Below are 72089 nucleotides of genomic sequence, written 5' to 3'. Positions count from 1 at the left end.
TTCTGGTACGTATTTATTTCATTAAATGTCATTTTAGAAGACCTACTCGACGAGTTGTAGCCCTAACTCGTCGAGTAGATGCCAGGTTTGGACGTGGGTTTAAGTGACCTACTCGGCGAGTCCACGCCTTGACTCGACGAGTAGGCCAGTCTGGGGGAAACCCTAATATTTATGGTTTGCACCCTATTTAAGCAACATTATAGGAACGTACTCGACGAGTCCAAGGCCATCTACCAACTCATGAAGACGGACTCGACGAGTTGTTCATACGACTCGGCGAGTCACAGACTAGACACGTTATTAAGATGAAGATAAACTCGACGAGTTCAGGGAGAACTCCACGAGTCAGATGAAGATTGTCTCGATGTTATGATTGAAGGTGAACTCATCGAATTCTTGCTAAACTCGACGAGTAGAGTCGGGTTAGGGGTAGATGAGAAGATTGGGACCCGGCGAGTTGTCGAGCCAACTCGGCGAGTCCGGTCAACTGGGAAGTTGAGTTTGACCAGGACATGCACCTTGGTCAGGGGAAAAAGGGGTCATTTCACCTTAAGGATAGCTATTAGTTTCTGACGAAGTGTCTTTGTGGAATTTATAGCCGGAGAGTCGCCGGAGCAGCAGCCAGATATTCTCCGCTCTGTGTTTCAGCAGCCAGTTACGCGAAGTGAGCTTCCTTCCAGTAGGAACGGGTCTACGGCCACAATGCCAACCCGTTTAGATGATAGTAGTTCCGAACTTCGGTCCGATGCCAGGGTGATCCCGAGAAGTAGTATGTATGCCTGATGTCTTTGTGATTCATGCATGTTATGTTATGTGCTTTGTGTTCCGGACTTCGGTCCGATGCCGGGAAAGCCCGATGCAGTAATTATATGTTATGTTACATGTTTGCGTATATGTTATGTTCAGTTGTTCCGGACTTCTGTCCGATGCAGTGGGCAAGGCCCGAGTTATTACGGACTTCGGTCCGATGCAGTGGGCAAGGCCCAAGTGATTCCGGACTTCGGTCCGATGCAGTGGGCAAGGCCCAAGTTATCCCGTACTTCGGTCCGATGCAGTGGGCAAGGCCCAGTATGTGCTTTATGTGTTATTATATGGTATTTGGTAGTTTGGGGAGCTCACTAAGCTTTATGCTTACAGTTTCAGTTTTGGTTTCAGGTACTTCCACTAGCAAAGGGAAGGGCTCGGGATGATCGCATGGCACACACCACAGTCATCAGCCTGGGAGTTTTACTCTGATATTTTGATATGGTATTTGACATGAGATTTGACATGTGATAGATCTTATGAGATTTGGAAACACGTAGTTTATGATTTTTATACTTTGGTAATGAAATGATGGTTTTAATAATGTCTTAAAATCGAAATTTTTGGGTGGTAATTTTTGGTATGTTACAATGTCTTTCGCTTCTTGTTACTTGTCTACGTCGTAGGTTAGTAAAGCGTGGTGGCTCTTGTGCAGGTACTTCTGAGTCTTGACACAAGGGACGATTTGGGGGTTTGAGTCGGGTTGGTCATCATAAGTGACGAGGGTTCCGTTAGTCAGTAGGTTAAGGTGAACGGTCCTTTCCGTAGCATGTGATATTGGTATGGTTAGGACTTAACCAATACATGCCAGTGATCACATTGAAATTTCCTATTGTAACCATTATTAGACTGATTTGGATTAACTGGTTGTTTTAATGTTATTGGGCATCCTACATATTTGTCTTGTTATGGTTTCAGTCTTACCGTTAGCCATTTCTACTGTGAATATTTCATTAATTGTTTGAGGCTTTTGTTTAAGGAAATAATTAAATTTGGGGTTCACGAAACTCCTTTCCGCACTGCTATGACAAAGTATGCATGCATATGAGTTACGTAAATTGAAACGTACCGGAAATTCTAGTAGGGTCCCTCATTGCTTCCTCACGTCCTGCTATTAAAACTCTTCCCGCTTCTCTGTCATTCCTTTCTATTGAACAATCTCTCTTGAAATTCCCCATTTCACCGCAGTCATGGCATGCTTGACTTGCTCTGGCATTAGCGGCCTGAGTAGTCTGTTGGGTCGGAGTCCTACATAAACGGATGTTGTGCCCATTCCTATTGCAATTTCTGCAGTGCATTTCTCAGCAGAGTCCATAGTGATGGAAGCTGTATTTGTCGCACTTTGGGAGATTTCCAGCATATGGTATGTTCGATACTGAGGTAGTAGGGTTAGTGGTGGTATGGACTGCTACAGTTTGTTGTCTTTTGGTAGGTCCTTGAGTCGAACTGCCCCTTTTCTTGTTCCAGAACTTTTGTTTCTTCTTCTTAGGTTTGTGGTTTGGGGTGTCCTTGTAGGTAGACACTCGTTGGTGCCCTTGGTTGTCACTACAATTGAAATTTTCGACACCGTTTCCATTTCCGTTTGTGTTGTTAGCGCTACGTAGTGCCATGACAGCTGTTACGACATCTTGAAATGTAGCGGGGTCTATTTGTAGAACCGGTGTTGCGCCGGTATGCTGGTTACTTCCATGTGAAGGCACGATTCTGTTGCATGGTGTCAAACGAGTTCGTAAGTAACTATGGTCGTTGCTAGTTGTATTCTATCTATTTATATACACATATAAATTTCACGTTTTGATGTACGATTCTCAATATTTCAACCAACATCCCTATGATGTATTTATGGTAGTGAGTGGAAGTAGGTATTGTACAAATGTTAAGTTTAACAAAACAGAATATAGGTGTCAAAATCTTAATTTGGTCGGGTTTCATGGGTTTTGGAACGACGTATCTCTATTGATTTACTATTACTAGTTGTGACGAAAGGTGCAATAAACCTAACACATAGTGCGAGTGGTGCAGTCACTAACTCACTAGGTTATATTAGTTTGTTAGTTATTAAAATGACACGCAGGGTGCTCCACCATCTCACACATCTCGTGAGTGGCCCCTTCCGTTCTCCGATTTGTTATGACTGCCCTAGTTTTAGCTGCAAATATTTGTTGTCTCATGGTGGCTATTTCTTTCTCTAAAGAGTGTAGGTAGTCAATATTGTTTTCCTGATCTACTTGTAGGTTTGGCATGGCATTCGTATGGTGTTCTTGTTCTTTGTGGATGTGTTGAATTTGCACCGTCATGTTTTAAGCTTTGTCACCGATTCTTATTGCTTCGTGATGGAGAGTCTAAACCTGAATGTCTAAGCGGTCCTCTCATGGTGCAATTAGTAATAGTGCTTGATTTGTAGGTGCTAGGGTCTGGAGTATGGTGTAGTGAGTATGCGTATATTGTGGGGATGTATCTTGGAAAGATAGAGGTGAAAGGGTCTCATGCTTGTTCTTGATAGGGTAAGGTTACATTAACGACCTCTCTAGCTCCTTTCTCTTCGTCTGATCCCTTCTCGGAATCCTCCTCATGAACTCCCTTTGGTTCTTCCTCGATTCATCTGTTGGCTGTTGTAGTGGGGTTGTGATGTCTAGATATGTCGTTTGTGTGAGAATAGTGGTATATAAAGAATCTATGAGATTAATAGAAGCATTTCTAATGAAAAAATTTTATGGTGTGATCCTTACTGGGTCCTCCTATAATCACGTATTGTATACAAGTTGTATATAACTAAGATCGAATAGACCTTCGAATAATTGATCCTACTCTAAGACCACAACCAAACAAGGAACAGGAAGTAGAGCGAAATCACAAATTCTAAGTCTATAGCATCTTAATTATATATAACTTAATGTATATACTAAGTAATTATAGACCTGACAGTAAGGGTCTTTAGTTTTTACATGAATCATTTATAGTATCATAAAATACAACTATAGTATTTTAAACTTTATGTTTGGTCTAGAGTTTCTTGGTACATAGAGTTGGTAAGTTTTAGACTTGTTGCACACTACGACTATTCCCAGGCATATGCTAGTCACCTCTTGGATAAATATAGTTGATCAGACTATATTCATCCTAGACCTGATTACATACACAAAGGTTTAATTGTAGTGTCCAACTTATCTTAATACTTTTGTTTTGTTCTTATTATGACACTGTTCTAGTATATATGTATCTATGTATACTTTTATAAAATATTATTATATTTAAAAGTATTACTCTTGGTCAGAGTGTTTTAGCCCCATTGTATTTATAAATTTATATCTTATATGGTTTGATATATTTAGTTCACTATAAATACCAATCTGTCACACCCAAAACAGAAACGGCGGAAACGTCCGGGGGTGGATGAAATCATGTATAGTATCATAACAATTGAATAATAGTAATCAAAGCAAACACAACCATCATATTGAAAATATATATAATTTACATTGTGTTCGAAATATTGTTCGTTAAACACCAAAACTATAGCAAAAACTAGGACGTGACAATACTATGCTCCGTCTTCTAAAAACCCGTGTGTGTACCTGTCTACTGGTTTCCTGAGAATACAAGCGGTTTTGAAAGAGTTCAACATTTAATTTGGTAAGTTCATAAAAGTTTTGTTTGAGAAATTTAGTCGTTTTTCCTTGTAAAAGGATTGAGTGTAATTCAAGAAAATCCAATATTTTCTTTGTAATGAATTATAGTCTTAAAACCTTAAAACCAAAATGTAGAAGTTTCCTATGGTTAGGATTTGTAATGCGTTGTTTTAAATTCGTATAAGAGGTATGACCCATACCGGTTCCTCCTATGATGGCTTAGTGTGTACAAGTTATATATAATCAAGATCGAACGGACAATCGAATAAGTGATTCTGTCCTAAGCCCACAACCAAACAAGGAACATGATTCAAGGCGGAATCACACATTCTAATGCCTATCGGATCTTAATTATATATAACCCTAACGTATACGCTAAGTAATCATAGAGGTAACAATAAGGGTCCTTTCTGAATTGTAAGTTGCACTGTACTAGAAAAAGAGTGTATTGTAGTTGTATTTATATGTAGCCCTTTTAAATGTATGTTTCTAGAAATGTACCCTGCGTTGTACTAGAAAATCGTGTCATGTAGTTTTATTATTAAGTAAAACTATTTCAAGGTATGTTTTCCCCGTAAACCAAATGTAAAGTTAATGCTCCAATCAGACTGTTTGAAAATTTATTACTCCGTAAATGTGTCATCGTTTCCTCCATGTGAGTTCTTATAACCATTCTATGACCTACGATGGCCTGAAACGACGTTGCTCATGCGTCGGAATGTTAACGACATTTGTCACCCAAGAGTTGTCAGTCCAACTGTAGCTAACAGTTAGGGTGTGGGATTGTCAGTCCCATATAGATCTATACACAAATATCTCGCTCTCCCTACAAGAGACTCTAGATATAAGTCAGGACTCTCGTTGGTACTAAGTACTTGAAGACGGTCTCACTAATTTATTGCTTCAACGAGTTTACGAGTAATGAAATGAAAAACCCTTTAGTAAATGAATATGTAAAACCCTTTAGTAAATGAAATTGTAAAACCGTTGAATAAATGAAATTGTAACTTTTCCATAGAAATTTCTAAGTGTATAAATATTGTAAAATGACTCATAAACTATACCTATTAAAGTTTATAATGTATGTTCTGCTAAAATGGTAAAACCTTTGTATTTTTAACAACTTTGTATGTAATAGTTTTATAAGTTTGTTAGTAACGTTATTTAGCATTTTTGCGTAAAGTATACCTAAAGTACATGAAAACATAATAAGTGATTAGTAATTTTAAACACAAGATTACTTGTGTTTTACTTGTATTCCCCCCCCCCCTAAAACATAGAAAAATATTGAAAAAAAATGTGGGGGTATGAACTCACCTCGGGTGTGCGTTCTTGGTTGAATACTAAGTGATGGCAATGATCTTCAGGTTAGAATACGCGAATATGGTCAAAATCCTAATTTATTTTAAGTACGTTATATAGGTGCAAATTAGATATCTAGCAATTTAAAGTGTTAAATAACACTAGTTTATGTAAGAAACCTTACCAAATTAATTCCTAAGAATTATTTGAGAGATTTGTTCTTCCTGGAAAATCGGATGAATGTTTGAGGAAGTTCTGGGAAATGTTGAAGATGTTCTAAGAAACTGTATGAAGTTTCAATGATGCTCTTATGAGTTTTGAGAGAAATCACGGAACTTTGCAAGTGAATATGAGAGAAAATGAGGAGTGTTTTCGGTTTATGTATGTATATATGAGGTAAAAGTGATTTGACACATGCCTTGGGATGTGTAATTCATCACCTAAATAATGTGCCACCATTGAAAAGGAGGGATTTCGGCCTATCTACACCGAAATCTCTTGATTTCGGTCTAAAGTTTCCAACTGAGAAAGGTTTTCGGTCTGATGAGATTACGGTTTAAGGACTTCTCGGTCTAATGTGTTTTCATTCCGAAGGTCTTTGCGGTCCAAGGGATTTCGGTCCTGGGTGGGTCCTCGCATGATTTCGGTAGAGGTTGATTTCGGTTTGGAGAGTTTTCGGTCTAAGTTTTTGATTTCGGTTTTGATGGTTTTTATTCCAAAAACCGACAACTTAAATGTAATGTAAATTTTCATTATTAAATTTTAATTATTTGATTTTTGTTATAACATTTGACTTTTATTTGGCTTCCATTGACTTTCACTAACTTTCTTTGACTTTTTCTTGATCCGAAATAACTGGTTGTTACAATGCAAGAGGCTTATGTAGTCAAGATGAGATTTGTTCCTCTTATATGTTGGGAGTTAGAAATCTAATGCGCCTTATCAAAAGTTGAACATCCTATGAGATTGATTGCGATCCGTATCTCATGTTTAACATGATGTCTGTGACAAAGGGATAACTGATAAACTTACCTTATACACCAATTGTAGCTTGGAGATTTTTGGGAATTGGTCGTTGATAGAATGGCACAAATTCGTATGTTGATTGGAACAGTGAAATGTTGCAATACGTTCACCACTGTCTATATCAGTCTAATATGAATCTTGTGCTAGTGGGAGACTAAAAGATCTAGTATGCTCAAGAATCATATTAAAATGATAATGCTAATTAACATATGATACTAAAGGGTCACACTAACAACAACTTGATATATTTTATAATCTATTAGAAATTGATTTTAATAAATATTCAATAAACTCTTATAATTAAATTGAAAATTATTTATTTCTAGGAAATAATAAATTTCATTAGCAAGTAACATTATATATAAATCATATGGTATGAATTCATAAGTCATGCACAACATTCTGGACTAGATAAATTCTTTTGTCTTTCACCAAAAAGTTAAAGTTTATATTTTACAAACTTGGTTTATAAAATATAAAAGGATTTTGTCTTCTTTTGTATTTATAATAATCAAAATTTGGCTAGACCAAAGAGAGTACGGGCTCTTCATTTGTTTAATGAAAGGATCACTCATCTAAAAAGACAAGCATGGACAATATGATTAGAATAAGGAGTCATGGTCCTTTGATTAACTTATTCAAAAGAAAGGCATGGGTTGAAGCATGGGGAACACATAGGCTTTAGGGTCATGGTTTCATAAAGTGTTAAGAACTTCTGGACCAAAGATTTTCTATATAAAGTGAGGCTTTCATAGCGCTTTCACTACTCATGCAAAAAATCATAACTATGTAGGTATGTTTATTTCTCTCTAGTGGTAGTTGAAGACTTGAAGATCACACTCTTGCTTATGCTCTCTTTATGTTATTATTTTGATAAGAACATAAAGCTTAAGAATCTTAAGAGTTTTATACAAAAGAAATAGCATTCTAGATCAAGTTGTTTCATTGTTGGTGTCTCTAAACTTCTACATTCTTCATCAACTTCCAAGCCTCCCAAGAGTATCCAAAGAACTATAAAGATTGTAATTTTCTCCATCTTCTTATTTGGTTGGTGTTTAATCTTTCTACAACTTTGCAAGAAGATCCTTGTTGGGTTTAACTTATTTATGTTATTGAAAAAATTATAAGTCTTTTGTTGCTAAAAATCATGTTTTTGAAATTAGTTTTTGAATAAAAAAATTCAAAAAAAGGTTGAATAAAATTAAATTAAAAAGCAAAAAGTTGTACAATTGTTTTTAGTTATAATTAAAATTAATCAATTTTGATGGGTTATATATGTAAGTATATATACATGACTAACAAATATCTACCAAGCCATATATATATATATATATATATATATATATATATATATATATATATATATATATATATATATATATATATATATATATATATATATATATATCCCTATTCTAATAAATGAATAGTTTAAATCATTTTGCCAAGTGTTATTGTAATACAACTCCTCATTAATATTTTGCCATATGTCATGTAGATATATTAGACAACTCATTTCAAAATTCAAATTTATATTTTCTAATTATATGTTAAATTTGAAGTTATAATAAGTTTAAATTTTTGATATATCTCTTAATTAATAATTTATTTAAAATGACTTATTTAAAATAATTGATTAATATTTATAAATTTTTATTATAAAAGTTTAATTAATTTTATAACCGTGGTTCCCACGAGTTATAAACTAATATATATATATATATATATATATATATATATATATATATATATATATATATATATATATATATATATATATATATATATATATAAAGGTAGCTTAATATATGGATGAATAGTTATTGTGTGGATATATGGGATTAATGTGGTCCCAAAATTTTAAAAACCTAAATAAGTGTGAAATTGTAATCTTAGCTTTCATTTATCCAAATTAATGGAAGTCAGTTTACATCTATAGATATTAATTCTTTCATAAAACCTCTAACCTCTCCAAAAATCATTACCGCTTCTCCCTTTCTTTCTCTAAAATCGTTGGTGATATCCGCTGTTACCTATTTTATGAATATCATCCACCCATGCCTCATCAATTTATCCACTACTCTCCGAACTATCGCCCTCATTAACCTCTAATTCTAGTGATTCTGCAGTTCCCGTGAGTTTTCTCAGCTCCAATGACCTTAAGCAAACAAAGTGATAAATCAAGTCATCCTAACCACCATGTGCCTCATTCATGAAGAGGTCAGCAAAGCCTATTCCATCTTCATATATCGTTATTTCATTTATTTCTGGCCCAATCTTTCCTTCCTCATACTCTCAATCTACCTTTTATTCTATAATTTCAATTGATTTTCTTATTCATCATCAAATCAAGTATTTGATCTATTTCTATAAATCTGCAGATGTTCCATAAGGGGGAATGCATTTGAACTGTGGTTTCTAAATGGGAGAATAACGTAGGTTACATTGCTATGTTCGTTGTCCTCCAACCTTATCGTCATACAGGAATTGGTAAAAAAGTTTCATTATCTCTCTCACTTCTAGATCTCAGTTTCGTTCTCTTGGTGTAGTTTATAACCCATATCAATTTCAACATTAAATGTCAAAATCTACATGAAGAGTAGTCAAATTTTATACTTCCTTTTGTATATCTAGTTTCAAAAAAGATCATATGATTCATTCTAGCAAACTGATGATTAGAGGTAGTGTATTGTTTTGTTAACATTTAGAGTTGTTTTGTAGCTACAGAAATTGTTACCAGATCCTTAAAAGTGATAATGGAATCTGGTTGTGAAGAGGTATTATGTTCTTAATGGGTTCTAATAAATTTTAGGGTGTTCTTTTTTACATATTCTTTATGATTTGTTACATGCCTTGAATCTTAATGCATAGGCTGATATGATTAGATGCAAATATACAATGTTATGCAGCATGGTCACATATCATGATGCCATCATTTTGAGACATATCATCTCCATCAAAGAAATAAGGGCTCAAAGCAACAAATAACAACTACTTTCATTGATCCGACAATTATTTTTTCTGTTATATTAGATGTTTATAATGGAATACATCATTATTCTTTTGTTTATATCAAAGATGTTTCTCACAAAATGCCTCTTATTCTTCTTTTTACTAATCATGAACAATCATCAATAACAAAACAGGGGATAAAAGCTTGTTATTCTCACGGTGGTCATTCTGACAGAATTCGCTATCATGGAAGTTATTCACAAAGATTTATGATTACCGACATGAAGGTAATAAAGAAAAATGATGTGTGACGTGGACCATAATGATCAATGGCCAAAAGGTTGGATGATGGTGTGTGGGATACAATGGTCATTGATCTTCCGAAAAAAAACTGTGTTCATCGTCTTATTTCTTTCAAAATGTATTATCAACATATATTCTTTTAAAATAAACGAAATTTAATCTTATAGCATGCATCATCAACATATTCTTATTTTTGTTTATGTATTTTACTTTGATAATGTTTTTTTATATCTCATTCTTCTAGAATGCAAAATAAAATTTCTTCTTTCTAAGATTTTTGAATCTCATAGAATATCATTCTAACAATCTTAAATTGTTTATGATTTAAAAATATGTTATAATTGAAATAATTAAAAAAATCAGATTTTTAAAATATATATTGTTTATGTGAATTTTTAACGGACTTTTCCTATCCCGGCGTATTAAAAATATAATAATAAAAATAAATCAAAATTGGCCGACGGAGTCTAAACGAAAGTTGTAGAGCATAATTTCACCTACGCGTGCATATAAAGAACGTCAAAAGCGGAACTCTTATGCGAAAATTATGGATTTTTGAAGTTTGGGACACAAAAACAAAATACAAAATCCCAGGAATTTTGCATGGCCTGAGTTCGACCACGTCACCCTCGCATGGAGCCTGCTCCGTGTCCGATACCGGTGAGTCATCCGAAGATGTGGCGCGTCCGAAGGTTCCGGTTCCGACGCGTGTCCGACGCGTGTCTCGCCTCACATCTGACGCCTAACCCTCGCATCTGCTGCCGCATGTCTTCTTCTCCTCCGTAGATCCGAACCTTCACACCCTATCTAAAGGGGGGTGCGAACCCTCCCGGCTAATGTTAGAATTTTGCACATTTTTCACCCCTAAACCCTATTTTAAGCCACTTTTAATCCCCCAAAGCCCCGGGATCATTCCCAACACCCAACATACGTTCCGAAGTGCCCGAAGAGCCCGAGAAATTTACCTTTTCAGTTTGAAGCTTAACCCTCGCAAGGCCCGGTTTTCAATAAAGCTCCCGGTTTTCATCGAAGAAACTTATTTATTAGAACGAAGTGCTACCCAAATTACTATTTTAACCTCCGGTTCATTCATAGTGAGTTCAATATATAGGAACAATTGTATGTTATGTGTTATATATGCTATGTGCTTTTCCATGTTACTTTCCCGTGTTATTATTTCATGCTATTTTGATAGCAAAGTTGTACCTTTAACCATGTGATCAGTGAAAGGACTCAGATTCATAGTGATATTGGTATGTAACCTCTGGCCATGTAAAGCATGTCTCGTAAGAGAATGACTTCTACCCCTATGGCATTGGCAGAAGGTTAGATAGGGTTGAAAGCCTGAAATCTACCAAAATGTTTAATCAGAAATTGTATGTCTTCTGTGCCACTTGAGCTGAAGTCTTATTGATGTATATCAAGTTGAAATTGTTGTATCTCATTGATTGTTTATCTTTGAATCAAATCATTGATTGATATGAAAAGTTTGTCACATGATTCGCATATGCCTTTGTTGTTCCTTGTTCCTCATTACTTCTGCCATATTGATGTATATATATATATATATATATATATATATATATATATATATACATATATATATATATATATATGGCATAACGTTATATTGTATCTATTATTGAACTCACTAAGCGTCACCGCTTATCCCTCTCAATGTTTAACCATTGCAGGTAATAAGGATCCAGTATAGACATATACTGTTAGAAGATTTTGAATAGATAATACTATTACTTTTGTAATTAGTGTCCATGTATGTATAAAACTATAATATCCTGGGTAGTTATGTAATAAATATAATACTCTGTAATAGTCTTAATAGTCGGTTTGTATCTAGTCTTTTGTAATTAAACTATCAATGTAAAATATTGTTTATAAATATGCATGTAGCATGTTTTGGATTAACTTGAGTAATATGATGTAATTTTAGAGAGGGGTTCTCTCAACATATATATATATATATATATATATATATATATATATATATATATATATATATATATATATATATATATATATATAATGAAAACCGCTAAAGGTTAAGAACCACTTAATAACCATTTTAAGGGTACATTTGTCCTGATGCATTTCTAACATTACAACCATTAAACTAAAAATTAGACCATACATTCAAATTTCGAAAACATTTTCAAACTTTCTAAAACTTTTTCAAACTTTCTCATCTTCTTCAATGAACCTTCAAGAACTATAAACATAACACCACCTACTGCCACCACTTACCGCCGCCACCTACTGGTGCAACCTGCCGGAGCCACCCACAACTGTCACCTCCTTCCATCGCCGACGTTTTATCACTACTTCATACCGTCGACCAACCTCAACAACACCACCTCCAGTCTTTCAGATCTGAAGCCAAACGTCACATCTACTACATACCACTATCGTCATCTCCTTCTGATGAGCTTCTACTAGCTGTCGTGACTTCTCCAACTGAAACACTAGCACCGAACAAAAATTTTCAACCACTACTTGACGAAAAACTCTTTTGCGCCTCCAGATCTACGACCACCTCCAATCGCCGCCTCCAGAAAACTATAACATCACCTTTGCTCGTCGTCCAAAACCACCAGATCTATCGTATCTTCGTTCAGATCTAAAGATCTGGTTCAGATCTACGATTTCCACTACTAATGACCTCCAGATCTGTAAGCTCTGGTATGGATCTATGATTTCTGCCACCATTGACGTCAAGATTTGCGAGCTCCAATGAGATTGAAGGAGTTATGGAGAGATCCAATTACTTCTTCTTCAGTTCACACGCCTGGTTTTGTGTTCCTCATCTCAAAGACACCAGAAAGTCACCAACTGCCATTAATCTTTCATATCTGAAGTCAAAGATGTACCGATTTCTTAGATCTAGTCAGATCTGATGTGTTTTATGCAATTTCAGGCATAGATCTGGTATGTACGAAGCATTTCATGGTGGCTAGTGGTGGTTCCACCTTTTCATCAGATCTATTCCAGCATCACCGCCTCCTCACCTCAGTCCATCGGAAAAGTCACCAACCACCATTAACCTTTCAGATCCGAAGTAAAAGACACACCAATTTCTTAGATGTGATCAGATCTAGTGTGTTTTGTTGTAATTCAGACATATAGATCTGGTGTATACGAAGCATTTTGAAGTGGCTAGCGATGGTTCCACCACCGCATCAGATCTACTTCAGATCTGATTTATATTGTTATTGTACATCTTGTATGTGTGGTCCACACAAGGTGTTTGATGAAATGCTTCAACAAAACTAGGTATATTTTAAACTGTGAATATGTGTTTTTTATGTATTAATCTGTAAATATGTAAGTTACTAAGTTGTGATTGTGTATTTTTTTGAAGCATTAAGTAATGAATAGTGTCTGAAATATTGAATTAAACTATGAATTAGTGTTTAAAATGTTGTACTAAACTGTGAATTCTGATTTTTATCCATATTTGATTTTTAAAGGAAGGATGTTGGTGGTATTGGCATCGATGGTTGGTGGTGGCGATGGTTGATAGCAGCGTATGGTAGTTGGTAGTGTTGATGCTGCTGCTGGTGGTAGAGCAAGTATATGTTCTATTTCTCATTCATCTTCTTCGTTTATTTCAGATAAGTTGTCCTCTTTTATGATCCATGTATATATTTTTCTTTTGATGCTTGCTTCTGAAATATAAGATAATTTATGTATGTATTAAATTGTGAATGAATGAGTTGTTTAATACACTGAAATATGAGATTATAATTGTAAATAAGTTGTGAATGCATTGTATGAAACTGTTAATTTTTTGTATTAAGCTTTAAATTTTATTCACGACTTAATATACTAAATTCACAATATAATACATAGAAATGCCTCTATATATTAACGTATAAATGTAAGTTTTAATTTGAAAATATGGATGTGAATATATATATATATATATATATATATATATATATATATATATATATATATATATATATATATATGTATATATATATTTGTATTAAATTGTGAATTTCTTATATTAAACTATGAATTTTGTCTATTAAACTATGAACTGACTATATTGAGAGTTCTAAGTTGATAATATAGCTATGAATTTATACTTTTTGTGTATTAAACTATGAATTTATTGTAATAAGTTGTGAATTTTATATATTAAACTATGATTTTTGTGTTTTAAATTTTAGTTAACTGCATTAAACTATAAATTTTCTATTTAAATTGTGAATTGACTATATTAAACTGTGAATTTTATGTAATAAATTGTATTTTTGTGTTTAAAAATATGAATTAACTGCATTAAACTGTGAATTTTCTGTTTAAACTGTGAATTGACTATATTTTGCTGTGAATTTTTTATAATTTATGTTCAAATATGAATGATTTATATATAATTTTTTTTGTTGAATTTATTATGAATATATTTATTTTTTGTGTTGTATAATTATGTAAGAATGCATTAGTTTTTATAGTAGTTTTGCATTCAATTCAAAATGAGTGAATTAAGTGGTTTTATTAGACTGTGAATGTAGTATTTTAGTTGCTAATGCTTGACTTTATTTACAGATCTGATTAGAAGAAATGATGATTACGATGCTAGTACAGGTGGTCGTTAGCAGCGTGTGGTGGTGGTGGTAGTAGAGTTTGAGTTTTTAATTTCTTTGAGTTTGTGAATTATTGTAAAATGGTTTGTATTAAGTTGTGAATGTTGTGTATTAAACTATAAATGGACTGTATAAACTTGTATTTTATATAAGTTTTGTGTTAAAATATGAAAGCATATAAGAATGAAAATATTAGATTGCAAAAATTACAATTTTGCTCTTTTCATATCAAAAAGAGAAAAAATCAGGATTTTAACATGTTTAATAAGAATATCATGTAAATCTTTACTAATTAATGGGGGTTCTTAGAGTTCTCAATCTTTTGTGGTTCTCATTTGAACCAGTCCATATATATATATATATATATATATATATATATATATATATATATATATATATATATATATATATATATATATATATATATATATATATATATATATATATATATATATATATATATATATCACGTCCCGATTTTCACCCTAAAATTTTCATTCTTATTTATTCAAAATATTCATTTACATCAAAATATTTATTACTTTATGCAGAAACATAATTGCGAATGCACATATCTACATTCGAACCTAGCCCTACTTATGAACCAGTGAAGCTCCTGAAAAACATTTCTAAACAACTGGGTAAGTGCTAGGCTTAGTGAGTTTCCCAAATATATAACATACCACAACACATATACATGCATACAAATAATGGCTCCTTTACCTTAATCGTACTACCATAAAATCTACGCGAATCTATAGCTCTTGTACATATTTCGTTCTACCATCAACCCTAACTACACAGACGCGGGTCTATAGGCTCCCGTACTTTATTTATTCCACCATTAACCCTCACTAACTTTTAAGCATACCAACAATTGTACACATAAATACTACAAATTCTACTTTATAGGCAAATAGAAAGTACACTATGGTTTCTACTCTACTGGCTCCTACATCCTAACATACATGGATATATACTGGAATACATAATATAGTGAGATGAACTCATCTATATTGTTACTTCAAAGATTAACAACTACTTGGACGATCCTATTAACGAGTAACGAGCCTATCGAGTATTAACCTATAATACTATAACTTATTATATCCTAAGTGAATCCTGTAATATAGGCTAAACCTATCACTAATCCCAATGAATACCAATAGTTCTATCAAGTAAGGATCAACCAGGTAGGATAGTTGGGAGGCAAGATCATTCAGCATATAGCTTTTCTGAAATCCAACAACCAAGCCAATGTGACAATTCTAGACACCACTCGAGTAAGTAGATTAATCGGTATTATGACATGGAGTTACTGATAAATCTTACTTATAGGTTCATAATAACAACTATGACTATAAATATAAATTACACGGAGGAAGAGTAAGTGTAGCTCACTTACAGAGAGCTATTGATGAGAACCGAGATCTAAGCGAGCAGAATACTAACTCGGGATCTCCTACTCGAAGGATACTACTCAAATGAGTACTCAGGGGTGTCGCATGACTTCATCGCAGGCCAGAAACAAAGGAAAAATAGACTAGAACATTTTAGAACTCAAGAGAGAGAGAGAGAGAGATCTCAGGATGTGGATGACAAAAGAAGAACTGAAGCCTACTTATAGGGATTTTCTTGGAATGTTCGTCGCGCAAGGCCATGTGTGCGTCATGCACGTGGGTGAGGTGGCTCCTCTGGATGGCTGACACGTGTTTAAAAAGGAGTGGGGCAACGTGGCTAACTTAATATGCGAGCTACGCACGGCGTGCGTGCATGTCGATTTTCAGATTTTCAAAATTCGGTAACTTCTTCGTACAAGCTCCATTTTTTTATGTTCCTTATATCCACATAAAACTCTCGACAAGATCTACAACTTTCCTTTAGGCTCCATCGCCGAATTCTGACTTTATTTTTAGCGCTTATTTTTATATGATTTAATGATTTTGCAAAAATCATAACTCACTCGTACGGTCTCCGATTTTGGTGTTCCTTTTACCAAAATTCCTATCTTAAAGAGAACTACAATTTTCCTTTTAGTGACTTTAGCCAAAATTCATCCATTCTCTTCGTAGCTTTTTACATCTCACATTCCTTGTGCGCGGCTGACTTTTATATTTTATAAAAATCATACCTAATTCATATGGAGTCGAATTTTTACGAAATTTCTATTTTCGGGATCGGGACGATATTTACTCTCTCTCTCTCTCTGTATATATATATATATATATATATATATATATATATATATATATATATATATATATATATATATATATATATATATATATATATATATATATATATATATATATATATATATATATATATATAATCTGGCGTACTCATTTTTACGATTTGTGGATGATTTGGTTGATTGAATTCTACTGGACTGCAAAAATGGGGTGTTACAACTCTACCCCACTTACAAAGATTTCCTCCCTGAAATCCGGCTCATAACGTTCCTTAAGCTAATTCCTACATGTTGTTCTAAGAGGACATTCGAGATCATTGCATGATCTAGTCGACGTTGTCGTGTAGAACTTCATTATCTGCCTTAGACGTACTCCCAAACTCCTTGCGAAGTCTTCCAAACATGGGAAATCTTTGGTTTGGACTATACTCTATGATGAATGATCTTCTTCAGACGCGAAATGTCAATTGGTTTCTTTGGCTAGGAATACGGTTGACAGGATTTGAGGCGATTGATTAAGGAAATTTATCTACGACGTCCTAACATAATACATTTTCGGGGAAAATGTCTCAAAAAGGATTAAGTCATATTCATAAATCACGCGTGAACCTAGATTACAACATTGATTCAACCTATTTCCAGTGTTACAATAGCTTGGAATTTAACTAAAGTAATTATTACGGGTGTTAGGAATATTATGTTGCATCATTATGTGTTTTTATTAGTCCATTTATGTCAACGGGCTTGGGCTTGTCCACCCGTCATTTATTAGGGTTAGAGTATTTAAGGTTCATGCATGCATCGTGTTTCTTAACTTTGGCAATTATTCTTGTAACCCTAATCAAGCCTCTACATTAGCAATTCTTAATTGAGTTCTTCTGAGGCTGTAGAATATAATCATTCAACATACTTTGAATCATTGTTCTTGTTCTTACAGTAGCTCAGGTTACTTTGGAAAGTCAAAAGCTTTTATTTCCAAAGTGGATCTGAAGCAAATTCAGAATGAAGCTGTGGATATGTCCAGTCAGTATTCGCTAGAACCAGTTGTGTCATTCGAGCTTCAGAATACACAAGATTCGCAGCTGGATCTGCCAATTACTCCGAAAGCCTTCATGTTTCGCTCCTTTGTCAAAGTAGCGAATGTCCCTTCCACTGACAATGGTGCCAATCAATTGCTCTTCTCGTTCTATCTCAAGCACATGAAGCCACAATATGAAACGAGGAGTGCTAGCAAGATCACTGCAGTGAAGGTCACAGGTCCAATAGAAACCGAAAGCTTCCCTAATGTGAAGTTTAAGGTTGTGAGAGGTTCTTCTAGTTAGGTTTACGAATTTACTCTCGCAGATCTACCAAGCCTTAATCCCTATGATTGGATCATGCTTTACAACTTACTGCTGAGAGACGGACAGAAGTACGAGCCCACTATTGCTCACCTCAAATTGATGATAGTTTCGTATGTTCAAGAGGTTGGCAAAATGGATGTGGAAATAACTGCTATATTGCGAAGGAAGCTATCTGTTCTCCCCAAAGAAGCTCCAGAAGGGTTTGAAAAGTTGAAGCTTGGGAAAATATACAAGGAAGGATGGTATGTGGTTTTTCAGGCATGAGAACGAAATAACGCAGACTTTCAGAAGGCATGTTTCTTCCTTGATGATAAACACCTATACACAACTTCTTGCCTTGAGTATATTTTGGAAATGATAAATAAATTCAAGGGCAACATCATGGGAGAAAAGAAGTGCTTTTTGGATATGATTCTGTGGTATATCCAGGTTCGTAAGTCTCTGCTGAGTATCATTCCGAAAGTTTTTGAAGTGCAGAAGCGAACTCAGCCTTGATGGACTCTCGCCTCAATTGACGCAAAGGGGAAGATTGTTAGGAATATTACGTTGCGTCATTGTGTGTTTTTATTAGTCCATTTATGTAAACAGGTTTGGGCTTGTCCAGCCATCATTTATTAGGGTTAGAGTATGTAAGGTGCATGCATGCATCGTGTTTCTTAACTTTGGCAATTATTCTTCTATCCCTAATCACGCCTCTACAGTAACAATTCTTAATCAAGTTCTTCTGAGGCTGTGGAATATAATCATTCAGCATACTTTGAATCATTGTTCTTGTTCTTACTTGCAATCTGTTTTGAGTCTAATCGATCTTTCAAGAATTAATATCATAACAACGGGTTTATCGGTTCGAAACTTTGGAACCAACATTCTAATATAGGTAACAGACTCATTATAAGGCTTGCTTATCGACTAAACTAAACATGTGGCATATCTTGGTGCCTAGAGTTACACTGAAATACTACCATAGGCTTAAAGGGCGTAGTCTGTTCCGAATGGTCTCCTCCTATGGGTTCTTAATCGTACTTATAAAGAACTTGTTTGACTCTGCTGCTAAAATCCTTTGGCATGGGTTAACTAAATCCTTTAATACTTTTGAAATCAAATCCCTAAGTTTGGTCTATATCTTAAGTATTTGATGCTCTCTATGGAAACTATACTATCTATGGGATTCCTAATCTTCTACTATGAGGATATATATATACATCATATGGGAAGGTATGAACCTAAATGGCTTTCTGAGTCGTATATTGGAGTTTGGCAATTTCCTAGATCCTACTTATGATTCTATTTTGACATCGAAACCGAAAGTTGAACTGCTCCTTGTACTTATACCCTAAGGTACGGTTCTCCCGTACTTAGGCTCGACCCATTATCTGCTACTACTTGTCATTAAACAAATCCTCAGCTGGTTTTGTCTATTTGACTTAGAAGAAACTCATGTTTTTCATATCCAATGACCTTGACATTCCTATCATACTACTTACTACATGTGTTCTTCATAACTGTCTTCATTAAAATAGGATAAGCTCGTTGTTCGAAAATACACTAGCACATATGTTATCTTAATACTAGTAAACATTCCAACTTGTATTATAATACTGTCATCGTACATTTATTAAACCTAACATAGAGCTCTAGTGGAACCGTAAAACTAAGTTACTCCATATGAGCCTTCCCTCGGTCAGTAGAACAACCATCCACGTTCTCCGGTGGTTCCCTTTCTTTTTGTGCTACGAGCTAAAAGGATTTCCTTTTGGTTCTCGTGGCTTCAACTCTGGCTTGTTATCCATCGATTATCCTCAATGTTGCAGGTGTTGAAGCTTGTATTCCGCCCGTTGGGTTCAGAAAAGGACAGTTGGCCTTGATGTGGCCTATCTGGTTGCAATGGAAACATATGCGCAATCCATGTGCCTTTTGATTACAATCTCGGCTATAATGTCCTTCCTTTCCGCACTTGTAACATATTAAAGTGCGACAAAATCCTCCGTGAGTGTTTCCACACTTTCTACACTGGGTACCTCTATGTCCTCCAGTCCTTGAACCTGTATGCTTGGATCTCTTAGCTGATGGCTGGGACGGAGATGGAGTCTGCCTCTTTTCTTTCTCTTGAGTTTCCAAGTCAATTTCCCTTCTCCTGGCATACTTCTACATCTCTGCTAAGGTCTCGTATCGATTGCTTGATATGAACTCTTTGATATCTATTTTGAGCATTCTCAAGTAACGATACATCTAAACCTGTTTAGATGAGGCATACTCTAGGCAGAATCAGTCCCTCTTAGTGAACGTATTGGTGATCTCGATCACCAATTGGGTTGTCTGTTTAAGTTATAGCTACTCTTGAGCGAGTCTCTCTCTCTCTCTCTCTCTCTCTCTCTCTCTCTCTCTCTCTCTCTCTTTCTCTCTCTCTCTCTATCTATCTATCTATCTATCTATCTATCTCTACTGGTGGATTGTACTCCGCCTTGAACTTCTCAATGAACTTATCCCAAGTCACCACGCTCTTCTCCGTCGGTGAATAGTTCTTAGTGACAAAGTTCCACCAGTCTTTTGCTCCCAGCCGTATAAGATTTTGCGCATATCCAAACTTCAGTTTTTCCGGAAAAACACAAATGTAGAAGCATCCTTCCACATTGAAGATCCATCTCATTGCAACTATTGGATCTTTGAAACCTTCACACTCTGGGGGCTTGGTGTTATTGAACTCTCGACACGACATCTCCCTCTCTCTAGGTGAATCTGCAGCAGTGAAGACAGTAGTTGTTGCGACGGCAGTGGTACTAGCAACAGTAGCGTACCATTCATCAAACACGGCGACGAGTTTGGTCTTGATAGTTCTGAACATTTCTGAAATTATCTCTCTTACAGCTGTTGATACCGCTGCCTTAATCCAATCGCGTATCTCGTTCTTGCTTGGTCTCGACCCTTCAAATCCTAAACCCGATCCGCTTGCTCTTGTGATCATTACCATGATGAAGGATTAACGGGAATGGGTTAATACTAATTCTAAGGTATATTTGAATCCTCTCCAGTTCCTTAGCACCTTTGTGGCTTTCCTTGATTCCTGTATGGATCCTATGTTTCTGGTAGTACGAGCCCATAGTACCTTCCACACCTATCCATACTAGATCCAATAATTTCCATGTTTTTTTCATTTGATCAGTACTCATATCTTCCATTTGCTTGACAAATTCTTTGGAATCTACACAAACATACATAAAAATGCATAAAAATAAATCATTAAGAACATATGTAATAACGCATATTTGCACTTGCGTTATTACACATATGTACATATGTATATGCAAATATGTGCAAGTCCATATATATATATATATATATATATATATATATATATATATATATATATATATATATATATATATATATATATATATATAACGTCTGATTTTCAACCCAAAACTTTTATTTATTCAAAATATTCATTTACATTAGAGTATTTATTACTTTATGCGGAAACATGATTGTGAATGCTTGTATGTACAGTCGAACCTTGCCCTTCTTATGAACCAATGAAACTCCTGAAAAAACATTTGTAAACAACTGGGTAAGTGCTAGGCTTAGTGAGTTCCCCCAATATACCATATACTACAATACATATACATGCACACAAATAATGGCTCTCATGCTTTAATCGTTCTGCCATAAAATATATGTGAATCTATGTTGGGTCTAAAAATATGGTTTATACTTTACTTTTCTATGTTTTAATAGTTTTTGGTCTAGAACCGAAAACTGCCTTGGGTTAACGGTTCATGTGGTGTTTGCGGTTGGGTGTGTTTGCGGCTGCAAACTCGTTTGCGGCTGTAAACACGTTTACAGCCACTATTTTCTATATATAGTGTCAGTAGAGTCATAAGTGTAAGGGGCTAAGTCTGTGTAAATCAAGGTGTTCTAGAGAGAGAAAGTGAGAGAGAAGAAGAGTGTGTATGTGTGAGAATCTCATATGTATGGAGCATCATTCATATTATTGAATACATCATAGATTCTTCTTCTTCTTCTTCTCCTTCTTCCATATTTGATCTTGCATAACTCACTTGATTGGGATTCCGCACCATCAAGTGGATGTGATTGATACATCAAGCAAAGTTTGGGACTTACAGTTGGTATCAGAGCTTAGATTGTATCAATCATTTTGGCAAGATCTGGAGCGTTTTGCACTTTTTCTTGAAGGATTTTTTGTTTTTTGATAGTTAATGACAAAATATTAGGGGTTTGTTCTTCGTGTTTTTCATAAAAACGACTTTTTGATAGAGTTTTGGAGCTAAAAAGTTGAAAAATCGTGTTTTTGGCAAAAACTGGGTGTTTTCGGCTGTAAACCCTTGGGCTGTAAACTCGTTTACAGTTGGGGTTTCACGCTCGTTTACGGATAGGGTTTCACGTTTTCGGTCAGACCTCGGTCCTCACGGCGGCGGCCAAACCAGAACGGCGGAAACGTTCAGGGCCGGAGGACGTCATGTACAGTATTACAACAATGCATAATAGTAAACAAGCAACAACATCATCCATTGCATTAATAATATAATTTTAATAAAAGTGTGTTTTGTAGTTTATAAGACACCAAAAATGAATAATCAAAATAAAGACGAGTCTTGAAAGCTCCGTCTTCTCAAAAGCTGGTCATATGTACCTGTCTACTGGTGACTTGAGAATACAAGTTATTCTGAAAGCGTAGATCAGCATTAAAGCTGGTGAGTTCATAAGTATTTTAGTGTCATTGTTTGTATAAGTTTGAAGAATGTGCTTGTAAATGTTTGATGTAAAAGTTTGTAAGTATTTGATGTAAATGTTTGTAAGTAGTTGATGTAAATGTTTGTAAGTAGTTGATGTAAATGTTTGTAAACTTCCTAGAAAATCCTATATTTTCTACTAAAGCAGTCTTCTACCAAGACCTAACTGTTCTTTATGTTTGTTCTTTTGTAAAAGTGTTAATTTTCCCAAAGTATGACTATCATTACCAAAAATATAGTTTTTATTACCGTTTATGTGAGAAGATGACAATGTGAATGAAATGGGAAAAATAAAGGTGTACTGTAGTTTTATCTAGGTAACTACCAATGTACTAACTACCTTAAACTTGTTGGCTTAATTAAGGTAAAATGTGATATGATTGTAACCATACTTGATCGACTAGTATAACACGATGTTCGAGACGTCGAAATGATATGACATCCGTCACCCGTAGACCTGCAGGTCCCACTGTAGCTAGCAGCAAGGTGTAGGAGGGTCAGTCCTGTATAGATCTATGCACAAATTCATGCTCTCCATCCAGGAGACTCTGGGTACAAAAGGTGAAGCAGCAGGATATTACCGAACCATGAAGTAGTATCTCACATTATTGTTATAGTATTCTTGTATTTGTATAGTATGTTCTTGTGTAGTGTATGTTCTCTCTGTGTAGCATGTAGTATGTTCTCTAGTGTATAGTGTGTAGTATGTATTGTTTCACTTTATAGTGAGTATTGTCTCTCGTTATAGTATGCTCTATCCGTTTCTCTTTATAGTATGTTTGAACTGACTCATGTTGAAAAAGATGAATTTCTAGCCTTGAAAACATTTTTGGGTGATTGTGATTCAGACAAATATTTATTTGTTTGAGCGGGTTTTTTCTGTTTGTCTGAAAATGGTACTGAATTCACAGTCTTAACAGGTTTTGTCGCTTCATTTGACATCTTTTGAGACTCAATAGTCTGCCAAAATATTTTCTTCCTAGCTTCTCTTTTTGAAATCTTATTTTCTTTCGAAAATTTGTCAATTTGATCTTTGAATTCCTTGGAGTTTAGTTTGACAACATTTTCATTTTCCACTACAACTGGTTTTGAAATTTCTTTTTCAATTTTTGATTTTTCAACCCATTTTCTTTGTGGTTTTTGACGTTGAAAAACATACGAATTCTTTGTTAGGTTGTTTTCAACTGTGCTTTGATTTGCGAAGAAACCTTCATCTGTTGTTTTCAAATTATCTTCTTCAACTAACTTCTTTAATTCTGGTTTGACATTCTCAACATTTCCAGTAGTCACAAACACTTGATTTGGAAATATGACATCATCAGTACACTTGAAATTTGGATAAACCACAGTATTTGTTTCAAGAAAGTGAGCACCTTGTTCATTCAACACCTTTTCGAACTTTTGTGTATCACCATACACTTGATCAACCACAATTCGAGGAATTTCTTCTTCCTTTGAAGATTCCTTTTTCTTCGGATTTTTGTTTGAAGAAACCTCTTTAACCAATTCATCATCATTTCATCATCATCACTGTTATCCGTTTGACTATCTCGGATATCCACAAAGTCCAAATTACAAACTTTCGAAGTTGAGGGTTTATCAGTTTCTATCTTAACCATCAAGTTCTTAACTTTTTCTTTTCCTTTAGATGTTGATGCAACATTAACAATAGACAACTGGAAACAATCAACATCCTCAAGATCACTAATTTCACTAATATTGTTAGAATTATCTTCAATATCAGCGAAATTAGATTGAGAATCAGATGTTGAATTCTCAGTCTTTTTCAAAATTTGAATTTGTTCAGATTTAGTCAAAGTATCATTCACTATGTTAACTAATTCATTCGTATCAAGACATTCATCAATTATGATAATTCCATATTTATATCTATCATCAGGAACTTTGTCAAATTCAGCTATTATCTTTTCACAATCATACGAAACATTATCTACCTTAGCTCTTTCGTATGCCAGAAAAGGCAGTAATTTTCTATGTTGCTCTTTACTTATTTCACATGAATGATGTAAATCAGTTAATTTTCCATATAATCTCTTTGCAGCATTACAGTAAATGTTTCTTTGTGCTAGCAAAAGTTTGACTTCAGTTGATAAAGTATCCCTATCACACATAATGTTCGTTATCTGTAATTCTAAACAATCAACTTTACTTATTTTCATGTCTAATCGCTTTTTGGTCTCCAATAACTCCATAGACAACTTGTTGGCCTCATTGTTAGCAGACACAACAATTGAATCAAAATAAGTAACAGTCTCATCAAAAGATATTAGTTCAGAGTTATAAGAATGTTCAGGAATATTAAAAGATTCGAGAATATTACGTACCTTTGTCATCATTGGGGATTTGTCTGCTGCCTTAGATATGAAGCATCTGCCTTTCACTTCGAATTCCTCTTCATCTGAATCCTCCTCCATCTCCTCATCTTCTGATCCAGATGACCAGATTTGATAGGTTCCATCTTCCTCCTGTTCACCCCTTGCGACCAACGACAAATTCTTAGCTTTCGCACGAACCTCCTCAAGCTTTTCTGCGTAATAAGCCTCATCTTTCACTTTATTCTTCCTCTCATCCTTCTTCCGAAGCATACAATCATTTTCAAGATGATTGGCTCCATTGCAATAATGACAATCTACTCTAACATCGCCTTTCAGCCTTTTCTCACTTTTCCCCTCAGATTCCTTCGACTCTTTCGCCTCAACCTTCTTTTTTTCCTCAACAACAGCTTTACTCACAGCACTTCCATTCACCTCAGCTAGCTTAGTGTTCGAATTGAACGACTTTTTGAAAAATTTCTTAACATGATTATTCGAATAAAAAGCTATTGTCTCATCGTCCGAATTCATGATAAATCCCTCTTCGTCCTCTGAATTATCTTTTTCAGCTTCTTTCTCAGATATCTTGGACACAAGTGCCAATGGACCTCCCAAAATCAGCTTTGATCCTCAACTATTACATTAACCTCAATTTCGTGTGTCTTCAACTGATTGTACAAATCATTGAGAGTTGATGTATCAAAACTTTGCTGATTCTTCACCATCATACTCACGCTTCTCCATTCTTTTCGAAGACCCATCACAAAAATGAGATTGAATTCCATTGAAGTCCTGGTGATTCCATAGCGATTGCAACGATAGATTAACTCGTTTAGACGATCATAGTAGACTTCAATTTTTTCACCTTCTTTTTGTCTGAAATCTTTCAGCTCAACCAAACACTGTTTGACTGAATTGATTTTCGTCTTCTCACTTCCTTGAAACTTTTCTTTCAGATTGTTCTAGATCTCCTTAGTAGTTGTAGAACTCCTTACATAATTGTACACAACTGGAGGTAAAGCTCCTCGTAATTCCCTCACATATCTCTTCTCCAGTTTCTTCAGACGATCAGTTTGATTTTCAACACCAGAACTTGCAGAAGATGATCCAATTGCTTGAACATTCGTCGGAGGATTGACATTTCCAGAGATACATGACCATAATTCTTTATCAAGACCATTCAGATAATCCTGCATACGATCAACCCACTGATCATAGTATTCAGGAATTAGCATTGGAATTTTGGTCGATGATCCTAACAGATGAGAAAACGAGGTCAGAGAATTGAGATTGAAACTCGCCATTGTTGTACGGAAGATGATTTTGAGAATTTTGAAGAAAATTTGAACATTTGAGCACAAACTATTTGAATCAAATCGGAATTACAGTACGAACACTCGATTCAACAATTCAAATGCAGAATCGAATCACAAACTAAAATCTAGGCAAATTTTTCACTATCAAAAAGCGCGGAAACTTTTGAACCAAAAAATTGATTCAAAAACTTTTTGAATAGGTGAAAATCAGATCACAGATGTGATTCCTGCTCTGATACCAATTGATGAACCAATGAATCGAGTATAAAATGAATCAAAGTAAGAATGCGAGATTGAACAACAGATGTAAATATGATCTTGTTTCAGCTCTATTACGCTTTCAAATGTTTTACACAGTACAAAGACAAGTCTGTAAAAACTCTTATCTAACTCTAGTAAATATCCCTATTTATAGGAACCAGAAAGCGTACAAAAAATATACTAATACATAGACACTTAAGCTTCGTATAAAAGTGCCTTAGTAAAATACATTACAGAAGATACGAAGAGCACAAAACATACTTCGACTAATTACAACATATTTGACCTTTACAGTGAGTTCATAAGTATTTTAGTGTCATTGTTTGTATAAGTTTGAAGAGCGTGATTGTAAATGTTTGATGTAAAAGTTTGTAAGTATTTGATGTAAATGTTTGTAAGTAGTTGATGTAAATGTTTGTAAACTTCCTAGAAAATCCTATATTTTCTACTAAAGCAGTCTTCTACCAAGACCTAACTGTTCTTTATGTTTGTTCTTTTGTAAAAGTGTTAATTTTCCCAAAGTATGACTGTCATTACCAAAAATATAGTTTTCATTACCGTTTATGTGAGAAGATAACAATGTGAATGAAATGGGAAAAATAAAGGTGTACTGTAGTTTTATCTAGGTAACTACCAATGTACTAACTACCTTAAACTTGTTGGTTTAATTAAGGTAAAATGTGATACGATTGTAACCATACTTGATCGACTAGTATAACACGACGTTGGAGACGTCGAAATGATATGACATTCGTCACCCGTAGACCTGCAGGTCCCACTGTAGCTAGCAGCAAGGTGTAGGAGGGTCAGTCCTGTATAGATCTATGCACAAATTCATGCTCTCCATCCAGGAGACTCTGGGTACAAAAGGTGAAGCAGCAGGATATTACCGAACCATGAAGTAGTATCTCACATTATTGTTATAGTATTCTTGTATTTGTATAGTATGTTCTTGTGTAGTGTATGTTCTCTCTGTCTAGCATGTAGTATGTTCTCTAGTGTATAGTGTGTAGTATGTATTGTTTCACTTTATAGTGAGTATTGTCTCTCGTTATAGTATGCTCTATCTGTTTCTCTTTATAGTATGTTTGAACTGACTCATGTATGAACTGAATCTTGTATGTTTCACAGTTCTAGAAATAGTATTAGTGACTTCCTAAACTATACCTATTATAGTTTACTAGTAATGTTGTTTGTATGAATGAATATGTTTGTACACCTTTGCTACCCAAAGGTATTGAACTAATCGAAGAACTTTTATATCTATATATATACACATAATATATAACTAAGGTTAAAACGACCTTCGGACAAATAACCGATACCCTAAGTCCACAACCAAACAAGGAACAGGAAATAAGGCGAGTTATCAGTCCTAAGTCCTTTCAATCCTACTTATATAACTATATATATATATATATATATATATATATATATATATATATATATATATATATAGACATGATTTTGACAAAGTATAAGTTTTAAAAGAGTTTAATAGAAAGTATTTAACATGTAAAAGAGTTTATAAAACGATTTGAAGCATTTTGTTTCATAACACAGTTTGAAATGTAAGAAATCCACTTGTTTGATAGTTATTAATCACATGTGATTGATATAATAACTATAATGTTTCTACTTGTATTCCCCCCCCCATAAAAACATTTAAAATCATTTAAAAGATAAGTTAAGGGGTATGAACTCACCTGTAGTGAGTGATACGAATGAAAGATCGGTTTGTAGGATGTTAAGTGTCAAGTGAAGACTTGAGCACAACGGATCCTAATAAGCATATAATGACACATATATGTATATAATTAGTGTTTATACAACTAATCACGTAAGGAAAACACCTTAGGACTTAGGAAACACTTAGATTGAAGTGTTACAAGTACAAAGGGTTGCATCTAAGCGGTTTACGGCCACACCATGGTGTTTACGGCCAACGTGTTTACGACCCTATGAGTTTATGACCGTAAACCCATGAAGTTTTGTGCCAAAGAGGTGATTTAAGGTCCTTTCAAGCATCAAGGAAGTATCCTAGGTTCAATGCTTAACTTTAGGGAGTTCATGGCCAACAAATGCACCTTTAACAAGGGTTTACGGCCAAGGGAGATGCTCTTGGCCGTAAACACCTATTGTTCGTGGGATTTGGACGTTTTCAAGGTGCAAATCAAGGATTCTACTAGATAACAAGTATAGGGAAGAGGATACTTACGATATTGAAGCAAAAGAGTTGATTTCGGCCCAATACACTAGTGTGTGTTCTTGGTGTTCTTGGTGATCTTGAAGATCAAACCCAAAAGATGAAGTTAATGGATGAAATCAAAGGATGATACTAGATAATGAGATGTATCAACAAAACAAAGGATGAAACACTTACATTTTTGAAGAATAAAATGAAGATCCTTATGATACTTGAGAGAGAAATCGAGTTCTTGAGGTTGAAATGGTGAATAATGAGGAATAAGGATAGAATATCATGTTTATGGCATGAGTTCACGGCCACCTTGAGTTTACGGCCGTAAACTCATGTGATGTGGCCGTAAACTCCAGATGATGAAGTTTATGGCTTGCTTGGTGCACAATGGACTCAAACAGATAATTCCTAACACTCATTTTTTTGATGTACTAGGCTTAAAACGCTCTAATTGACTCTAAATAATGCTAGAAGATAGCAAAACAAGTCCAACCTTGATTGATTTGAATAACTATTCAAGATAGAAATTTCGGGTTGTCACATCATCCCCCCGTTAGAGAGAATTTCGTCCCAAAATTAGAGTTTAACAATTAAGCTATTACAAATAACTAAACGAAAAGATGAGGATATTTTAGTTTCATTTGATCCTCGCGCTCCCAAGTGAATTCAGGTCCTCACTTGGTATTCCAACGAACCTTCACTATCGGGATACGGCTTTGCTTCGTTTGCTTGACCTCTCGGTCCATGATCTCTACATGTTCTTCCGTGAAGTTGAGGCTCTCGTTGATCTCGATCTCGTCGAGTGGGATTACAAGAGTCTCGTCGGACAGACACTTTTTCAAGTTCGAGACGTGGAAAGTAGAATGTACGTTACTGAGTTCGCGAGGTAGTTTGAGTTTGTAAGCTACAGGGCCGATTCTAGCGAGAATATCGAAAGGCCCTACGTATTTTGGATTTAGCTTTCCACGCTTTCCGAAGCGTATCAAGCCCTTCCAGGGTGAGACCTTCAATAGAACATGGTCGCCCACCTGGAATTCCAAAGGTTTCCTTCGCTTAAATGCGTAGCTCTGCTGTCGGTCTCTAGAGGCTTTCAATCGCTCACGAATTTGAAAGATCTTCTCTGTTGTTTCCCGAATGATTTCTGGACCTGTGAGAGTGCTGTCAGGAACTCGTCCTTTAGCTAACTGAGTGTCGCCCACCTCAGCCCAGCATAGAGGGGATCTGCACTTACGGCCATAGAGGGCTTCAAATGGAGTAGCCTTTATGCTCGAGTGATAACTATTATTATAGGAGAACTCGACAAGGGGTAATTGAGTATCCCATGTCTTCCCAAAGTCAATCACGCAAGCTCACAACATATCTTCCAAAGTTTGAATAGTCCTCTCACTTTGTCCATCGGTTTGTGGATGGTAGGCTGTACTCATGTCGAGCCTAGTTCCTAGGGAACTTTTTAGCGCCTTCCAGAACCTCGAAGTGAATCTACTATCTTTATCAGAGATAATGAATGTAGGAACACCATGCAGTCGTACTATCTCCCTAATGTAGGTTCTAGTGAGTTTCTCCATCTTGTCAGTTTCTTTGATAGGCAGGAAGTGTGCAGACTTTGTTAACCTGTCTACGATCACCCAAATGGTATCGAGACCGCCACTTGTCTTGGGCAACTTGGTTATGAAGTCCTTCGTGATCCGCTCCCACTTCCATTCAGGTATCTCCGGTTGCTGAAGTAAACCTGATGGTTTATGGTATTCGACCTTAACCTTTGCGCAAGTAAGGCATTTACCCACGAAGGTAGCAATCTCTGCTTTCATGTTAGGCCACATGTATAACTTTTTAAGATCCAGATACATTTTATTTGAACCTGGGTGGACGGAATATCGGGTGTTGTGCGCTTCAGTCATGACCAAGTCTCTGAAACCACCGTGTTGCGGTGTCCAGATCTGATCCATGAGACATAAGGCTCCGCCACCCTTGACTACCAAGTTCTTATCCATCCCTCTCGGGGATTCACCCGTCACATTTTCAGGTTTCAAAGCTTCGAGCTGAGCCTCCTTAATTTGTGTGGACAAGTGTGAATGGATAGTCATAGTCAATGATTTGACCCTACGACCATAGTATTCTTTCCGACTTAGAGCGTCAGGTACTACGTTGGCTTTACCAGGATGATAACGAATTTCGCATTCGTAATCACTGAGTAGCTCGACCCACCATCGTTGTTTCATGTTGAGCTCTTTCTGGTCGAATATGTGTTGTAGGCTTTTGTGGTCTGTAAAGATAGTGCTTTTCGTACCATACAGGTAGTGTCTCCAGATCTTCAGAGAAAACACTACTGCTCCTAACTCAAGATCATGTGTGGTGTAGATAACCTCGTGCGTCTTCAGCTGTCTCAAGGCATAGGCGATGACCTTACCTCGTTGCATCAGAACACAGCCGAGTCCTTGATTGGATTCATCTCAATAGACTACGAAGTCTTCTATCCCTTCAGGGAGGGACAGTATTGGTGCGGTGCATAAGGCTCGCTTTAGCGTTTGGAACGCTTTCTCTTGCTTCTCTTCCCAGTCAAAGGACACGCCCTTCTGGGTCAATGTTGTAAGAGGTTTCGCAATCCGCGAGAAGTTTTGAATGAACCTGCGATAGTAGCCAGCGAGGCCTAGAAATTGACGAATTTTTGTAGGCATATTTGGTGCTGACCAGTTCTCAATGGCTTTGATTTTGGAAGGGTCCATGTGTATTCCCTCTCCGCTAACCACTTGCCCCAAGAATTCAACTCTTCGGATCCAAAATTCGCATTTCGATAACTTCGCATAGAGCTTCTCTGATCGTAGTATTTCTAAGACTTGTCGCAGATGTTGACTATGCTCCTCCTTACTACGAGAGTAGATAAGTATGTCATTGATGAAGACGATGACGATCTGATCCAAGTAACGACGACACACCCTATTCATTAAGTCCATGAATACTGCGGGCGTATTGGTCAATCCGAACGACATCACTACAAACTCGTAGTGTCCATAACGAGTTCAGAAGGCTGTCTTCGGAACATCCTCACCAAGCACTCGTAACTGGTGATACCTGGAGCTCAGGTCTATCTTTGAAAAGACGTTCGCCCCTTGAAGTTGGTCAAACAAATCGTCAATGCGAGGAAGAGGGTAACGATTTTTTACGGTTGGATTGTTAAGTTCTCTGTAGTCGATGCACATACGGAACGATCCATCTTTTTTCTTGGCGAACAAGACCGGTGCTCCCCAGGGTGAGAAGCTTGGCCTAATGAAGCCCTTGCTGAGCAGTTCGTTAAGTTGACTAGATAGTTCCTGTATCTCGGCTGGTGCTAGACGATAGGGCGATTTGGCTACGGGGTAGCCCCTGGAACTAAGTCGATTCTGAACTCGACTTGATGTTGCGGAGGTAATCCTGGGGGTTCTTCTGGAAAGATGTCGGGAAAATCGCGTACTAATGGAATGTTCTTTATGTCCTTCGTCTCTTGGCTCACATCGACAACATGAGCAAGGAATGCGCGACATTCTTTTCGCAAGAATTTCTGGGCTTGAATGCTCGAGATGATACGAAGGTTCGTGTCGGGTTTGTCGCCGTAGATAACTAGAGTTTCGCTAGATGGCAGATTAAGGCGAACAACCTTTTCGTAACACATAATGTCGGCACGATGAGAACTCAACCAATCCATGCCGATTATAACGTCGAAACTTTTAATTGAGATTGGCATGAGGTCAATTGGAAATGAATGGCTATCTAGTGTTAGTGTACATCCTATGTATATGCAGCTAGTACTCTCTGTCTTCCCGTTAGCCATTTCTATAGTGAACGGTTCTTTAAGTGCATGAGACTTATGTTTAAGCAAGTGAGCAAATTTCTGGTTCACGAAACTCCTCTCCGCTCCACTATCAAAAATAATGCATGCATAAGAGTTATCGAGGAGAAACGTACCAGTGACCACTGTAGGGTCAGCAACCGCTTCCTCGTGGCCTATAGCCAAAACCCTTCCCACTCCACCGGCATTCCCTGCCTTCGGGCAGTTCCTTTTGTAGTGGCCCACCTCGCCACAACCGTAGCAAGTCTGGCCCACACCAGTGTCGGGGACTTGGGTGATTGGCCTTTCCGAAGCCTTGCAGAAACGGGCAGTGTGCCCCTTCATGTTGCAGTTAGAGCACTGCATTTCCCGGCAGGGTCCATTGTGGTGGAAGTTGCATTTGTTGCACTTCGGCAAGTTTCCAGCGTACTGCTTTACCGGAGCAGCAGCGGCAGGTGCTATCGCAGCATGAATTGCTACGACCTACTGCTTTTTGGTAGCTTTCTTCTTCTTGTCATCCCAGAACTTCCGCTTGTTATCAGCGGCTTTGGAAGGTTCTGAGATGGCTAGAGTTGTTGTTGTTGACGGGGTACGGATCCCATGGTCAATGAGCCGTTGTGCCAATCGCTTGGCACTATCGAAGGTAGTGGGGTTGGAAGCTAGGACATTCCCCTGAAATGGAGGCACCAGCCCCCAGATATACCTCTCCACCTTCTTTGCTTCAGAAGGGACCATTCCTGGACATAGCGCTACCAGATCGCTGAATCTGGCAGTGTAGGAGACTATTTTGGAGCCTTTCATGGTTAGGCTCCAGAGCTCTTGCTCTAACTTCTGAACTTCGCCCTTCGGTCAGTACTCTTCGATCATGAGCTCCTTCAGAGCTTCCCAGCCGATAGCATTTGCCACTATAAGAGATAGTGACTTGACATGGCTATTCCACCACATCAGTGCTCGGTCCGCGAATGTGAAAGCGGAAAATTTTACCCTGCTCCCTTCCGGATAGGAGCAGATCTCAAAGATCGACTCCGTCTTCTCGAACCATTGCAAGAGTACAAAGACAGGTCTGTAAAAACTCTTATCTAACTCTAGTAAATATCCCTATTTATAGGAACCAGAAAGCGTACAAAAAATACACTAAGACATAGACACTTAAGCTTCGTATAAAAGTGCCTTAGTAAAATACATTACAGAACATACGAAGAGTACAAAACATACTTCGACTAATTACAACATATTTGACCCTTACAATCTCCCCCTTTGTAATCATAGTCGAACATCTTAATTTGTAAGAAGTTGGATGGAATACAGCATCACTCTTCGAATTTCCGTGTACCAGGATATAATCTTCTTTAACTCTTTCTTATCTCCTTCATTTTACTTCTTACAATGATTGATACGAACAATTAAGTTCGTATATTGAGACGTTGAATATCTCTCCACTTCGCATGCCTGGAACAAGAAACGTTTTGCTTTTCCAGCCTTGTCCTTTCTTGCGAAGACTAACCCAAAAGGCTTCAAGCAGATTTCCCCATCAGCATACTTTTTCAATTCAGATTGAGTCTTCGTAGGTGCCATTGGAGCTTTTATTTCCATACCTTTAGCTGTAGCTAACTCCACATCAGTTAAAGCCAAGCACTCATAATAATTTTCAATGAAAATCTTGATGTGAGCAACCCCAAGCTTAAATTCATCAGGTTCAGTGTTTTGAAGATATGAAAAAGATTTGTCTTTCAGAATCAATGCAACTTGTATAAGATCATACACATTCATTAATGGAAAATCTGAAATTGTGAAATCGCAAGTATTTCCATTTGCCCTGACCACAACGTATTTGATATTTTCAACTGTGTTTTCGAACACCACATCCTTTTTCATACTGATAACTTTCTTGATCTTGACCAAAGACCAAACTTCATCAGGGGCTTTTGCAAGAACAGCATGAAATCTAATTTTCATGTGAGTACCATCATCCTTTTCTTTGAAATTTCCTTCTGCTTTGAATTGTGGCATGATGAACATCATCTCATTCACTGGAAAGTCAAGCTGACTTGTATCAGTATTCGTAACCATGTAACTCCGCTTTGGTTTCTTCTCAAATGAATACATATGATTATATGCAACCTTGGCTTCAATTGTTTCGTAATTATAGTGTTTGGACGGATCACCTTTGTCCATACCCTTAGGATCACTAGCACGTTGAGTCATTATGCTTTGAATCAACCTTAGCCTTTCAATTTCAGCTAGTGCTTCAGCCTTCTTTTCTTCTTTCCACTTTTCCACAACTATAGTTTTCCCTTTATCTTTCGAAGCTGAATCATCAATTACTTCTTTTGTTTTCGAACCACTTCCACTAGTATCAGCAGATTTACCAATCACAATTCCTTTCGAAATTGGTCTTGTAATTGGCATAGTTGTTACAACTGTTGATGTAACTGGTCCAGCAGATGCTACGATTGGCTTCGTTGTTGGGATCTTCGAAGAAAACACCTTTCCCACAACCTTTGCATCTTCACCACAAGCCTTCGTATCTTCAATTTTTCTTTCTCCCCCTTGCACCCCTGTGGAAACAGGTGGGGCAGCTGTTGATGGTAGAAGGCTTGATATACGAGAAAGAGGGGCCAGTTGCTTGTGTAGAATAGCTTCAAATTGTGTGAACTTCTGAGATAAGAATTATGGAGTAATCAGAGAAGACGAAACTGGCTTGACAGATAGATCTTTTAACTCCTTCAGTAACGTAATCACTTCCACAAAGTTTTGACTGTCCATTGTAGAAAGTTGAGTAAGTTGAGGACTCAAACTTTCGTACAACTTGACAAATTTCGTGACAGCATCACAAATTATGTCAATCTTCGGATTCAGAGACGCATAATCCTGTTAGACACTAGCAATCTCTTTTTTCATATCTTCACGAAGTTCATGAATATGCAAATTAACATCCTCCCCGACTTTCTTGACTTCCTGAATAAAGAGAACATGTCTCTCCTTTGCAACTGTCTTCAAATCTTTCAAGTCTCCTACAAACTTTGAATTTTGGGAATTTATTCGTAGCTCATTGTTTTGATCAATATTATCAACCTTCTCCAAAATTCTCGACTCCGAGTCTCTAACCATCCCAGAGACTTTACTCACTACCTAGGCTTCGAACATTTTCAGCATCGTATCAACTTCCAAACTCGAAACCGACGAACCACCCCGCAGATCAGCTTGAGATTGAATTATGGAATTCAACATCTTATTCAAAATTTTAAATTGCTTCATCGTCATCAGCATATGATCTGGAAAATCTTCTTCTTCGTCATCAAACTTTAATTCATCAAACATTCCTCCAAAACCCTCGTTGTTAGTGTCGGTTTCCATAAGAATAGTTTCTTGAGCAGGCGAATTAATTTTGGGTGGATCAGTGGATTGAGAAGAAAAAATGGAAGTAAAGGGTTGATTGATAATATTTTCGAATGTAGGTGAATCAGTGGTTGAGGTAATTGGAATGACTGGTGAAGGTAATGAAACAATATTTTCGAAGGCAATAGAAGTAGGATGACCTTGATCGTCTTTCTTCGAATCTCCTTCACCCATAGTGACATTTGCATCCGTATCAGATACGTTTGCAGTGATGCCTGAAGTTCGTACCTCCTAAGGAACTGATTTGGCAACCGAGACTTTGGGTAGTATGACTATTATCTGCGCAGGAGTTGAACTTTCGTTGTTAAGATTTGCTTCTGGTGTTTCAGGAATTCGTTCATCTTCATCTTCTGTGGACTCAGTGGAGATCACAAGCTTTCTTCTCTTCTTCTTCTTCTTCTGTGACAAATGTTTAGCCATATCTTCAGCCCTTCGTTTCTTTGACAATGGAGAAACAGGTGCTGGCATTTCACGAATTAAGACACCTTGATGAGTAACCTGAGGCTTTCGTACCACTTTAGGTGTTGGTAACTTACGTTTATGAGAAGACTTCATTTTGATTCTTCGAAACATATCGGCCTTCAAAGGAATGACCTCTTTCTCTTGAGTATCTTCAACAACAGGCTCAATCAATGTAGTCTCAGCAATAGACACTTCGTGTACCACTGTCTCGTCAACTGTAATTGGCTTCTTCTTTGGAGATTTCGTAGATTTCAATTCCTTGTCTTTCTGTTCAGAAGAACCAAGTTCATTCTTCTTCAAACGCTTGGATTTCTTCTCTTCTTTTTGCAATAATTTCCCAGTTTCAATAGTAGAATCAATGTTTTGCAAATAAGCCACCAAGACTGAATTCGTAGGATCAACTCGTTTGAGCATAGCATCAGGAATACGAGCTACAAAAGGAAAATCCTCAGCATTATCTGTGACATCCTTCAGACAGTGGTATGTAACAAAAAACAGCTTTTTCTTCATCATTGGGTACCAAAATCCCCTCCTTGTTGTAGAAATATTGCATAATCAAGCTCCAGTACCTCTGATGCGGGCCCTAGTGTGGATGATCGAGCCCTTGCGTTCCTAGAGGCCCACGATCGTGTGACTAAAGGGGCTTCACGGAAATAGCCATAACTTTGGCTACGAATCTCCGTTTCGGGCCTACGACCAGTCAAATCGAAGTTTGGAGCAAGGAGCACGTCTAGATAAGTTCCCGAAGGGGACTTACCCATTTTGAGTCCAGAAATCGCTTTCTAAATGGAGTTATGAATAATTTTGTTATTTTTCCTTAATTTTTGGGTTTGTATTTGGCCCATGGACTTTTAGGGTTTCATTTTAAATTCTGCTTCTTATTTAACTGTTTTTGATGTAATTTGGATGGTCGATCATCAATTTTATGAACTTTCGATTTTCTCCCAAATTTTGTGTGTTAACCCAGATTTTGAAGCCAATCCCACGGTATTCATAGAATCAACGTGGTTTTGAAGAGATTGTCCTGGCTATTCTTTTAGAATCAACAGGTTCATTCTTGGTTATCTTTGTGTTGTTTTTTTGCGCTGCATCAGTTGGTATCAAAGCCGAATTCCTGGTTTAAAATGCCTCCGAGGAGAAACAGGACGCCCGCTAATGTTCATGAGCAAGAACTAGAAGAACGTATTATGGCACGAATGGAGGAGAGGATGGATCAAATGGTTGACCAACTGACTGATAGGATGGTCGAACTGATGAATCGAGGAGGGCAAAGGTCTCGAACACATTCTCAAGTGGAAGATGGTGAATTTGGGAACCCGTTCGGCGGCAGTGACGGTTCATATTCTGAAAACGATCTAGAAAGGCGGCCAAGGCGTGATCATAGAGGTGACAATAGGCGTTGGGAGGCCGGAATGAGAATTGATATCCCAGAATTCGATGGGGTCAGTTTGAATCCGGAGGGGTTCATCGACTGGTTGGCTACTGTTGAGGAAGTTTTTGAGTTCAAAGAAGTCCCTGAAAACAAAAGAGTGTCATTGATTGCTACCAGGCTACGTGGTAGGGCATCTGCATGGTGGCAACAACTGAAACTGACACGAGACAGGCTCGGAAAGTCAAAGGTCGTGACTTGGAGGAAGATGAAGAAGTGTTTACGATCCAACTTCCTACCCCATAACTTTCAAAGGTTGATGTACCAACGGTTGCAAAATCTGAAGCAGGATGCCAAATCAGTTGACGATTACACAACTGAGTTCTACCAATTGATTGCCCGAAACGATATCCAGGAGACAGAGGAACAACTCGTTGCTCGATATATTGGGGGTCTACGGGTCCAAATCATGGACTCTGTAAATATGTTTGACCCGGTATCTATTTCTGAAGCGCACCAACGGGCGTTGGCTTTTGAGAAACAAAGTCGTCGGGTGGGCGGTTCGTCTTCAACTGCTAATATTGGAGGAAGTTCCGGGACGGGTGGTATGGTACCCCGTGTTGTGCCTAATCAACAAAGACCGACATCTAAGAGTGTTGGACCAAATCCTAGGACAACTGTTAGTAGCAGCTTGAAGTGTTTTAGTTGTGGGGAGACAGGTCACCGACAATCAGAGTGCAAGAAGGTCGGAAAACGTCATTTGTTTGCTGAGCAAGATGATTGGCAAAATGATGATGCCGGTGAAAATTACGAAGATCCCCCTGTGTATGACGAAGAGCATCAATGCGAAGAGGAAGTTGTAACTGGAGATGTGGGGGTAAATTTGGTGGTAAGGCGGTCTTGTTTTACACCAAAAGTTATTGGTGATGATTGGCTCAAACACAACATCTTTCAGTCGACATGTACTATTTTGGGAAAGGTTTGTACTTTTGTTATTGATTCAGGAAGTTGTGATAACCTTTTATCTGAAGAAGCAGTTCAAAAGTTGGCTTTGAAAACAGAAAATCGCCCTAAGCCTTACAAGCTACAGTGGCTTAAGAAGGGTGGCGAGGTCACTGTATCTAAACGAGCCCTTGTTCAATTTTCTGTTGGTACCACGTATAAAGATGATGTGTGGTGTGATGTGGTTGCTATGGATGCTTGTCATTTGTTGTTGGGCAGACCTTGGGAGTATGATCGTAACATAGATCATAACGGGCGGACTAATACTTACAGTTTCTTGTTTGGTGGTGTGAAGATAACATTGGTTCCCAGTAAGCCAAAGGAGCCAGTTCCGAGACCTTCGGGTACTCTACTGACCCTTAATCAGTTTGAAGACGAGTTGGAGGCGGAAGGTGAAATTTTTGTATTGCTCGGGAAGGAAGTCGCTAAGGAGGTTGAAATTCCTGAGGTTATGGTTCCTCTGCTCAAGGAATTCGCTGATGTTTTCTCTAATGAATTACCTGATGGTTTGCCACCTTTACGTGACATCCAACATCATATTGATTTACAACCAGGAGCTCAGTTGCCTAATAGGCCACATTACAGAATGAGTCCCGGAGAGCATGAGGAGTTGCGACGACAGGTGGAGGACTTGATTTCAAAAGGTCATGTTCGGGAGAGCATGAGCCCGTGTGCTGTTCCTGCTTTGTTGACTCCTAAAAAGGATGGTACTTGGTGTATGTGTGTTGATAGTCGCGCCATCAATAAGATCACGGTGAGGTACAGATTTCCAATTCCTCGACTTGATGACCTACTTGACCAGATTAGCGGTGCCTCTACCTTTACGAAACTGGACTTGAAGAGCGGGTACTATCATATACGACTTAGGCCTGGGGATGAGTGGAAGACTGCCTTCAAGACTCGTGAAGGATTGTATGAGTGGTTGGTGATGCCTTTCGGTTTATCAAACGCTCCTAGTACTTTATGCGTGTGATGAACCAGTTGTTCAGGCCCTTTATATTGGTAAATTTGTAGTCGTTTATTTTGATGACATACTTATTTACAGTGCTACTTTTGGTGAGCATGTCAACCATGTGAGGCAGGTTTTGACCGTACTTCGACGGGATAGTTTGTATGCAACTATGAAGAAATGTGTGTTTATGGTTCCTAAAGTCTTGTTCTTGGGGTACGTTGTTTCTGGGGAAGGAATACAGGTGGACGAGTCTAAAGTAGCAGCTGTCAGACAATGGCCAAGTCCAACTACCATCACTGAAGTTTGAAGCTTTCATGGCCTTGCTTCATTCTATAGGAGGTTTATTCCAAACTTTAGTTCTATTATGGCACCGGTGACTGATTGTATGAAAGGGAAGGCCTTTACTTGGACTGAAGCAGCAGAATCAACTTTCCAATTAGTAAAAGAGAAGCTTACTACATCACCGATCCTTGTATTGCCAGACTTTTCTCAAGTGTTTGAATTACACATGGATGCTTCCAAGGTTGGGATTGGAGCAGTTCTAAGTCAAGGAGGACGACCGGTTGCCTATTTTAGTGAGAAGTTGACGGGGCCAAAGCTGCATTATAGCACTTATGATGTTGAGTTCTATGCAGTGGTCCAAGCTGTAAAGCATTGGCGCCATTATTTATTTCATAAGGAATTTGTTTTGTTCACAGATCATGATTCATTAATACATATTCGCAGTCAAGATAAGGTGTCACACAAACATGGGAGGTGGATGTCGTTCTTGGAAAAATTCACTTTCGTGGTGAAACACAAGTTTGGGATGTCAAATCGGGTGGCTGATGCATTGAGTCGGAGGAGTAATTTGCTAGTTTCCATGAGGGTTGGTGTGTCGGGGATGGATGTCCTCATGGAGCAGCTAACGGTTGATCCTTATTTTTCTGTTGTTCTGCAGGGTATACAATCTGGACAGATATCTGATTTTCTACTGCATGAAGGTTTTCTTTTCAAAGGCAATCAATTGTGCATCCCTGATTCTAGTCTCCGCCTTCAAATCATTAGGGAGCTGCATGGTGAAGGGCATGTCGGCCGAGATCGCACTTTACAGTTGGTACAATCATCTTATTTTTGGCCTACAATGCGCAAGGAGGTGGATAGATATGTTAAACGGTGTCGAATCTGTCAGGTGTCAAAGGGCACATCTACCAATGCAGGACTCTATATGCCTTTGCCTGTTCTATCACAACCTTGGGTAGACATCAGCATGGATTTTGTGTTGGGTTTACCACGTACTCAACGGGGAAATGATTCAATATTTGTGGTTGTTGATCGTTTTTCTAAGATGGTGCACTTTATTCCTTGCAAAAAGACGACGGATGCAGTTAATGTGGCCCAGTTATTCTTTCGAGACGTCTACCGTTTGCATGGATTTCCGTCTTCTATTGTTTCAAATCGAGACACTAGGTTTTTGAGTCATTTTTGGCGCAACGTATGGAAAATGGTGAGCACTCAGCTCAATTTTAGTAGTGCATATCATCCTCAAACGGATGGCCAAACAGAGGTTGTCAATCGATCCCTTGGTAATATTTTGCGGTGTTTAGTGGGTGATCATGTGAAGACCTGGGATCAGAAGCTTTGTCAAGCTGAGTTTGCTCATAATCATGCTATCAACCGAAGTACTGGATATAGTCCAATCCATGTGGTCTATTCTGTTCAGCCACGGGGACCACTTGATTTGATGTCACTGCCTGTTTCTAGGGTTGTTCCAAAGAAAGTGCAGGATTTTGTTGGAGGACTGCATGATGTTCATAAGGCTGTTCATGACAACTTGGTCCGAGCTAACTCCAAGTACAAGCAAGATGCAGATAAAAAACGCAGACAAGTTGATTTTGAAGTAGGTGACTTTGTTTGGGCTATTTTGACTAAAGATCGTTTTTCGGTTGGTGAGTACAACAAGTTGTCGCTGTCGGCTAAGAAGATTGGACCGGTGGAGATTGTGGAGAAGATTAATTCCAATGCTTACCGTCTACAGTTCCCAAGCCACATTCGTTGTTCCGATGTTTTCAATGTAAAGCATTTGCTTCCTTATTATGGGGATTCTTCTGATGATGACCATGGTGCACATTCGAGGTCGAATTTTGTCTACCCAGGAGGGGATGATGCGGGCCCTAGTGTGGAGGATCGGGCCCTTGCGTTCCTAGAGGCCCACGATCGTGTGACTAAAGGGGCTTCACGGAAATGGCCATAACTTTGGCTACGAATCTTCGTTTCGGGCCTACGACCAGTCAAATCGAAGCTTGGAGCAAGGAGCACGTCTACATAAGTGCCCGAAGGGGACTTACCCATTTTTAAGTCCAGAAATCGCTTTCTAAATGGAGTTATGAACAATTTTGTTATTTTTCCTTAATTTTTGGGTTTTGTTTTTGGGTTTGTATTTGGCCCATGGACTTTTAGGGTTTCATTTTAATTTCTGCTTCTTATTTAACTGTTTTTGATGTAATTTGGATGGTTGATCATCAATTTTATGAACTTTCGATTTTCTCCCAAATTCTGTGTGTTAACCCAGATTTTGAAGCCAATCCCACGGTATTCGTAGAATCAACGTGGTTTTGAACAGATTGTCCTGGCTATTCTTTTAGAATCAACAGGTTCATTCTTGGTTATCTTTGTGTTGTTTTTTTGCTCTGCATCAACCTCGCACACGAAATACCATGAAGAGCATTCGTGTGTTCTACACTGTTTTGGAATTCCTTCCATAACTGAGTAGAATAATCCACTTGAAGATCATAGTATAGCCCAGCAACCATGGCATATACTTCCATTCGTCCTTTATCGAGACCAACAGTTCTACCAGTTAAACATCTCAGAAAAATACCAAATAGAAAATTCCAAATACTAGGAAGACCAGACTTCTTGAAATCACTGATCTTGGATAGATGAGGTTGATAACCCATATCATTGAACATATGGACAATTTGAGGGAATGAGAAATCAACATACGATGGTGAATTTGGAATTTCAAGAATTTGGCAAAAGAGTTTCTTGGACAATCTGACCTTTTTTTCATTAACCAAATTAAAAGTAATGGCATCAAAAGCTTTGTTGTATGTAGCTGTTGATCCTGCTTGAGAAAGCCATGACATAGGAACTAAAAACGAACTAAACATGGCCTTTGAAAGAATAGAACTCTTCAAAGCAACAACTAACATCTTCAATTCTTCAGGGTATTGAGAAACATCGGCCTCCAATTGATAGTTAGTTCCTTGAATCTTCATAATCGGTAATGAACTCAAATCTTCAGTGGTTTGAGAAAGGTCAGCATCGACATGAACAGAAGTCGCCATTGTTAGGGTTTGAAAGCTTTGAAGATCAAAGAGAATTTGGTAATTTTTCCTTTGAACGTGTAAACTGATAATAGACCCTTGAATACCCTTTTATATGTAACCCTGGAATTTGAATTTGAAGCGGGATGTGCATTTAATGAGATCCGACATGGCACCTTAAAAGTCGCACCAGTCTGCCAGAAAATTGCCACGTGTCAAAAAGTAACTGTCACATCTCCTAGAAAACAGGAAACGTCTCCTCCCACAGTCTGTTCGTGTCTCCTCAAGGAATAGTAACCGTCAGCAACCTTCGGATGGAAGTAAGGCTCTTTCACTTTTGGGATAAAAAGCGAAGTCATATGCCAGATGTTTGAAATCATCAACTTGAGTTGGTATTACTCAGAACCTCAAGGATTTCGTGAGTGTAGTGTTCCAAAGAATTTAGATAAGAAGCAATAAAAAAAATTTGGAATGTTGTGATGTCAAAATATCAATTTGACACGAAGGCAGATAAAACCCCGGGCAAAGATTGCTTCGTTAATCATCAAGAGAGATGATCAACAACTTGTGTATGTTCCCGTGAAATACAATCGATTACTTGTAGAGAAGTATCGAAGGGCTTCTTTTATAAAGTTTCATGGGTAGCTATAAAAATTTCGTTACATATCAACCTAAACATAAGGTGATAAATTGTAACAGAAACTACTTGTTTGACCAGTATAGTCAGTGACAAGTTTGCTTTGAAAAATTTTAAGTGACAGTGGATTTCGAATGGAACTCACACGGAAATCATATTCATGAAAAAATTTGTGCTGGATCTTGTTGGGTAACAAACATCATGGGTTTCGAATGTTTGATCAAGAGCACTCATATGAAATGAATATGATTTGGAGTTGCGAATTTGGGTACTGAAACAAATGTTTCATGAAAATCTGGAACATAGTTCCCCATCAATTCCTTAAAAGTTTTGAAAATTGGGTTTCACTTTCATCACGGTCTCATGAGGTCAGATCATAAACACAGATTTTTGATATGTCTAAGTCTCGATTGGTTTTATCAGAGACCTCTTGGATAGATGTCTTCGTGTGTGATGGTGTAAGAACTTTTTGGATGAAAAAGATTGGTGTTAGACACGAAATGTACCTCTATTGTATTTGGACAAAACAGTAAACTCTTAACTCATTGTGAGAAGAGTCAGGTAGCTCAGGAGACTAATGTGAATACAAGCCTGATTGGGAAGAAATTTTCGTATAAAAGATTTCATTAAGGCTTTCGTACACACACATTGAGTCAATGGAGGCTTTGGACAACATGCAGCAGCATGCTTCTAGGGACAACTTAACTAGTTCAAACTATTCGAAAATTTAAAGATGTGTATGATCAATTTCCCTGACCCTAGAACTGCAAGCATTATCCACTGTGTATCATCATGAATATCTGCAACCAAGTACTAAAAAGAAATAAGAATCAAAATATTTTTGTTGTTTTGATTTTGAAAATAAAGAACGAAATAAAGAGAAAATCTTTTTGATGTTTTTGATTTTTCAAAAATAAAGACAGAACAAACGAAAATATTTTTGGAATTTTGAATTTTTCGAAAATAAAATAACAAAACAAATGAAAATCTTTTTGGATTTTGATTTTTCGAAAATAAAATGACAAAACAAATGAAAATCTTTTTGGATTTTGATTTTTCAAAAATAAAATGACAAAACAAATGAAAATCTTTTTGAATTTTTGATTTTTCGAAAATTAGATAAAAAACTAAATGTACTGGTTGCAAATACACGAAATTTTATCAACCCCTGAAAAGTGACAAATTTACGAATTCGAAGGGGTCGAAGCGTTGACTATGAACAGTAACCTCTGAATGCTGAATGGCATTGATTTGTCTTTTATTCAGGGCCTCTGAATCATTCTTGGTCAACCATCATTCTCCTTTTTCACATGGAACATAATTTCCATCGATCATTCCAAGTCCTTCTAAAATTTTTACAAATGATTTTTCATCTAAAGGTTTCGTGAAAATATCAGCTAACTGATTAGTTGTTTTCACCAAATGCACTTCAATATTTTCATCCTCCACGTGATCCTTGATGAAATGATAACGAAGAGCTATATGTATGGTCTTCGAATGCTGCACAGGATTATCAAAAATTCTTATTGCACTTTGAGAATCACAATATAATGAAATATTTTTCATATTAATTGCATAGTCACGCAATTGACTTTGGATCCATATAATTTGTGATGTGCAAGCAGCAGCAGCCACATATTCTGCTTTAGTTGTTGAAATTGATACACATGTTTGCTTTTTCGACTGCCAGCTCACCAATTTGCCATCGAGCAATTGACATCCGCCACTTGTGCTCTTCCTATCAAGACTACAACCACCCAAGTCTGCATCCGAATAATCTTGAACAAAGAACCCAGTTTTCGAAGGATACCACAATCCTAACGAAATTGTTCCCTTAAGATAACGAAAAATATTCTTCACAGCAGTGAGATGTGGTTCTCGTGGATTTGACTGATACCTAGCACAATTACACACATAGAACATGATATCAGGTCTACTAGCTGTTAGATAGAACCAATCATGCTCCTGTAAAGAGTTAGGTCAACTGCAGGTTTATCTAACGAAGGTGTCAACTTTATCGCAGGTGCCATAGGAACTCGTAACTTTGTGCTATTTCTCAATCCAAACTTCTCTAGCAGATTCTTCGTATATTTTTCCTGATTAATAAAAATTCCTTCTCTGCTTTGACGAATATTCAGTCCAAGAAAATTATTGATTTTTCCCATCATGCTCATTTCGAACTTACTTTTCATCAGATCTTCGAATTCTCTAGACAAGGCAGGATCAGTTGAGCCAAAAATAATATCATCAACATAAATTTGAACAAGCATTAGATGATTCCCAACTTTCTTTCGAAATAATATGGGATCAACAGATCCTTGTTTAAATTTAGATAGCTTCAAAAATGAAGTAAGAGTTGCATACCATGCTCGTGGTGCTTGTTTTAATCCATAAATTGCCTTATCTAAAATATAAACATGATCAGGATGTTCTTCGTTAATAAAACCTGGGGGTTGTTCCACGTAAACTGTTTCTTCAAGCTCTCCATTTAAAAATACACACTTCACGTCCATTTGATAAACATCAAAGTCTTTGTGAGCTGCATAAGCCATAAATATACGAACATCCTCGAGTCTTGCGACAGGGGCAAAAGTTTCTTCATAGTCTATTCCTTCTTGTTGTGAATATCCTTTAACAACAAATCTGGCTTTGTTTCGAATGATATTTCCATCTTTGTCGGTTTTGTTTTTGAAAATCCATTTTAACCCGACAATCGAAACATTTTTAGGTTTAGGAATTAATCTCTAAACCTTGTTTCGTTCAAATTCAGACAATTCAGATTGGATCGCAACAACCCAATCTGAGTGTTCCATTGCAACCTTAACTGTCTTTGGTTCAATTTTAGAGATGAAAAAATTGAACATGCAAAATTATTGATGAGTATTTAATACCTCATTCTTTGCACGAATTTGAGTTCTTGTTAAAACACCCTCTTGTGGATTCCCAATTACTTGATCCTTCGGATGATCTCTTGTCCACTTTTCCATTGGCGGATAAGCTGGATCAAAGTCCAAAGGTGTATCTTCATATAAATCATCTTTCTCTGAACCTGCATTCGAACAAACATCATCAAAATCATTATTATTTTCATTATATTCTAAATGCTCCCCCTCAACATATGCATCCAATCTCTCATTATCCCCCTCGAAAGAATGCTCCCCCTCAACAAGAGTGTTCGAATCCAAGTGCTCCCCCTTCACTGGATTATTTTGCATACTTTCGCCTATCTCTTTAGAAGTTGATGTTGAATCATTAGTAAGATTTGTTAATTCAGGAAGTTGATTATCATTGGCATTAATTTCAGCATCAACAGCATGATCTGAAATTCCAAAAATTAGATCATAATCAATATCCAACATTTGCGATGGTTCAGATTCATCTTGTATTGCTTTTAGAATAGGATGATTTTAAAAGTGCGTTTCAGTTTGTTTAATATAGTAATCATGAAAAGTAAGATTATAAGTTTCTTCCACTTTTCGTGTTCTTTTGTTCAACACACGATAAGCAACTGAATTATGCGAATATCCCAGGAAAATTCCTTCATCTTCTTTAGCTTGAAATTTCGTAAGATTATCCTTGAGATTCATAATAAAGCACCTGCATCCGAAAACATGGAAAAATTTTACATTAGGTTTTCGATTGTTGAGAATTTCGTATGGAGTGATGTTAAAACGCCGATGGATGAAAGATCTGTTTTGAGTAAAACATGCGGTGGATACTGCTTCAGCCCAAAGGTATTGTGGAAGATTCGCATATGCCAGCATAGTCCTTGCTGCTTCGCATAGAGATCTATTTCTTCTATCAACTACACCATTTTGTTGTGGTGTATATGGAGACGAAAAATTATGCGAAATTCCTTTGTTCACCAAAAATGAATCAAGAACATTGTTCTTAAATTTAGTTCCATGATCACTCTTAATTTTTCGAACAGTCTTTTTCAATGTTGTTTCCACCTTTTTGATAAAGTCAATCATGATTTGTGCAACTTTAGATTTAAGACTGAGAAAATAAACCCACGTGAATCTTGAAAAGTCATCAACAATTACTAAAATATATCGTTTCTTGTTGAGTGTTGAAACTGTCGATGGACCACACAAATCAATATGTAAGAGCTCCAGTGGTTCGACAATTTTCGAATCTATCGTAATCAGATGACCTTGCTTATCTTGCTTGCCAACTTCACAAGATGCACATAAAGAATAATTATCAAATTTAAGTACAGGTAAACCTCTTACCAGATCTTGTACAACAAGTTTGTTGATGTTTCGAAAGTTGAGATGTGAAAGTCGTCGATGCCAAAGCCAACTTATGTCTGATGAGGCTTTCGAAAGAAGACATACAGCAGGTTTGCCGACAATTAGATTGATGTCCAAAGTGAACATGTCACCTTTCCTTTTTGATTTGAGCAAAACTTTTTTTGTGTTGACATTCGAAATGATGCTTCCCTCTTCGTTAAAAAGAACTTGATTGCCAGTGCCCACAACAAGTTGTGAAACACTTATCAAGTTATGTTGAAGACCTTCAACATAAGCAACACGATTCACTGTGAATTGTCCGTTCGTGATCTTCCCATATCCTTTGACTTTACATTTTTATTGTTACCAAATTTCACAATTCCAGCATTCTTTAGGCTTCGAAAATCGCGTAAATTCTCCTTCTTCCCAGTCATGTGACGAGAGAAACCACTATCAATATACCACTTGTTATCATATTGCTCGTCACATAGTACCTACAATCAGTGGAAAAATTTAGGTACCCAAGGCTTTTTGGGTCCTTGAAAATTAGATTTCAATTTCGAATGTAATGAAGAACTTTTAACCCAATCACAAACTTCGGTTTTGAGACTATCAATTAAGTTGACATCATCATCTAAAGGAACCGAAACATAAGATTTTAATGGTTTCGGATGTTCACTGACATTACCCGTCGTATTCTGCGTTTGTGATTGTACACTCTTTGCTTTCACTACTGGTTTCCATGCGTTGACTGATATGTTCGAATCCTTAGAAGATGAACTTCCTTTTGATGAAGAATTCACATACTTCTCATAGGCTTCGTGAATTTGCTCCTTTGAAAATGTACTCGACTGATACATTTTTCCTTTGCCTTCAAGCCAATGATCAATATTCTTCCTTGAAGTTATCCCTTTTTCATGTGAAATTTTCAAAGTTTGTTTCTTCGTATGATTAGGAAAATTTGGCTTTTGAGGAACAAAATCAACTTTTGGATTTGTTAGAAAAGATTGAGCATAAGATGTATTAATAGTCGATTTAAAATGTTGACGTTGAGAGAATATTTATGGTGGATTTGATTCATTTGAAATTTTCCTTGGAATAGTAGTTTTTGAAACTTTCGAAAACTTTGATTGTTTATTCACTTCAGACCTTGAATGATTTGACTGTAATGAAGGTTTTTTATTTGTTGAAAAAGATGAATTTTTAGCTTTGAAAACATTTTTGGGTGATTGTGATTCAGACAAATATTTATTTGTTTGAGCGGGTTTTTTCTATTTGTCTGAAAAAGGTACTGAATTCACAGTCTTAACAGGTTTTGTCGCTTCATTTGACATCTTTTGAGACTCAATAGTCTGCCAACATATTTTCTTCCTAGCTTCTCTTTTTGAAATGTTATTTTCTTTCGAAAATTTGTCAATTTGATCTTTGAATTCCTTGGAGTTTAGTTTGACAACATTTTCATTTTCCACTACAACTGATTTTGAAATTTCTTTTTCAATTTTTGATTTTTCAACCCATTTTCTTTGTGGTTTTTGACGTTGAAAAACATATGAATTCTTTGTTAGGTTGTTTTCAACTGTGCTTTGATTTGCGAAGAAACCTTCATCTGTTGTTTTCAAATTATCTTCTTCAACTAACTTCTTTAATTCTGGTTTGACATTCTCAACATTTCCAGTAGTTACAAACACTTGATTTGGAAATATGACATCATCAATACACTTGAAATTTGGATAAACCACAGTATTTGTTTCAAGAAAGTGAGCACCTTGTTCATTCAACACCTTTTCGAACTTTTGTGTATCACCATACACTTGATCAACCACAATTCGAGGAATTTCTTTTTCCTTTGAAGATTCCTTTTTCTTCGGATTTTTGTTTGAAGAAACCTCTTTAACCAATTCATCATCATTTCATCATCATCACTGTTATCCGTTTGACTATCTCGGATATCCACAAAGTCCAAATTACAAACTTTCGAAGTTGAGGGTTTATCAGTTTCTATCTTAACCATCAAGTTCTTAACTTTTTCTTTTCCTTTAGATGTTGATGCAACATTAACAATAGACAACTGGAAACAATCAACATCCTCAAGATCACTAATTTCACTAATATTGTCAGAATTATCTTCAATATCAGCGAAATTAGATTGAGAATCAGATGTTGAATTCTCAGTCTTTTTCAAAATTTGAATTTGTTCAGATTTAGTCAAAGTATCATTCACTATGTTAACTAATTCATTCGTATCAAGACATTCATCAATTATGACAATTCCATATTTATATCTATCATCAGGAACTTTGTCAAATTCAGCTATTATCTTTTCACAATCATACGAAACATTATCTACCTTAGCTCTTTCGTATGCTAGAAAAGGCAGTAATTTTCTATGTTTCTCTTTACTTATTTCACATGAATGATGTAAATCAGTTAATTTTCCATATAATCTCTTTGCAGCATTACAGCAAATGTTTCTTTGTGCTAGCAAAAGTTTGACTTCAGTTGATAAAGTATCCCTATCACATATAATGTTCGTTATCTGTAACTCTAAACAATCAACTTTACTTATTTTCATGTATAATCGCTTTTTGGTCTCTAATAACTCCATAGACAACTTGTTGGCCTCATTGTTAGCAGACACAACAATTGAATCAAAATAAGTAAAAGTCTCATCAAAAGATATTAGTTCAGAGTTATAAGCATGTTCAGGAATATTAAAAGATTCGAGAATATTACGTACCTTTGTCGTCATTGGGGATTTGTCTGCTGCCTTAGATACGAAGCATCTGCCTTTCACTTCGAATTCCTCTTCATCTGAATCCTCCTCCATCTCCTCATCGTCTGATCCAGATGACCAGATTTGATAGGTTCCATCTTCCTCCTGTTCACCCCTTGCGACCAACGACAAATTCTTAGCTTTCGCACGAACCTCCTCAAGCTTTTCTGCGTAATAAGCCTCATCTTTCACTTTATTCTTCCGAAGCATACAATCATTTTCAAGATGATTGGCTCCATTGCAATAATGACAATCTACTCCAACATCACCTTTCAGCTTTTTCTCACTTTTCCCCTCAGATTCCTTCGAATCTTTCGCCTCAACCTTCTTTTTCTCCTCAACAACAGCTTTACTCACAACACTTCCTTTCACCTCAGCTAGCTTAGTCTTCGAATTGAACGACTTTTTGAAAAATTTCTTAACACGATTATTCGAATAAAAAGCTATTGTCTCATCGTCCGAATTCATGATAAATCCCTCTTCGTCCTCTGAATTATCTTTTTCAGCTTCTTTCTCAGATATCTTGGACACAAGTGCCAATGGACCTCCCAAAATCAGCTTCGATTCCTCAGCTATTTCATTAACCTCAATTTTGTGTGTCTTCAACTGATTGTACAAATCATTGAGAGTTGATGTATCAAAACTTTGCTGATTCTTCACCATCATACTCACGCTTCTCCATTCTTTTCGAAGACCCATCACAAAAATGAGATTGAATTCCATTGAAGTCCTGGTGATTCCATAGCGATTGCAAAGATAGATTAACTCGTTTAGACGATCATAGTAGACTTCAATTGTTTCACCTTCTTTTTGTCTGAAATCTTTCAGCTCCACCAAACACTGTTTGACTGAATTGATTTTCGTCTTCTCACTTCCTTGAAACTTTTCTTTCAGATTGTTCCAGATCTCCTTAGTAGTTGTACAACTGCTTACATAATTGTACACAACTGGAGGTAAAGCTCCTCGTAATTCCCTCACACATCTCTTCTCCAGTTTCTTCAGACGATCAGTTTGATTTTCAACACCAGAACTTGCAGAAGATGATCCAATTGCTTGAACATTCGTCGGAGGATTGACATTTCCAGAGATACATGACCATAATTCTTCATCAAGACCATTCAGATAATCCTGCATACGATCAACCCACTGATCATAGTAGTCAGGAATTAGCATTGGAATTTTGGTCGATGATCCTAACAGATGAGAAAACGAGGTCAGAGAATTGAGATTGAAACTCGCCATTGTTGTACGGAAGATGATTTTGAGAATTTTGAAGAAAATTTGAACATTTGAGCACAAACTATTTGAATCAAATCGGAATTACAGTACGAACACTCGATTCAACAATTCAAATGCAGAATCGAATCACAAACTAAAATCTAGGCAAATTTTTCACTATCAAAAAGCGCGGAAACTTTTGAACCAAAAAATTGATTCAAAAACTTTTTGAATAGGTGAAAATCAGATCACAGATGTGATTCCTGCTCTGATACCAATTGATGAACCAATGAATCGAGTATAAAATGAATCAAAGTAAGAATGCAAGATTGAACAACAGATGTAAATATGATCTTGTTTCAGCTCTATTACGCTTTCGAATGTTTTACACAGTATAAAGACAAGTCTGTAAAAACTCTTATCTAACTCTAGTAAATATCCCTATTTATAGGAACCAGAAAGCGTACAAAAAATATACTAATACATAGACACTTAAGCTTCGTATAAAAGTGCCTTAGTAAAATACATTACAGAACATACGAAGAGCACAAAACATACTTCGACTAATTACAACATATTTGACCCTTACAGTGAGTTCATAAGTATTTTGGTGTCATTGTTTGTATAAGTTTGAAGAGCGTGATTGTAAATGTTTGATGTAAAAGTTTGTAAGTATTTGATGTAAATGTTTGTAAGTAGTTGATGTAAATGTTTGTAAGTAGTTGATGTAAATGTTTGTAAACTTCCTAGAAAATCCTATATTTTCTACTAAAGCAGTCTTCTACCAAGACCTAACTGTTCTTTATGTTTGTTCTTTTGTAAAAGTGTTAATTTTCCCAAAGTATGACTATCATTACCAAAAATATAGTTTTCATTACCGTTTATGTGAGAAGATCACAATGTGAATGAAATGGGAAAAATAAAGGTGTACTGTAGTTTTATCTAGGTAACTACCAATGTACTAACTACCTTAAACTTGTTGGTTTAATTAAGGTAAACTGTGATATGATTGTAACCATACTTGATCGACTAGTATAACACGACGTTCGAGACCTCGAAATGATATGACATTCGTCACCCGTAGACCTGCAGGTCCCACTGTAGCTAGCAGCAAGGTGTAGGAGGGTCAGTCATGTATAGATCTATACACAAATTCATGCTCTCCATCCAGGAGACTCTGGGTACAAAACGTGACGCAGCAGTATATTGCCGAACCATGAAGTAGTATCTCACATTATTGTTATAGTATTCTTGTATTTGTATAGTATGATCTAGTGTAGTGTATGTTCTCTCTGTCTAGCATGTAGTATGTTCTCTACTGTATAGTGTGTAGTATGTATTGTTTCTCTTTATAGTGAGTATTGTCTCTCGTTATAGTATGCTCTATCTGTTTCTCTTTATAGTATGTTTGAACTGACTCATGTATGAACTGACTCTTGTATGTTTCATAGTTCTAGAAATAGTATTAGTGACTTCCTAAACTATACCTATTATAGTTTACTAGCAATGTTGTTTGTATGAATGAATATGTTTGTACACCATTGCTACCCAAAGGTATTGAACTAATAGAAGAACTTTTATATCTATATACATACACATAATATATAACTAAGGTTAAAACGACCTTCGGACAAATAACCGATACCCTAAGTCCACAACCAAACAAGGAACAGGAAATAAGGCGAGTTAACAGTCCTAAGTCCTTTCAATCCTACTTATATAACTATATCTATATAGACATGATTTTGACAAAGTATAAGTTTTAAAAGAGTTTAATAGAAAGTATTTAACATGTAAAAGAGTTTAATAGAAAGTATTTAACATGTAAAAGAGTTTATAAAACGATTTGAAGCAGTTTGTTTGATAACACAGTTTGAAATGTAAGAAATCCACTTGTTTGATAGTTATTAATCACATGTGATTGCTATAATAACTATAATAGTTCTACTTGTATTCCCCCCCCCCCCCCCATAAAAGCATTTAAAATCATTTAAAAGATAAGTTAAGGGGTATGAACTCACATGTAGTGAGTGATACGAATGAAAGATCGGTTTGTAGGATGCTAAGTGTCAAGTGAAGACTTGAGCACAACGGATCCTAATAAGCATATAATGACACATATATGTATATAATTAGTGTTTATACAACTAACCATGTAAGGAAAACACCATAGGACTTAGGAAACACTTAGATTGAAGTGTTAGAAGTACAAAGGGTTGGATCTAAGGGGTTTACGGCCACACCATGGTGTTTACGGCCAAGGTATTTACGGCCCTTGAGTTTACGGCCATAGCGTTTACGGCCCTATGAGTTTACGACCGTAAACTCATGACATTTTGTGCCAAAGAGGTGATTTAAGGTCCTTTCAAGCATCAAGGAAGTATCCTAGATTCAATGCTTAGCTTTAGGGAGTTCATGGCCAACAAATGCACCTTTAACAAGGGTTTATGGCCAAGGGAGATGCTCTTGGCCGTAAACTCCTATTGTTCATGGGATTTGGACGTTTTCAAGGTGCAAATGAAGGCTTCTACTTGATAACAAGTATAGGGAAGAGGATACTTACGATATTGAAGCAAAAGAGTTGATTTCGGCCCAAAACACTAGTGTGTGTTCTTGGTGTTCTTGGTGATCTTGAAGATCAAACCCAAAAGATGAAGTTAATGGATGAAGTCAAAGGATGATACTAGATAATGAGATGTATCAACAAAACAAAGGATGAAACACTTACATTTTTGAAGAATAAAATGAAGATCCTTATGATACTTGAGTGAGAAATCGAGTTCTTGAGGTTGAAATGGTGAATAATGAGGAATAAGGATGGAATATCATGTTTATGGCATGAGTTCACGGCCACCTTGAGTTTACGATCGTAAACTCACGTGATTTGACCGTCAACTCCACATGATGAAGTTTATGGCTTGCTTGGTGCACAATGGACTCAAGCAGATAATTCCTAACACTCATTTCTTGGATGTACTAGGCTTAAAACGCTCTAATTGACTCAAAATAATGCTAGAAGATAGCAAAACGAGTCCAACCTTGATTGATTTGAATAACTATTCAAGATAGAAATTGCGGGTTGTCACAGAACCCGGGTCTCTCCCACACTCGCGGTTAACATCTTCCCAATTTAATTTAAATAGCGTCTTTTCTTCGGTCCAATTTTGCAATTTTTCAAATTTTAAAGTTTCACTTTCAACCCAAAGTTTTGACTTTTAATTTTTGATTATCATTTTTGACTTTTGACCTTAAAAATTGACTTTGACTTTCAAGGTTGACCTTTGACTTTGACTTTTTCGTTTAACTTTCAAAATTTCAAGTTTAGCTTTTCGGTTTGACTTTTTAAATTTGACTTTTAAATTTGACTTTTAAATTTGACTTTCGAGGTTTCAAGTCAAAGGGCATTTTTGATAAACAATGAGTTCTTCAAACATTCCGTTCAATGAAGTTTCATGCTCTCAATATTTTGAAGCTACGATTAAATTTCTTCGTGAACAAAATGATTTGCTAAAAAGGGAAAATTAGGACCTGAAATATGAAGGATATACTCTTAGGAAGGCCCAAAAACCCTTAAAAACACAACTAGAGGCCAAAACTAAGGATTTTAGAAAACTTCAAGAGGAATATAGCAATAAATGTGAAAACTATGACTATGTTAAGAGACAACTTGCCGAATTAACTATCGAACTTGATGCATTGAAAGCTAAATATAATGATGCTGAATTCACATTTAAGAAATTTGATGTATCAAGTGAGGTAGTTTCTTCTATGATAGAAAACAAATAAAATTTAAAGATAATCAAAATAAGGGTCTGGGGTATAATAGTGTTCCACCTCCCTTTAATGACAACTATAACCTACCCCTTGAGACCAACGAGGAAGAAATGCATGCTCAGTATAGTCATACCCCTGTACCTGCTTCAGCTAAGACTGCATCATCTGGGCCAACTGAGAATATTAAGGTGAACGTTTTTGATGATTCTACTTCTTGTGCAGGTAAAGTAGTGGAAGATGAGAACAAGGAGAACACTATAGAACAAACAAATGACTCCTTGAACTCTGAATCTGTTGCTTCTAATCAACCTATTGTTGGTAAATACATGCCACCAATTCAAGCTAAACAGAGTGCTTGTTGCAAGTGTGCTTGTGGGAACAATATGAAACGAGGCAAGGGCACGCCACCAGGTGCAGGCAGAAACAATTCCTACGTGAAGAAAAAGACATGTTTTCACTGTGGAACACCTTGACACATTGCCATAAATTGTGCAAATCGCGCATACGTTCCTTACTATGCACAAGGGTGGCAGAATACACCAAGAGGGATATTTTCCAAAAGAAACCCTTCGAGGCCACGTTCAAACAATGGCGATTAGAACACGCAAAAGGCCAAGAATCCAACTCCCAAGGTCAAGAAGGGAATGTCGGCCAAGAAGTACAATTCAAGAGATGCTCCAGTGAAACCAAGACTAGTTAGGTCAAAGTCATCTCGGCGATCGGCTTCGAGTTCAAAAGCAAGTACTGAGCCACCCATCCGATCGAACAAGAAATGGGTTAAACCCAACTACAGATGGGTACCAAAGGTTCATTCTCCCAAATATTCTAATGATTCTAATATTTCTTCATCTTATGTTTTTTGATAAGCAGGATATGTCATGGGAGAGAGTACCTTGCACAGATGACAAAGATCAACCCAGTTTCAAAATGGACATGGTTCCAAAGACTAATTAATCTCGCACTCTGTGCTGGAGCAGTTATGGAGGCATACCATCAGAATTCGGTTTGTTGATAGTGGTTGTTCCAAGCACATGATAAGGGACATATCTCAACTATACAACACTCAGAACTTAGTTTGAGAGTATGTGTCCTTTGCGGGAAAGGAAGAAAGGAAAGCATCACGCATGGGGTTTGTGCTTAACGATGTGAAGAATTTTCGGATCTATTCTGAGATAGAAATATGCGTGCTGTTCTCGGACCTTCTGGATGCAAATTCAATCGGTGACTTACGGTTTGATTTTTCTTCTCGATACTCTTGAGTTTATCTTAAACTGATTCGTTTTGAAGACAATCTTTTATTTTCTTATAGATTTTCATTAGAAAGTTTTATTGTTTGGGAAGTGATATGAAGTATAGTGCTAAAGGGCAATTTATGATGCGTGTAATTCACTAAAGCTGAATTGTGTAGACTATGTGTTCAATGTGCTGGTAGGCACAAAGGATTCAAAAGGACTAGACTTAGATTGACAATGAAAGGACTAGACAATATGAACTTAAATAGTTTCATTTGGACTGACCATATGACGCTCGGGTAGATAGAGCAGTGAGATAAACATGGGAACCTGCGAGATACACTAAATGTTAATTATCTAGAACTGTGGCTCAACATTTCCTTGATATACGAACTCATGTCCTTAATTACGGTACTGATAGGGCGACTGAGGGGTTCTGATAAAGTAGGTATGTAGGAAATTATTTTATTGATTTCTATCTGTTAGTCATATGTTGCCTCCTCTGCGTGATTGGAACATATCCGACCAGAAATGCAACATATGCAACTCTATCTCTATGCGTCTTTTTATTTATGCAATTCTTTATGCCTGTTAGTCATATGCTGTCCCCTCTGCGTGATCGGAAAATCCGACTTGGGACATAGCATATGCACTCTAATATCTCTCAAATCATCTATCTATGTTAGTCATATGTTGTTCCTTCTGCGTGATTGGAAAACATCCGACATGGGATACAACATATGCACTTCTATATCTGACTTCTTTCTTAATGATTGAATACTCACCAAAAGTAAGGAGTTCTTTGTAAGTTCTTGATTACCGGGGTATGTCGAGAAGTGAGGAACACGTTCTAGTACATCTAAAATTGAATCATTTAATAGGTTGTCTGTAGATCTCGCTGCTTAATTTAAGTGGACAACAATATCCTTGGTCGTCGTCAGCTAAATGGTCCATTTAGGAATAAGATCACAATGACTTGTCACTTATAATCTGTCCAATTTGTCTACATCCATTGTTCTTTAGTGGACCACAATACCGGTGATTGACCAGATCTAAACATTCAGGTGTGTGCAGATAAACGATATTGAAGTGCTTGACAACTTTGATCCCAAATATTTTTATGTTTATTAAATTTGTTCATAGTTTTCCTCTATGCACAAATTTAGGGGGAGAATTAAAAAATTTAAAAAAAATCAAACAAAAAACCAAAAATATTGTTATTTCTGTTTTACTTTTTTTTTCAGAAAATATAAAAAAATCCAAAAATATTGTGTGCTAAGTTTTCTTTTAGTTTTGTTTTATCTCAAATTTTTTTTGTCTTGGAAAGTGAATTCAGATGTGGATGAGACTCATGAAGACTATATCGAAAATTTCTGAACCAAGGCTTCATCCGTGGTTGTCGAAGAATATTCATTCGAAGGAACAAGAAATGAAGATTATTCTATCAACATTCAATCTTTTAACCCCAGAAGCAAGGTATAGCTGTACTTGAAGATTATGTGACAGATTGCATTGAAGCCTCCTCAATCAATTTGTTGCTATCTATGCACCTGCTGAAGTGATCTAGAAGATTCGTTATCTCTTAAGATTCTAAAGATAAAAGCGCCATTTTTCAAGAATCTCTACATGAAGCCTCCTCACCCAACGTTCGTTCAAAGCCAAATTTTGAGGAAAAGCCCAACTGTTCAAGATGAAGTCATTCAGCTAGAAGATTCTATTGTTCATCTTGAAGATGTGAAGAAATTGAAGATTAAAGCTGAAGCCAAGCTCCAAATGAAGATTGACAAGAAAAGCCAACTACATTTTTAGGGGGAGTTTGTTGGGTCAAAAGAAAAGAAAGCTATAAACCAAGGGGGAGATTGTTGGGTCTAAAAATATGGTTTATACTTTAATTTTCTAGGCTTTAATAGTTTTTGGTCTATAACCGAAAACAACCTTGGGTTTACGGTTGATGAGTTGAGAAACTCTTAGATCGATTAGATCTTCAACAGGCTAAACAATAAAAGCAAACAAACACAATAAACACGATATAGAATCAAGTAATACTTAATGATTCAAATGTAGTCACGCCTCAGCAGAGATCGATGAAGAACTTCCACTGTAGAGGCGAGCTAGGGTTTGTAGTACAATGATAAGAATAATAATTAAAGCGCTACCAATAAAGGATGCATGCATGCACCTTAAATACTAAACCCTAATAAAATAAACACGGTTGGATAGGCCCAAACCGGATAACAAAACTAGGCTAAGGACTGAGCCCAAGGACGCAACCCTACTAGACCCAACAATCCCCCCCTTTGCGTCAAATGGGGTGAGACTTCACTTCGGTGGAGGTTGAGGAGTTCGCTTCACAACCTTGAACAATTTTGGAATGATGGCAAGAAGAGTTTGTCTTAAAGCCATATACCACCGACGCATATCTGAGAACAGCTTCTTTTCTGCTTCACTATTTTGATCACAGCCATGGATAAGCTCAAGAATGTGCTCCAAACAGGAATTGGAGAATATATGTTTGTCAGCCAGAGCAAATATGCATCTTTGACCTTCGCCTCTAAGAAACATGACAGTGTGAGACTGTGGATCAAATTTTCCCTTCACCATCAGCTTAGTGTCACCAGCCTTCCCAACAGGCTTGATTAAGGGTCTCTTGCGTATAGCAGTGGCAATCTCCTGATCCATCTTCGCCACTTCATGAATGTAAGACACTAGCATACGCTTGATATGATTAATGATGGGCTCATATTCTTTCTGATTGGAGAGTAGGATGTTGTTCATAAGAATCCAATCGTGTGGATTCAGATTTGGCAGATCAGCAAGGGAAATCATATGGACCGAACCATCTGATACTCGGGTCACATTTAACTTGATGTTAATAAACTTCCCTGCTGCAGTAGGTTTCAGCACCTTAATAGTTGTGATCTTCTTGTTACTCCAGGTAAGGTACTGAGGTTGAGAGAATTCATGATAATATTCAAGCAAGTCTTGATCAACCTTCGGGTCAGGAGAAGGAACCGCCACTACAGACTCGAAGCAGTGAAAGATGAAGGCTCTACGAGTGATTGGCATGTCAAATTGAGAATATTTAGAATTCTCGACATTAAATGAAAGAACAGGCTCCAGCCAATGTGAACTTGGAGTTTCAATAACCTCCTTTCGTAGCCTTTCCAACGTCCACAGAGGAAACATGGATTTCCTCTGGTTAAGCAGATTCACTTCTCTCTTCTCATTCTCCTTATTAAGGGCATCGGTGACTTTTTCCTTAATCTCCTGAGCAGTAGGCTTGGCTTTGAGAGAACTTGGTTTAGGAACTGTTTCTTCAATATCAACATCATCCTCATCATCAATATCATCAGCAACTCCTTTTCCCGTATCCTGCATGCCCGAACCTGAAGCTTCTTTCCCCTTCGGTTCAGTAACTACCTGCGGTTGTTGTGGTTTCGGTTTCGTTTGTTGAGGGTTCGGTTGATGTGGTTTCGGTGGTTGAGGTGAAGACTTCGGCTCTTCTCCCCCTTGTTGCGGAGAGACAATGGACTCCGGAACACCCTCTATCCGTCTTAGAATATCCAGAGCAGGTCGTAACTTCTCAGCCAAATAACGTCGAACCGAGATGGTAAGAACGGAATCGTAGGCTTCAAGAAGATGATGGAGAATAGAGTGAATATTACCAACAAAGCTTTTAACCTCAGACCGCTCTGAACGCAGTGCTTCAAGATCCTTGTTCGCTTGATTAAGCTTGAGAGTCTGGGTTTTGAGTTGAGTGGTCCTCAGAGCAAGTTCATCCATCACTTTGTTTTCCAAGGCAAGATATGCCTGAAGTTGATCCAAACGTTTAGAGACAGAAGCTTGATATTTGATGGGATCAGAGGTGAGGTTCTTGCGAAGCACCTCAAATAGCTCTTTCTCTTGTTGAAGAGATTGAGTGAGGGTCTGAACCGAGGCATTGACCTTGGTAGCATTCTGCTCTGTAGCGCCCTGTAAAGATTCAAGGAAAATGTTTGCATTAGAAATTAGTTTATCGACTTTTTCGGTCGCCTTCGTGCAAACTTTTGTTGAAGCATCAATAGCGGAAGTGGCTTTGGTGATGGAAGCTTCGTGTTCCTTGACCCAGGTGGCTATCAAGCCTTTTATAGCAGACTTAGAAGTGAAATCCTGAGTAGAGGAGGAGGCCATCAGCTTATCTAGCTTCTCATTTAGCTCCTTGAGATGGCGCTTGGTGACAGGGGCATCATCATCATCGTCACTTTGCACCCTGTAGGGACTATAGTAGAAGGTGTCGTAATCAACATTTTCACCACCAAGAACGGTATTGGTCTCTGTCGATTGGGTAGGTGATGGAGGTTTCGTAGTAACAGGGGTTTCAGGTGCTGAAGTACGAACCCCCGTATCAGATACGTTGGTCTGAACTCCAGTGGTGGTTGTGGTTGTAGCTTCAGAGAAAATAGGTGTAGGAATGGGAATGGTAGAGGAAGGTTGTGATGTGATGATAGGGAAAATGTGAGGTAAGGAAATAGGAATGGAAACAGGTGGAGGAGAAGTTGCTTGGGAGCGAACATGTACCTCTGGTGTAGAAGAACGAGGTGGTGTACCACCATGAGCCGAACCTTCATCATCTGAGCTTTCGCTCTCAGATTCGCTAGGAATGGTGGGTTGATGACCAGTAGGCATTTACTCTGAGTCGGAGTCGCTTGATGATTGAAGAATAAGCTTCCAAGCAGGTTTCTTGACCTTCTTCTGCCTGGGCTGGGAAGGTGATGCCTTCTTAGACTTTCGCTTCTTTGGAGTCTGAACCTTTGATACTCGTCCTCCTTTATCCCCTTTTTTCGCTTCTTGCTTCTTGCCCCGCTTAGCAGGTTTGTCTGCTTCCTCAATAGATTTTATCATTTCAGGAGTAAGTTCCCTTGGACCAGAAGAGGGAAGCTTCTTGTACTCCTGAATAAGCTTGCTCGCGGGGGACACACAAGCATACATTGACTCAGGAATTGAGCCAACGACGAGAAACTTCGACGGATGAGTGACAATGATGTTTGTGTATGAAATGTAGTAATGGAGGAGAGCAGTGAGTCTGCCATGATAGGAACATGATAACGCTCCATAATCCATTCAGTGATAATGGTCCAGAACCGGGCACATGAAATTTCTGTGTGGCGAGAAGCAGATGACAAACTTTAGACAAGTTGAAGCCACAAAACCAAACCATAATCAAGGTTGACACCATCGTACAACCCACAAAGCAGAGTCATGAAAGACTTGCTAGCACCATCAGATCCTGCACTTCGTTCGGAAAGTCCTTTGAAGAGAAGGGTGAAGAGGCCATTCCATTGAGGAGGAAGGCATGATTTCTTGAACTTGGTCACAGTAGTTAGGGTTTCAATGTACCCCATGTTGTAGAACATCGAGAAAAGCTGACCTGTGGAGATGGAATCAGGATTCACCATGGATTCGTCATAAGTGAGCCCTAGCAACGAGCAAAATCGGCTCTTGGAAATTGAAGCCTTCTGGTTGAGGATGTCGAAGTAAATCTTCTCTGCACCTTTGTCGTACGTAGCAGTGGAATAGATTTGAGAGAGGCATGTCATTGGAACGACTTCCACCGTTGATAGATATTTGATGAGTGGGGAATAATTTAGACATTCCACCACTTGATACATGTAAGTATCATAGAGGAACGATGTAAGATCGATCAACAAGTTCTGGTTGGGCTTGATTGCGAGAAGAGTGGAGCGTGCAGTGGTTTCTTGAACGAAGGAAGATTCTGCCATTGTTGAAGCTTGAAGAAGAATAAGATGAACAGTGAAAACTAAATCGCCTTCTTTCGCTTGAGAGAGTTGAAGTGTGGTAGAGAAGAATCCCACGGAAATCAATCCCTTATATACGATTTTGAAGAGAGAGAAAAATCGTGAGCAATGATTCCATTAATTTGGGAAATGATGCCTAAAAAGGCGTGATTGGACAACTAGCAACTCCGATAAAACAGCTGATGACGCATGATTAGGTAACGATTCAAATTCATGCGCCTTCCATACTTATCCTCTTTCCAAATCACCAATCAATTAGACTTCCTGCTAAGTCACCGCTTGAACCTTCAATCGAATCTTTATTACCATAAGTACCAAAGGTTTTATACCGATGCATCCCTTCATTTGGAAATAACTGCATTACATAGTTAGGAACTGAAGCTATATATTTATGAATAGCTTATGAATAACCAAACAAGACTTTTGGAAAATGCAAGATTTTCGTGCAAGATAGCGTCAAAGATAAAGAAATAAATCAAACTATTTGTGGGAATTTGTGATGTCATTTAAGATATAAAGCAGTGGATCTCGGGCACGAATCTCTTCCTTCAAAGTCAAGAGAGACTTCAAAGTGGTTGTTTGGATTCCCGTTGAATTACGATCAATTACTTGTTGAGAAGCATTGAAAGGCATCTTTTAAATATAAGGCTATTAAGGGTGTCTTTCGCTTCAATTCTGGTTTCCGATACTTGACATAAGACTGAAATAGAACGAAGTACTTGTGAGACTGAAGTGGCCTGTTAAACAAGTAGGTTTGGAACATATTCAGTGACTTGTTGATAACTGTTAATTAGAAATCTCAAAAAAAAAAAAAAAACCTGGATCCTTTGGGAAGAAAAGTCTTGGTGAAAGACATTTTCATAAGGATCTCTCAAAAATAAAAGGAGGTTTCAGGGTACTTTCATAAAAGTGGTTTCGTTAATTCAAATGGTGAAATCTAGAACATTTAATTTTTCACCGTCAATGCTTTAAAGGTTTTGAATTTTAGGTTTCACTTGGCACGTAGTGGCACGACACTAAGATCATTAACACAGAAGTTGTGTAATCGTAAACATCAGTGGTAATGCTGAGAGTCTTAAGGGTTACATTTATGAGATGAAGTTTGATGGAGAATAAATAGGAGGTGGTTAAGGAACCGAATGTACCTCTGCTATATAAGATAGACTAAGCAGAAAAACTCTTAACTCAATTTGAGAAGAGTAAGGTAGCTCATGATTAAAGTGAATTTGACAGCCTGATTGGGAAGACAAGATTTGTATATATCAAGTCATTAAGGCTTCACTCAAAATCTTTTGAGGCTTGGGTCAACATGCAATAACATACTTCTAGGGACACTTAGCTAGTACATAGATAAGGAATTATACCTGACCCAGCTCCATCATTGAGAATAGTACTTATACACAAATTATATGAAGCAAATTACAATAATAAAAAAAAATATTTTTGAGTTTTGAAGTTTCTGAAAAGAAATAAAACAGAAAAGAAAAATGTTTTTGGATTTTATAAGATTTTCTGAAATGAATTAAAAAAGAAAGAAAAACATTTTTGAATTTTATGAAAATAAAAGGAAAAACATAAAACAAATTGCGAGAAAAGAGTATACATACTATACAACCGAAACCATCATTTGGAGACGAGAGGCGAACCGAGCCCGGTGAGACCGAACCCGAAATAGGTCGAGCATTCGGTTCATTTCGGTTCCCGGAAGAACCGAACCCGAAATGGACCGAGCGTTCGCTCTATTTCGCTTCCAACTTTTATTGAGACAAAAGAGATTTCGGTACAGATTCAGCTTCCATCATTCCTAAGCCTTGTAGGATTTTATTAAAACTTGTTTCAGGCAAGGCCTTAGTGAAGATGTCAGCCAATTGATCAGTGGTTCTTGCGAAATGAATTTCAACGTTACCATCTTCCACATGATCTTTGATAAAGTGATACCTCAGTGCTATGTGTTTCGTCTTTGAGTGTTGCACTGGGTTATGACAAATCCTAATTGCACTCTCGGAGTCACAATATAGTTGGATTTTCTTCATGTTCAGGCCGTAGTCTCGAAGTTGACTTTGTATCCAAATGACCTGAGATGTGCATGATGTTGCGGCTATATATTCTGCTTCGGCAGTAGAGAGAGACACACAAGTTTGTTTCTGGGATTTCCAGCTAACAAGTTTGTCATCCATAAATTGGCATCCTCCAGTGGTACTCTTTCGGTACAGTCCACATCCCCCAAGATCACCATCTGAGAATGCTTGGACAAAGAACCCTGATTTGGCTGGGTACCACAAACCGAGAGAAGAGGTTCGCTTCAGGTACCGAAAGATGTTCTTCACAGCTAGCAGGTGAGGTTCACGTGGATTAGCTTGAAACCTGGCAGAATAGCAAACAGAGAACATTATGTCTGGTCGACTTGCTGTTAGATACATTAAAGACCCTATCATCTGACGATAAAGGGTCATGTCAGCAGCCGGTTTGTCTAGAGAAGGTGTTAGCTTTGTGCCAAACACCATAGGAACCTTTACTTTCGAATCTCCCATCATTCCAAACTTGGCGAACAATGTCTTCGTGTAAGCCTCTTGATTAATGAAAATGCCTTTGGGTCCCTGCCTTATATTCAAACCAGAGAAAAAGTTAATAGGACTCATTGAGCTCATTTCAAATTTAGTCTCCATCAACTTCCTAAATTCAGCTGTTAAGCTAGGATTTGTGGAACCGAAGATGATATCATCAACGTAAATCTGAACGATCATAAGGTGGTCACCCTCTTTCTTACGAAAGAAGGTTGGGTCAACCGAACCTTGTTTAAACTTAGACATTTTTAGAAATCTAGTTAGAGTTTCATACCATGCCCTTGGTGCTTGCTTGAGACCATAGACTGCCTTGTCCAGAATGTAGCAGTGATCTGGATACTTCTTGTTCACGTAACCCGGTGGTTGCTCTACATATACCGTCTCTTCCAGTTCTCCATTTAGGAAGGCACACTTCACATCCATTTGGAATACTTCAAACTTCTTGTATGCAGCATAGGCGAGAAAAATACGAACCGATTCTAGCCTTGCTACTGGAGCGAAGGTCTCTTCGTAATATATGCCTTCTTCTTGACAGTAACCTTTCACAACCAATCTTTCCTTGTTGCGTATCACATTTCCTTCCTTATCCATCTTGTTCCTGAAAACCCACTTTAATCCAACCACGGAAGCATCCATTGGTGTTGGAATCAGTCTCCACACTTTATTTCGTTCGAACTCATTGAGTTCGTCCTGTATCGCCTGTACCCAATCGGAATGATCGAGTGCAGTCTTGATCGTCTTTGGTTCGAATTTGGAGACGAACGAATTAAACATGCAGAATTCCACTTTAGAGAAAAGTGCAGTTTGTTTCGCTTTCAGTTGTGATCGTGTGAGAACCTTTTCTGTCAAATCACCAATAATTTGTGTTTGTGGATGATCTTTGGTCCATTTGGTGAGAGGAGGGTAATTAGGATCATATGAAGGATCCAGTTCAGCATTCACTTCTTCTTCAAATTCTGACTGAATATCATCATCGTTTGTATTCGCATTCTCCCCCTCGAATGATGATACTTCCTCAGCTTCAGGCTCAGAATTCTCCCCCTGGACTTGACTTTCGGTTGGAATGAATGATGATGAGCTCTCCCCCTGGAATGGTGAATCTTGGTTATGTGGAAAAGACGAACCCTCCCCCTGAATATGAGAACTATCTTTTGGAGGTTCGCTTCTGTCTGGCTGTTCGGTTGTTACCGGTTGTTCTTCTGCCATTTTCTTCGCAGCATCATCGATTATCTTCTTCAAGTTATCTACCTTGTTGTCTGCAGCTTCAGATTCAGAGAGAATAGCCTTTTCTGGTTCATCAAATAGCAGCATGTACTGCTCAAAGAGGTTTGATATGGGTAACGTAACTTGACCAGAGATTGGAAATATTTCCTCCACGGAGCCTTCGGTTGTCTTCAGTTTCTTGACATAGTTATCATCGAAGGTAACATAATAGGTCTCCTCTAGATTCTTTGAACACTTGTTAAGAACCCTATATGCTTTGGAGGTTAAGGAATAACCCAGAAAGATTCCTTCGTCTGCTTTGACATCGAACTTGTTTTGGTGCTCCTTTGAATTGAAGATGAAGCATCTTGAACCGAACACGTGGAAAAACTTTACATTAGGCTTTCGGTTGTTCAAGATCTCATAGGGAGTGATGGAGAAACGTTTGTTGAGATAAGATATGTTCTGTGTAAAACACGCAGCAGCAATGGCATCAGCCCAGAAATATAGAGGTAGAGAAGCGAACCTCAGCATGGTTCGGGCTGCTTCACATAAAGATCAGTTTCGCCTTTCGACAATTTCATTCTATTGTGGAGTATACGGAGCCGAGAAGTTGTGAGTTGTTCCCTTTTCTGCAAGAAAATCTTCAAAGTCTTTGTTCTTGAACTCCAACCCGTTGTCGCTTCTTATGTTGCGAACTACCTTTCGTAGTTGAACTTCTATCTGCTTGATAAAGAGTTTAAGTTTGGGAGTGGCCTCTGATTTCTGCTTCCAAAAGAACACCCAAGTAAACCGAGAGAAGTCATCCACTATGACAAGTATATACTTGTTACCGCCAATGCTTTCGATTGAAGATGGACCACATAAATCAATGTGAAGTAATTCAAGTGGTTCAATAACTTTTGTGTTGACTCGAGAAGGATGACTCTGTCGACTTTGCTTTCCCATTTCACATGCAGCACACAAGTGTTCTTTATCGAACTTCAGAATAGGAAGACCTCGAACATGATCCCCAACCACCAGTTTGTTGATGTCTTTAAAACTGAGATGGGAGAGTCTTCGGTGCCAAAGCCAGCTTTCGTTTGAATAAGCCTTCATTAGTAAGCAGATTGCTGGTTTCCCTCGTATGGGATTGAGATTCAGAGGATACATCTCTCCTTTTCGCTTCGATTTCAGCAGAATATTGTTCGTCTTCTTTTCAATAATCTCTGAGCCATCGTCATCGAATGAAACTTTTAACCCGGTACCAATCACCAGTTGAGAAACACTGATAAGGTTGTGTTGTAAACCTTCAACGTACGCCACTTTTCGTATCGAGAAATCACCATTGGTGATCATACCATAACCTTTAATCATGCCAAAAGAATTATTACCATACTTGACACTTCCACCATTTGTAAGGGACCGAAACTCCCTCAGCTCTTCCCTTCTTCCTGTCATGTGACGCGAGCAGCCACTGTCTATATACCATTCATCGTCAAACTGCTCGTCACGTATAACCTGCAAAAATTAAGTAGATTTAGGAACCCAAAGTTTCTTGGGTCCTTCTGAACCTTTTACAGAACAGGGAATTGTAAGAGAAACATCAACTATAAAGGTTCTTTTTATTAAGGTTGTTTCATATTTTCTTTTTATGGTGAAAACTTTGATGTTATTTGAGTTGAGTACTTTAGGTGGAGTTTTTGAATTTGAGAATTTGACGTTGGCAGACTTTCGGTTCTCAAAATCAGGTTTAAACGACGTCTACTTTGCGTTTTCTGGAGCGAGCTTTCCTTTTCCCTTTTGATCATTCTGTGAGTGATAGTGAGAACGAGAGAGATGAGATTTGGGATCAGAGTTAAACTTTCGGTCATTGCTCTTACATGGTTGAGAGCGGAAACTACTTTCCCTTCGGTTCCTCTCACTGGTTGGTCTAGAACCGAAACCACCCTTTTGGTTTCTCTCATCTTGAGGACCGAAACTTCTTGTTTGGTTGTTGTGCCTTTGTGGACCGAAACTCTATTTTCGGTTATTTTGATTCTGAGGACCGAAACTCTTCTTTCGGTTGTTTTCATCATGTTGAGCACGAGAAGTGGAGTTTGCTTTTCCTTCCTCTTTTGACTTAGAAGGCTTTTCATAGCGAACGTAATTAGGGTTTTGAGATCGCCAGAACTGTTTTCTTTCAGTGAGATTCTTCTTGTATCTCAAATTTCGTTGATGTTTCTGGTCTGACACTTGTTTTGGATTTTTGTGGATGTTGGCCTTTTTCTTTGGTCTTTGAGCATGAGGCTCGCTCTTTAGTGAAGAGGTTTCGCTAGACACCATGACCGATTCACCTGAAGGAATTTTGGTACCACTTGTGCTGGGCACATCAAAGCGTGTAGGATCATTAAGTGGTTCTGCCACATACCTTCCTTTTACTCTCCATGATGTTTTCTTAGATAGACCTTCTGTTTCATCGGCGTTATCAATCGGTGCTGACCAGAAAAACTCATCACAACCATCAGCATTATCTTATGCTACTAATGCTTTCAGTTCGGCTGTCTGTTGCTGAGTAACTCCATGAACTTTGTAAACTTGATTTGGAGTCGTTTGGACCTTTTGATATACAACAGCTTTTTCCTTGATTTGGAGTCGTTTGGACCTTTGGATAAATGAGCGAACTCAACGAAATTTTCAGAAATAAGATTTTTGTTGGTTTCGGGTTCGCTGTTGACAAATTCGGAACAGTCAACCTCATCTTCCACAGATATTACACTCATATCATCATCCTCATTGAATTCAGAAGTGTTTTCAATATCAATTTTATTTTCTGAACTCAACTTGCCATTCAAAGAGTCAAATTTCTGTACAGTTTCGGTTTTGATTTTTAATTTGTCATTTTCATCCAACAAATTTTTGAGCATGTCCTTATGGTATTTTGACTTTATGAAGGACTCTATTTTGTCAAGACCAATTTTGTAAGCGGGAGAAATATCATCAGAAGAAACAATGTTTTCACAGTTATATGCATCGGCATCGATTTCATCCTCCTTTAACTCAAGGAAGGGTAAAATCATACGATGTATCTTCTTCCCTATTTCACAATCAAGATGCAATTGAGTAATGTTGAAATATAATCGTTTAGCAATTAAACAAAAAACATTTCGTTGTTTTAAAAGCTTTAAATTATCGCTTTGCAAATAAATTGTTTCATCCCTAGACCTAATCAACTCCTTCTCCTTCTGCTCAATCCACATACGCCTCTCCTCACTCTTCGATGATACCCTGCTGATTTGATCAGTTAGGTTAGAGTTTGTGACGCGAGTTTGAGTTAAACTACCACTTATACTAGAAAATTTAGATTTTTTCATAGTTTGTGATGGGAATTTTTAAGGAAGCAATAATATAGTGTACCTTCTTGATCAACTCATCACATTTGTTGATCTGGTCATTGACAGGTTTTGCTGCAAAACAATTGTCTTCTCGCTCCTTTGCTTCATCCAGTCCCCCATCAGTGGTATAGCCTCTCATTTGTGACACCCCAGAAGTCACAATTAGACACTTTCCTGCAACGTCCTCTTTTTTCACCAACAAATCCCTGCCATGAGTAGGCTTCCTCACTTCTTCATCTTCTGAATCAGTGGACCAAACTTCAACACCTCCGAACTCATCGTCAACAATATTTCCCTGTACAATAAGAGCATTCATAGTGTTATTAGATCCAGCTTTCTTCTTCTTGATTTCATCCAATCGTCGTGTGAGGTTCGCTTCCTCGTCCTCATCTTCATTCTTTTCTGACATCTTTCTCAGCATACAATCTTTGGCGAAGTGATTTTTGCCTCCGCAGTAGTGACAATTAATGCCCGAGTCACCTCCAAGTTTTACTTCCTTCTTTGGTTCTTCGGTCTGAGAAACACTCTTCGGTTCCTCCTTTTCTTTCTCGGCACTGTAGCTACCTTGCCAGTTTCGGTTCTTATTTGTTGGGAACCTTCTTTTGATGATCTTCTTGGGATTTGACACCATCAAAGCATACTCTTCACTTGTTAGATCATATTCAAAAAGATCCAAATCTTCTTCTTCTTCAGCAGCATTCTTTCCTGTGGAGATTAGGGCCAAGGAACCCATGCCAGAAACCACATTCGTTTCATTAGTCACGACACTCTCATGTGAATTTAATATTCCCACCAGTTTTGCTAGAGAATAAGTCTTGAATTGTTCATGTTCCTTCACAGTAGACACCACAGCCATTCATTCGGGTCTAAGGCCATTCATGAATGCCACCTTCTGTTCAATGACTTTCCTTTCAATCCCATACTTTATCATCTTACTAAGGAGATGATTGAAGCGATCGAAGGCTTGAATAAGCTTCTATTCGGGCTTCTGCTTGAAGTCACCAAATTCTGAGAGCAACAATGTTTGGATTGAATGCTCAAGATCTTCATCCGTAGAATACAATTCCTTCAATCTGCACCATATTTCTTTTTCCGTTGTGCATGAGCTTACTAACCGAAACGTGTCCGATTGTAAAGAAAACCTAATCATTCTTAAAGCTTTGATGTTGCACTGAAACTTTTCCTTCTCATCTTGGGGAATGTCTTTCACATCATTAACGAGTTAATTGTACTCCTTTTGAGTTTTAACAATTCTTGAAGTGCTTGAGTGAGCGAATGGAGCTACAGTAATCGCCTCCCAGATCACGTATCCATTGTCTTCTAAGCCAATCACGTAGTCTTCAAAGTGATGCGTCCAGAACTCATAATCCTGAGTGTACAATGATAAGAATAATAATTAAAGCGCTACCAATAAAGGATGCATGCATGCACCTTAAATACTAAACCCTAATAAAATAAACACGGTTGGATAGGCCCAAATCGGATAATAAAACTGGACTAAGGACCGAGCCCAAGGACGCAACCCTACTAGACCCAACAACGGTTCATGTGGTGTTTGCGGTTAGGTGTGTTTGTGGCTGCAAACTCGTTTACGGCTGTAAACGTGTTTGCAGGCACTGTTCTCTCTCTCTCTCTCTCTCTGTATATATATATATATATATATATATATATATATATATATATATATATATATATATATATATATATATATATATATATATAGTGTTAGTAGAGTCAAAAATGTGTAAGGGGGCTAAGTGTGTGTAAATCAAGGTGTTTTAGGGAGAGAAAGTGAGAGAGAAGAAGAGTGTGTATGTGTGAGAATCTCATATGTATGGAGAATCATTCATATTATTGAATACATCATAGATTCATCATCATCTTCTTCTCCTTCTTCCATATTTGATCTTGCATCATCCACATGATTGGGATTCCGCACCATCAAGTGGATCTGATTTATACATCAAGCAAAATTTGGGACTTACAAGCGCCC

Source organism: Lactuca virosa, chromosome 7, assembly GCF_052849685.1.
Source record: "Lactuca virosa cultivar CGN04683 chromosome 7, Lactuca_virosa_CGN04683_v6, whole genome shotgun sequence".
Lineage (NCBI taxonomy): Eukaryota > Viridiplantae > Streptophyta > Magnoliopsida > Asterales > Asteraceae > Lactuca > Lactuca virosa.
This window is presented reverse-complemented; position numbering follows the sequence as displayed.